Source organism: Falco cherrug, chromosome 2, assembly GCF_023634085.1.
Source record: "Falco cherrug isolate bFalChe1 chromosome 2, bFalChe1.pri, whole genome shotgun sequence".
Lineage (NCBI taxonomy): Eukaryota > Metazoa > Chordata > Aves > Falconiformes > Falconidae > Falco > Falco cherrug.
This window is the reverse complement of record NC_073698.1, coordinates 103648685-103720773: the sequence shown is the minus strand read 5'-3', so window position 1 is coordinate 103720773 and position 72089 is coordinate 103648685. Positions and strand designations below refer to the sequence as shown.

Genomic DNA, 72089 nt, shown 5'->3' with positions numbered 1-72089 from the left:
GAGATCTAGAGAAGTGAAGACACAGAATACATGTAGAAAAGTAGAAGCATGGCATCCCAAGAGATGGGTCACAGCCTGTGCTCCTCCCTGTTCCCTCCACTTTCAACAAGTCACCCATGATCAGTTAAGAAAACATGCAGACCTGAAGCTGGGAAAACCTGTTTGTAGAGGAAACTAGGAGGACAAAACTGTAGAATCTAACATGCAAAAATTGGAATATAATATGGAGTTTCAGACCACTGGAGAAAAAGGAAGGCACAAAGGTGTGTAGAAAACATAAAAATAACCCCAGAGAAATTAAAGATATGTGAAAGAAAGAAACAAGGAAGGAAGAAGGAATAAAAAAGAAGAAAGCACCAACATCAGCATCATATTTCTCACAGTAAAGGATTTGTCCAGATGTTGACAATTCACCATAGACCCCATCTCCCGCTGTCATCACCAGACTGAAGTTACAGAGATGAAGGCTCAGACTGGAAGGATGAAAATAGATTGCAAACAAAACCAGGAAAAGGGTTGCAAATTTTTAAAAATATTTTCTTTATTGAGACTTTTTTCATATTCATTTCTTTTTCTCTTTCCTCTAACTAAATATGGATCGCTCATAATTCTCTGATTAAACTGTTAAGACTTCAGCTATACCAACAATAAATGCTCGGCTTTATGCGTTGTGTCCCCTTTTCATCCATACCAATATTTGAGGGTAAAGGGGGATAGGACCTGATACAACAATCACTCAAGTTTTTTGAGAAGGGTGAAGAAAGAACCCAAATAGCATTTTTCCGTATGAGAGGGCTTCAGATTCTGGCCCTATCAGATGATAAAGTTCCATTAATTATACCAGTCAAGTATCTTGTTCCTGGTCTCTCTGTTTAATCAAAAAAAGTCCTTCTGAATTCCACTGCTAAATCAGTAAGTGTATTTACACTAATGAAAAGCATAAAGTGGAGAAGAATGAGGAAATGAGATACACTATATTTTTTTCTGCTGTTACTAGTCAGTTTGCAAAATGGATTTAATCATTGTTCCAAGCTGGGGGACTGGGCATTCAATCATTTGTTTGATTTTAAAATGTCAAAAGCTGCTGTTAATTTCTATTGTTTTGTTGAATCTTTCATTATTCCTCTTTTGCATTTAATATTGGTATATTCAAATATGCGGCAATGAAAAGCAACAAAAACAATTAGAGTTGAAAACAAGCACAATGAAAACCTACAGATATCTAATTTGGCAACTGCAAAGCTTCCTAATGGCTATTCGCTTTTAATCACTCCCAGATAATAGAACAACATTGCTGTTAAATTTATGCATTATTCATCCAGAATAATAACCTTATATGATTATGTATTACTTCCATATTAGTACTTTGTGCTTATCAGTCATAGCAGAAATCAGGTAGGGGAGTAAGACAGCACAATACAGAGAGGTGAACTGAGACAAAACATCCACTTTTTTATTAACTAGATATAATTATTCCTCACAGCAAACAAGTGTTGAGGAAATAATTTACACCCTTTGTCAGAGGGAAGAGTGAAATAGAGGTGACTAATAAAAAAGACTGATACAAAATGCTTTAGCATTAAAATCTCTTTAACCGAGAGGAAGTGGGAAATGATGATTATGTATATTGTGAATGTGTTGAATGGGCACTGTAACTTATTGCACAAGCTATTAGATATGGTTTCAGCTTGTTTCCCAGTTTTTCACAGGTGCTGGGTCTGACTCTACTCTCCTTTTCATAACTAGACATAAAGTATGCTCATTTAGAGTTATTGTGTTATAAAACATCCCAAAACAAATGCTGTACATACCACACAATGTGCCCCACTTATGCATTTGGAAATGGGTGTTTTCTACTGCCCTTTAAGCAAGACCACATTTTGTAGTATTAAAAACATATAGTAACACTCTTAATATTATTGTTACTGTAGTCCTTCATGACAGATTGCGTGCAGCTGCCTTTGTTAATCAGAATGTTTGTGTGATTTTTTTTGTATATTATATATACCATCTCATCATCATCACAGGTAGCTCCCATGAGTGGAGTGGTGCCAGTGGACAGGTACAGGTGTTTCAGGAGTGGCAGGAAGTTGTCCTTTATGTGAGAGAGCAGTTGGAACGCACCCTGGGCATAGTGAGAGAGCTGAGAAGTCGGGCTTGGAGGACAAACCAATGTAAACAAGATCAGTGGGTGTCTGCTACTGACTGCTTAACCATGAAGAAGATGAAGATACAACCTTCTTCAGATAACTGGAGGAAGTCTTAACATTTGCAGGCTTTTGTCCTTATGGGAGACTTGAGCCACCCCAATATCTGCTGGAGTGGCAGCACAGCAGGGCACAAGAAAACCAGAAGATTTCAGGAATGTATTGATAACAGCTTCTGGACACAGGTCATTAAGGAGCATTTTAGAAGAGATACTCTGCTGGAGCTTACAATTAGAAACAAGAAAGAACTGGCTGGGGACAGAGGGTTAGGGTTGGCAGCCTTGAGTTCAGTGACCACGGGATGGTAAAGTTCATGATCCTGAAAGGAGGGGAAAAAAACCAAAAAACATGATCGCAACTCTGGACTTCAGGGGACTGGCTTTTTTAGGGACACATTTGGAAAGTTCCCATAAAATATGGTCCTGCATAGAAGAGGAGTCCAGGAACACCTCCTTCAAGCCCAAGGATGGTCCATCCCAGTGCAGAGCAAGCCTGAGGTGGTAGAAGACGCCTGCATGGACAAGTATACTGTCAGAGTACCTGGAGTTGAATCTGGTAAGGGATATATGCAACAAGAAGTGTTTCTACAGGTTTATTAGTAGCAAAACAAATACTTGGGAAAGTGTGGGCCCACCGCTGAATGAGGCAGTGGAACTGGTGACAAAGACACAGAAAAGATACTTGATGCTTTATTTCTCAGTCTTTATTAGTAAGACTGGCCTTCAGAAATCTTCGGCATCTCAGGCCCAGGGGAATTCCAGAGCAAGGAACATTTACCCTCAGTGGAGGATCAGTTTAAGTAGCAATTAAACAATCTGGATATACACAGTTCCTGGGATCTGACAGGATGCTTCCATGAGTGTGGCAGGAGCTGGTGTTTATCACTGTGGGGCCACTGTCAATCTTATCTGAAAGCTCCTACCAACTGGAAAAAATGAAATGTCATCTCTGTCTTCAAAAGTGGCAAGAAGAGGATCCAGGGGACTACAGGCCAGCCAGTCTCACCTTGGTCCCCAGAGGAAATAATTCTGGAAACCATTTCCAAACATAGGAAGGACAAGAAGGTGACTAGGTGTCGTCAGTACAATTTTATGAAAAGGAAATCATGCTAACCAACCTGATAACATTCTACAATGAAACAACTAGCACAGCTGACAAGGAAGTGGATGCTGTTAACCTTGACTTTGATAAGGTTTTTGACATTGTCTTCCATATTCTCATAGACAGACTGATGCAGTATGGACTAGATAAACCGACAGCGAGGTAAACTGAAAACTGGTTGAAGTCTTGGGCTTAAAGCGTTGGGGTCGGTGGCATGAAGTCCAGCTGGAGGCCCATCCACAATTGTGTATCCCATGGGTCAATACTGGTTCCAATACTGTTAAAGGTCTCTGCTAATGACCTCTATGATGAGACAGAACGCACCTTCAGCAAGCCTACAGACAATACAGAACAGGGAGGAGTGGTTATATGCCAGGTGGTCATTTTGCCCTTTAGAAAGATCTTGATAGGTTGGAGAAATGGGCCGACAGAAATCTCCTGAAGTTCAACCAAGGGGAAGGCAAAGCCCTGCCCCTGGGGGAGAATAACTCTATGAACCAGTACATGCTGGTAACTGACTGTCTGGAAAGCAGTTTTTCTGGGGTTTTTGGTGCACCCCAAGTTGTCTGTGATCCAGCAATGCACCCTTGTGGCAACAAGGCCAGCAGCACCCTGGGCTGCATTAGACAGTGTAGTCAGCAGGTCAGGGGAGGTGATCCTTCCCCTCTGCTCTGCCCCAGTGAGGCACATCTAGAGTGTGGGGTCAAGTGCTGGGATCCCCGGTGCAAGAAAGACAGGGATATACCACAGAAAGGCCAGCAAAGGGCCACAAAGATGATTAAGTGTTTGAAATATTTTGTGTAAAAGTCTGAGAGAGCTGGAAGTGTTGAGCTTGGAGCAGAGAAGGCTCAGGGGAATCTTACTAAGGTGTGTAAATATCTGATGGCAGGGAGTAAAAAATAAGGAGCCAGACTCTTAGTGGTATCCAGTGATACAGGAGACAATGGGCACAAACTGAAGTACAGGAGACTCCATTTGGACTTAAACTCTGGAACTGGTTCCCCACAGCTGTGGAGTCTCCATTGTTGGGGATATCAAAACCCAACTGGTCATATCCCGAAACAACCCGTTACAGCTGACCCTGTCTTGAGCAGGGGGGAGTTGATCAGATGATTTCCAGAGGTACCTTCCCGTCTAGTGATTTTAAGTTTCCATCTGTTCTTACTTGCTTCAGGAAAGTAACTTGCCTCATTTCGCTGAACATTTTACACCCTTGCTTATGCCCTGGCTGGTTACTATGCTGGCTACTCTGTTCATTTACTGAGGAACAATGCAGTTCCTCAAACTCCCAGATTCCATACTATAAAGGAGAAGACATTAGGTATTCTCTTCCTCACTTTGTCTTTTTTTCAGTTATTTTCTCTCAACTCTCTCTGTAACTTGCTTCTTTTTCTAGAGACATTTTTTCTTTCCTTTTTCAATCCTCAATCCTTCCCACACTTTTTTTCAGGTTCACACATCCCCCCCCTTTTGTTGTTTTTTTTTTTAATTGCCTATCAGGGTTATCAGGCTTAAGTGTCTATATCTCCATTAGCCTAAGATCTGAACACTTCTTAATCTGCTTTTGCATTTTTGGTGTTGTTAAGGAAGGAAATGTTGTCAGTGAGCCTGAGACTTTTTTGTTAAAAAAGTGGCAAATATTAATCAACTTGTGTGTGTGTGTGTGAGAGAGAGAATTGTACAGGGTTTAATTTTTTAATTAATTTACAGTGGGAAATGGTTTCAAAACATTGAGGTTTTTGCTGCTTTTAATTTTGATGCTTAATGGATCAATGAGCTGCTATTAATCTTTTTTATAAAATTCTCAAATAAAACCAAAACAGGTAGAATATAATAAAATGCAACAATTCAGCTAGTTTGAAGCAGTTTTCAACTAGCAATTTTCTTTTCTAAAAAATATTTAATTTATCCTAGCAATGAGGGATGGAAAAATATCTGCTGAAATCACAAACTTCGTAGCACAGAAATAGCTTAAATAATCACTTCTGGTATTGTTACATTTATATAAATTTAAGAAACTAAAACACAGAAAGACTGATTGCAGTGCAATACAATGACAGAGAATAGGTTCCAAATTCTCAGACTAGACTCTTATAATTTGGATGATCCCTTAATATGAGAAAGGAAGTTGATGATTCCTCAATGACCATTTTACCACATTTTCTTATTATATCTCCTTAAAGACCATCTTAGGAGGTCTTTTCTGTAGTGTAAGAACAATGAATCTGTCTGTCTACTTGCCTCCCAAAAATTTTCTCAAGAGCATATGCTCTACTGACTGACATTTTGAGACATTTTGTTCAATATCTGATTCTCATTAGGTACAAAAAGATGGTATTTAAATCTTTGCACCCACTGAGTATATCAAAGTGCTGTTTCAGTATAATTCCTTCTCAGTACCAGCTGACAACTTAGTTAACAGTTCTAGTTCCAACTTAATGAACTAGCAGTGCCATGGTATTTAAAAGGGCTCTTTACCTTTTGCTGTCCTTCAGAACTCATCTTAAGCTTGACATTTCTATTTTAATGAGATATTCAACATTTCTGATTCCTGCTTTGAAGCTGAAAGAAAGTCTGATAAACAATGGGAGGTTTATTTTATTCTTACCCCTAATCTAGACAATGCTCCCAGGAAGAAAAAGTCTTTTTTTTTGTCTTTTTTTTTTCTTTATGATCATTGACCATGGAAAACATTTGTGTCTTATTTTTAAAAATAATCAAGACTTTGTTATAAGAAAATGTCTCAACAAGTATCATAGATGCAATGGAAAAACTTGGGGCAGTTAATCTAGTCCATTTCCTGGATCATTCCAGTTCTTGTCACTATATAGGGATCACTTCCCCTTTGGTATGATCACAATAGGCATCACTTCTGCCTTTGTGTGAAAGGTCAAATATAAGAGTGTGTGGGAAGAGCCTGTTGGAGTTTTCTTCTTAAGCTCATGTCTTATCTGTGCTTCCCCTTGAATGCCAGCCCCAGCCTTAACCTCTGCAGCAACATCCATAAATTCTTAAGCACAAGTTTAAGAAATATTTGAAAACTGTTTGTAGACCTATTCTAGAAAAGGAAAACACTCCAAAACTCCCTGTGTTTCCCATGACAATACAATAAATGTTGACCACATGCAGTACTTAATATCAGTGCAGTGCTCCATAAAAAAGCAATGTCCTTCACGTCCTGGAATTTCAAAGCTGCTGAAGAAATCTAGGCCATATATTTCATTGTCATTTTATAAAATATGCTCCCAGCCACAATTCCCAGTTCACTTCAAAGAAAGGTTGGACACATCATTTTATAAAATACTTGAAAATTGCCAGTTTTGACCTTTAGTGCCATATTTCAATAATTGAAGGTATATTCAGGCCCAGAGAATTTGGATTCATAGGTTCACCACTGTTTATTATAAACCATAAGAGAGAAGTGTTGGAAGGCAGAAAAGCCTTAATGAGACAGTTTGAAAAAAGAATATCTCAAAAGAAGTTGGCAATTGTTTCTGCCAGCACTTTGTGACCCTTATGAATTGTACTCTCATCTACTTTAATCATTTATAATTACTTACTGCACAAGAGTGTATCTTAAATCATCTCCCACATAATGTGCTAATTGAGACACAGACGACCAAAGCAAAGGTATTCAGTGGCAATGAATATTTCATCAGTATAAGATCATTCTTTATTTCTTCCAAATACTCCTGTGGACCTAGACAGAATCTTATCAAAAATGTACACAACATTAACTATAAGAGCAGAAAATATTAGCTGAGAACTGCAGATCAGATTTTAATTTTCTAGATAATAATGCTTATGTGCAATTAAGAAGCTTATAAAAAAAAAAAACAAACAACAAAACAAACAATGCACAACCCTTTTACCCTTTTCATGGCATAGGACATGAAAATGCAGATGCACAGTATCATGGTTTAATCCCAGCTGGCAACTAAAAACCACGCAGCTGCTCTCTCACTTCCTGTCCCCCAGAGGGATGAAAAGGAGAATCAGGAAGAAAGGTACAACTCAAGACTTAAGACATTAACAATTCAATAATTTAAATAAAATAATAATAACAACAAGAAAAACAACAACAATTGTAATGAAAAAGAGGGAGAAGAGGAGAGGAATAAAATCCAAAGGGAAGGGGGGGAAAAAACCAAGGGATGCACAATACAGTTGCTCACCACCCACTGCCCAGCCAGTCCCCAAGCAGCGATCAGCATGCCCCAGCCAGCTCCCCCAGTTTACATACTCAGCATGACATCATATGGTATGGAATATCCCTTTGGCTAGTTTGGGTCACCTGTCCTGGCTGTGTCCCCTCCCAGTTTCTTGTGCCCCTCCAGCCCTCTCCCTGGCAGGGACTGAGAAACTGAAAAGTCCTTCACTTAGTATAAACGTTAGTTAGCAACAACTAAAAACATCAGTGTGCTATCAACATTATTCTCATGCTAAATCCAAGACACAGCACTGCACCAGCTACTAAGAAGAAAATTAACTCTATCTCAATTGAAACCAAAACAGTATCCACCCCATTTCATACCATTTACGTCATGCTACTTTTTCCTACATATCATTATCTTTCCTGTCTTTTAATATGAGTACACAGATATTGTTCTCTTGGTCTAGGGACCATCCCTCTAAAAGTCCATTGAGTTCATTTAGTCCACAACGTTGGGGTCCATCTGTCATAACAGTCTTTCTAGTCAGGAAAGATAGTGAGAGGTACTGGATTGTTGCATCTTGAAGCCAGTGCTGATCCTATCACTGATGAGCTGGTGTGGTTTCATCAGTCTTTCTTCATTTTCTTCCCTTTCTCAAAATCTTCTTCTGCTATATTGCCCTATATGATGATGTCATCAACATATTGCATGTGTTCCAGAGCTTCACCCTGTTCCAGTGCAGCCTGGATCAGTCCATGGAAGATGGTAGGGCTGTGTTTCCACCCCTGGGACAGTCAATTCCAGGTGTACTGGACACCCCTCCAAAGGAAAGCGAACGCTGGCTTGCATTGTGCTGCCAAAGGAATTGAGAAAAATGCATTTGCGTTATCAATGGTGGCACGCCACTTGGCTGCCTTTGACTCCAGTTCATACTGAAGTTCTAGCATGTCTGGTACAGCAGCACTCAGCAGCAGTGTGACTTCATTCAGGCCATGATAGTCTGCTGTTAAGTCTCCATTCTCCATTAGATTTTCACACTGTCCATATGGGGCTGTTAAAGGGTGAGCATGTCCTGCTGATCACTCCTTGGCTCTCCAGTCAATGAATCAGCTTATGGACGGGAATCAGGGAGTCCCAGCTGGTGCAGTATTGCTGCCAGTGCACCGTTGTTCAGCCTCCAGCAGCCCCACAACAGAAGGGTCTTCAGGAAGGCCAGGCAAAGTAGACAGCTGCTTAATTTCCTCTGTCTCCAAGGCAGCTATAACAAAAGCCCACCAGTACCCTTCTGGGTCCTTAAAATACCTTCTTCTAAGACATTCTATGGCAAGGATGCACGAAGCCTCTGGGCCAGTGTCACGGTCCACTCAGTGGACTCGTGATGGTTCGTTAACTATGATCGCGAGGCGCAAAAATCAAGGTGACCACGCCAAGGTGATTATGCTTCAATTAAACAGCACCATTTTATTGTTTGCCCATAAAGCAGCTTGCGACAGGTAGAAAGACAGACAGTGAGGAAGAGGTAAAGTAAAAAGAAAAGGAAAGAGGATTATAGCTACCACCACAGGTCCAAGGCATCCCTATGGTCCCAGGTCCAGGCAGCGTCCCGCCGGTTCTTCCAATCGTCGTGATCCTTGGTGGGGAAGATCTCCAAAGTTCAGTTGCTAAGAAGCCATCTTTTTATGCCAAGCAACACACCTTGCTCCTCCTCTGGTCCATGGATTGTTGCCAGTCTCTGCCTTCTCTAGCCAGGTTATCACGCATATCCAGAGAGGAGTGCCTGAGGCGTGGTTTGCCTCAGAGGCGGGTAGCTTTAGACCAGGAGGTGTTTTTGTATTATAATGATATTATAATGAAGAAAGTTCACCTGAAGTTTATGTGTTCTGGTTCGTTGCTATGACCACAGTTGTGATCCATCTTCTGGACAGCTGTTATGCGGCCTTATCGTAGTTGTTCCTTCCAGTGCCAGGTATCAGGGAGCGGCATAGTACTCCTCGTACCATGCAGTTCTCCTTCCCAGGATCTCTGTGTCTTGGTGTCCATGAGGACCACATTCCATCTCCAGGTCTCTGTTAGCAATGTTGAGACAATATTGTTCTCTTTAGACCGACTCTTACAGCCAGTCACAATAGGATGTTTTTCCCACTTGGTCACAGTCAGGCTTATTTCAGCCTCCAATACAGTTAGCTGTGGTGATCCCTGTGTCACTCTCAAAATACTGACAGGCTCTTCCCCCTCATAGCTTGATGGCATTAGGGTACGTTGTGTACCAGTGTCTACTAGAGCTTTATACTCCTATGGGTCTGATGTGCCAGGCCACCAAATCCACACAGTCCAATAAACTTAATTGTCCCTGCCCCCGATCTGGCTGGAAGCAGGGCTCCTCTAATCCTGCTTGTAAGATTCTCTACCAGGGCAGCAAGCAGTGCAGAACAGATACAGAGCAGAGTAGTCCCACCCATTTATGTCTTGCAAGAATGGATTAGAATCCCGTCATAGAACAGAGAGTAAAAAACCTGCTCACTGGAGACTGGAGCAGCAGCCTTCCTGAAAGACCCCCTATTTGTGATTGGCTTTCCTTGCAGTTCACATACCTGTGCCTCCAGGGTTGAGGTGGGTTTTCAATCCCACCTCCTCATGTCTTTTCCATGCTCCCGCAGGTAAAATCACAAAGTACCCTGTGATATGCATCTCCTATAGTCTCTCTCTGAAGCAGAAGGGTACTTGAAGTTTTTAGCTGAGATGCAGATCTGTAGAGGTAGGGAGTAGTATATATCCTCATTAGCTTGCTGGACCAGTCTCTCTACAACTGACACGAGGGAGGTAGAGATATTATCTTCATAGTCCCAGAGATGGCAAACCACTTCATCCACCATTGGTGACACTTTGTCTTTCCAGCTCATTATTTGCCAATAAGTTGGCATATGAAGATGGTGCACTCCATACAAATTTCTGCCACATGGGTCTTTGTATGATAATGTTATGTCATTATTTTGCATGACATTTCTGGGAGTGTTAAGACATTCATTGCATGATATAGTGAGTTGGCCTTAACTGGTAACCACGCACCCACACAGCCACTTTCTCATACACACACCTCCTCGGAATGAATTAAAACATGATGAAGAAATTGAAGAGGAACATAAGGAAGAATGAGAATGAGAAAACTGATAGGTGGAGATAAAGACAGGAAGCTCTCTTAATGGTTACTGTCACAGGCAAAACAGACTTGACTTGGGGAAATTAATTTCCTGCCATATAATATAAGTATCTAATTACTCTTCTGGGTATTGGGAAATAAAAACAACAAAAAAGAAGCAAACATTTACACACTTAGGGAAAACACATCCCTTCTTCCCCTGGCTCAGCTGCACTCCTCCACCCTTCTCCCCAGTACACACAAGAATACTGATGACATACTAAATGCCCATTTAATAGAAGTGACCTCATGAAAGGTAATATTGTGCCTTAGTAAACCCTGTGTTTTCCAGTAATGAATTTACATTTTCTTCAGTTACCTTACATATCACAGAGAGTGATTTACAGGGGTAAATAATCCCATATTACAAATAACATACCATTTCATAGACAATTTAAAAGTAAGGAAAGAAAGGTCTTTATAATCTCATCATGTTAGAGAAAGATGTTTCTGGATGGTGCTAGATGGCTTCTTCCATTCTACCTTTCTTTGAACAGATTTTTCATACAAATTCAAAATATCACCTTCGCATCACAATACCATAAAAGAAGATATAAAGGAAACAAAAATTTGTGGATGTAAGTAAATAAATCAACATATACAAGCAAGCGATATATGCTAGATTTCAAGGGAAGGCAAAAATGGAAGCAGTAACCAAGAAGGAACAGGAAAATGCATGAAGAAACAAAAAGGACAGAAAACTAAGAAAAAAGTTGTTGTCTGGGACTCAGATGAATAAAAGCATCAAAGAAAGCATAAATACTGCTTCTGGTTAGTCACTGTTTCCCACAAAGATTGTGGAAACATATTTAAACAACTACTCAAATTACTTATTGCTGTACTCATTTAAGGTGTGTTTCAGCACACCAGTTCAACACCGAAATGAATTAAGGTGAAACATGCTTAAAATAAAGGGACAGCTGCTGAAAAAGGCTTAGAAGATAAAAAAATATAAGATCTCGTTTGGTAGGGAACATGGAGACAGACATGGATAAACTTACGGTTTGTTTTAAAACTATGTCATGCAGCACCTGATTTCAGTCTCAGGCTCACTGAACCAAGGAACTTGAAGCAGCTGGCTACACTTTAAGGCATAGTCTTCTGTAATTCACTGAATCCATCCTGCCTTTTTGTCTCAGAATGTAGTTATTCACATTCTTGGTCTCCAGCCATGAAGGCCCTTTGAACATTTTTGGCTTAAAAATACCCTGGTACAAATTTCCAGTCTGCCCTCTGTGACACGGCTGACAGGTTTCACTGAGGCTATGCTAAGCTGAGCAGCGTGATGGCTATGTATGCTGTTGACAAGTCCCATCAACTAGCAATAGGAAGCAGAAGTCACCCTCTGCAAAGTCTGTGTTGATGCTACACATGCTACAAAGTGCTGGACAGGGCAACTTAGTGGCTCCTACTTTGCTCTAATCACTTGTATGGAGTATGAGGAGAAAATTAATAGGTGTTATTCTTATTATGAGGCTGTCTTCTCTTTTGTTTAGGTCATGGTAGTTGGGCTCATGGCTGTAATCCTGCTCTCTCCACCTTCCCCAGTGTGCTGCTTCATCACCAATGAGACCACACTACCTCTCTCAGAGCTACATTTTTTATCCCCACCTCTCAATGTAGTTTACTCAGCTGCTTGGAAGCAGAGCTAGCTTTCATATTCTAAACTGTTGCCTGTCCCTAGGGCCTGATATCCTGTAAAAAAGATCAAATGGTATTAGGTCATTAGTGACTAGTTCAAAAGCTAAGTCTGGAACTATCCAGCTGTGTAAGTTCTTTCGTGGGCACTTACATCTGTTACATCTCATATGTGCCTGGCATTTGCTTTTTGAGAAATCAAAACCTCTTTGAGCTGTGTGGAGCACTCTGCATTCACCTTGACACTACACAAAGCACCTATCGCCCCTGAGGCTATGGATCCTATGTTCATACTTGGCTAAAACCAGACTCCATTCTCTTTAACCAGTTTATGAGCCCTTGCATATTTGTTATGATTTGTGAATACTTACATTAGATATTTCACTGAAAAAATATCAGGCTTTAAAAGATAGTAGAATATTACCACAATATCACCAATATACAGGGCTAATATAAGGCTTCCAGCATTCTCGGAGACCCCAGGCAGAGTTCAAGAGGGCTCTCCACAATCTTTCCCTGACAGCAGCTCTGATCACACAAGTCCTCCAAGCTTGGCATCTCATGCCCTGAATACAAGAGCTGCAGCAGGGCCTATTCAGTTCCACGTAGCTAAAATGCTGCCTGAGTAGTCAGCTTCTTTTTTCTCTGCTTTGACAGTGTCCATACTTTGTTTCTTCTCTCCCTGCCAAGGTAATAAATGCATAACCATGCTTGCTGACAGCCAGATTCTGTCCAACATAGAGTCTTACCCAAGAAGACGTGTCAAGGATGCTTGGCAAAGCATTCCAGGTTCTGCAGACTGAAGCTTTTCTTAACTTTATTTTTCAGCTTCCTTGGGTTTCAGCCACTAGATCAGAACCTAATATAAAGAGAAAATTACTTTAATAAATTTTCCTCATACTTTAGATGTAAGTACTCCTTTAATAGCAATAAAGGATATATAGAATTATTTACAAATGGATTTTTCAACAGGAAAAAAACATATTTTTACTTCAAAATCAACTAAAAAATCACTTTGGATAGGATTCTGTTTACAAAAAAAAAAAAACACCTTATTGAAGCACTTTAGAAATGTCAAAGCATCCTCTTTCAATATTTTGTATTTGAACTCCTGGATTGTTAAAGTTATAAGAAGCTGTAGTTCACATTTTAATAGCTTTTTCTTTCCTCGTCATTTTGTAACAGAAAACAGAAAAATTCTGGTACTATCAATTCTAAACCTGCTGAAAATTCTCTTTCTACCAGAATCTAAAACCAGTCATGTTATTTTTGCACATGTAATGGAGCAACCTTGAAGGTGTTCTTCAGGCATAAATTCTCTCCTTCTTTCTTCTTTAGGCTTTACTCTTATTTGTAAATATACAAACACAACTACTTACCATCCAATTGTTCCTACATGTGATCACTCTGGCCCTGTAGTCACAAGAGACTCTTTGGAACGGCTGGAAGGAGGCTCAGCATTGTTCCTGTCATCCTACTCAGAGACAGTTCAGAAACATCATAAAGACAAATGTATGGTTGCATTGGATGGTGTGTAAAAGCTGACCTTTAAAATAACAATTGGCCTTTAAAGTTGTCCTTTAAAATAAGAAAGGTCCTCAGGTAGATGTAAACAATATGTTCAACAAAGGTCTGGAAAAAGTGGAAACACAAAGTCAAAATTTAGAGGGATGAAAAAGAAGAAACACTTCAGGATATTTGAAAGTTGATCTATTGATGCTTATTACTGAAAGTAAAATGGAGACCTAGAAGTATTACTAGACCAACCTAAAAGTATTAATAGGAGACCAGTACTATAAGTTAGCTGTTATAACATAAAAACTGACTGAATGATTTCAACTATTTATACAGAAACATAGAAGTTATTTTGAAGTGATGGTGCAGCTGTGTAGGAAAAGTTGTCTTGTAGATAATACCTCCCCTTGGTCCAACTACCAATGTTGCTTCTGGGTTATGACTGAAAAAAAAAAAAAAAGTACTTGTTATTGCTGTGACCTGTGAACTACTGTATACCAAGAAATCAGGCAGATGAGGCTGTTCATAAGTACATGATCATACAGAGAAAACAACTAGCTGATAAGGGAGGATTTTAACTATTTTAACATGTATTAGGTAAAATCAGATAGCAAAACCATCTATAGAGCAATTTATCAGAATTAATTATTCACCATTTTTGACTGGATAATCAAAAGTAACAGTATGTGCTTAAAGGCAAAATAATAAAATCCACAGCTCACAATGACATGTGACAATCAGGGAACAAGAACAACCAAACACTATCAAAACACTGAAAGTATGAGAAAGACCAAGGAAAAGATCCATACATCCATCATTGCAAAGGAAAATAACAGATAACCCAAAAGAACCAAAATGCTGATTCGCTCTGAATCAGTCTTCACCAAAAAGGTTGGCTACTGACATACAGCTAACAGCTTCCATCAGTGACAGTACCGAGTGAGAAAAGGAAAGGTTAGTTAGCATGCAGACAAGTCAGATGTGTCACACATACAGCTGGACCTAGTAGTCACAGAAGTGGCTGATGAAATCTGAGAGCCACTGAGGACAATGCAGAAAGGTATGAAAAGGTAAGGAACAGGAACACATCATGCTAGCTTTTAATGAGCTGAAATGAGGGTAATCATCTTTTAGGGAATAATTTAAATTCCCAGAAATATTTTGGTAAAAAACAATCAGATCTTTGTTTGCAAGCATAAAAGAAAATAGCACGGATTAGTTAGAAATATATCTGGTTAGACCACTGTAAGTGAATTAGTACCATGTAGATGCTAAATTAATTAATAAAGTATATTCAGAGAATAGCTATAGGTAGTTCACGATAAAAATGGAAGATGGCATCAGGATTCTGATGCGGTTAGTCCTAAATGCATTGCCACTTGGTTTTTCCCCTCTTAATGATCTGGAAGGTGGTGTAGCTATTTTTTATATTTTTCAGAGGATAATAAACCGGGAAAGTTGGGTTTTTTTTTTAAAGTTAGAATTCAGGACTGGAGTTCAAAATTACCTCAGTTAATGGGAAAAAAAAAAGTCTGAACACATGAGGAAAACAGCTAGTTATATAGGTTTTTTTTATAGAGAAGGCTTGAAGACTCAATTACAAATTGAACAAGCACATGAAGTGTTACATGGTTGCAGAACTACATATCTACCCTGATATGCAAGCACATAGTGAGTCACAGTCACGCCCAAAATTATTAAGGCCTTGCCTGGACTTTCATGTCAAGAAAGACTCATTTGCAGAAAATCTCTATGACAAAAATGAGGCTCTACAAACATCTATAGTTATCTGCATTAAAGACCACCAGTTCAAATAGCTTTTTTATGCAGTTCAGGTTGGTCTGGTGGAGACAGACACTCACAGAAAGCAAGACTCTGTAAACCTTGCTTCCATAGAAATGTATGTTAAAACTGTGCATTTTACATATAGATATATGTATGTACAAAGAAAAACATGTATTGGGTTTTGCAAAGCTCTTTTATTTCACAATAATCAATTGCTAGGAATTGCAGTAAGATGTCTGTTACCTGTCTGACACGTGAAAGTAAAAATAAAGTTAAATGTTTGGGGTTTTTTTAATTATACTTTCAAGGGAGACCAGTCAAGTCCATCTTATGACCTATAGAAATATTTTTTTTCCATAGAATTTCAAAAGATATTTAATAGTGAAACACTATTTCCATAAGAATGTAATTTTCCTACTTGTAGAGATACAATTCAAGATTTCCGTATTGTTCCCACTTAAACTTTATGCTAAGTAGTGCATAAGTCGTGTGCTGGTGCTCTACACAGGAATGAATTTTCTTCTAAATGTCCAAAAGGAAATACTTCTAAGTTTAATTGCATTTATAATCATAATTCCTCTAAATAAAAAAAATAATTAAAGAAAACAAAAAAACAAAACAAAACCAAACCAAACCAAACCAAAACAACCTTCTTGACTTGGAATATGTTGGACATAGGACTTGAAGGAAGAAGGGAGATGAAAACTAAAATCATAAAAAAATTAATAAAGATGTGAAACAAGCCTAATTTATATGGAAGTAAATGAATATTTTGACATTGATTTCAGTAACACGAGACTGCTAAGATCTTGAGATGTGAAAATTATTTTAGATACCAGTTGAGATGAAAATACACTTGTTCAAAGCAAAAGAAAAAAAAATTAAAATACTTTCACCTCTATGTGAGCAAAGCATATCTTTCATTGTCTTTCTTTCTAGGGAAGTGAAAGATGGCGTTTGAGCTCTGTGTCTCTAGATCAGGGGTCCTCAAACTACAGCCCGTGGCTGGATAAGGCCCCCCAGGGTCCTCAATCTGACCCCCCAGTATTTACAGAACCTGCCCCCCCCCCCCCCCCCGGCCAGGGGTTGGAGGGGGGGGAACCAAGCAGCTGCAGATGACTGCCTGCCACTTCATCTGCACACCGGCCCCCTGTTTAAAAAGTTTGAGGACCCCTGCTCTAAATTCTCTAGGTTCTTGGATTTAAATTAGACTTTATTGAATAAATATTTATTATGAAAAACCTACAGGTTTTAATCAATTCTTAAAATTTCAATTTTTCATGAGGCAAAAAACCAGAATGTTTCATTCCAAAGCCCAGGTAGAAATCAGCTTTAATAATAATAGACAAGAATTAAAATATGAACTAAAGAATATTTTCTTTTGTCATGAGTAATTTCATTACATGTAAAAGGGATATCAGAAAAAAAAAAGTTTAGGAAGCTGTTGCTTATAGAAAGCTTTTTAAAAATAATTATTTTGAGAATAATGATGCCATTTGTAAGAAAGGAATAATAAAAATCCAATTGTTTTTCACAGAGTTACAATTCCATCCAAGATTGTTCCAGGTTTTGGTGACAAGTTAGATCTCACCCAAGTGGTATAATCTGACATGTAAGAAAGAACTTGATTTTCCAGCTTGCTAGTGGCACCTAATATACATAAGAACTATTATTTCAAGCAGAACAATGTGTAAATGTGATACTGCCTCTGAAACATGAGTCAACTCTGTCAGAATTAGCTTATCTGTCTCTGTGCAACATTACATTGTACTTTAAAGACATTTGCAGAGGACACTGTATCAAAAGCTCATTTTAAGAAAATGCTAAATGTTAAGGGTGTGCAGAGGTCCCTTTATGCTCTACTGAAATATCCTTGTGGAATCAGGATATGCTTTTTATATTAGTGTGCAGTTGAACAAGGTTTTATTCATTGTCAGGGTGCTACCTCATGACCCAGTGGAATAAGGACATGCATGTGCCTCACATTGCAGGCAGATACCCCAACATCATACGTTACCCTCTCTGTTCAAGTACACCCTGTGAGTCTGAGGACAGAGATGTGGAAAACATGGTTAGGACGAATCCTTTGGGGAAGCCTGGTAAGATGTTCACAAATCTACCTCCTTGGCATATTGAGGCTTGTGTGTCTCATGAGTGGTTTACATGGTTTACAAAGCTGTAGTGGGCAGGTAAAGGCACCAGAAAGGAATAGGGTACCCGTTAGCCACCCCTGCCTAGTTCAGGGGTCCAGAGCACAAAGTCTGTATATTTTTATTCTGTCTCCCACTAGCTCTCTAGAAAGGGAAAAAATTTCAAAAATAGCCTTGATAACCTTAATCACAGCTTTGCCCTTGGGGCACACCATGCCAATAAGCCGTTCTTGGTGAGAACCAAGAGGTATGAGGTCACATTATGCAGTAGTCACTCTCTTGAACATGGATTTATGTTCTCAAAGTCTGACATACGCATAACAACATCAGGACATCAGCCAACAACACATGATCTCTATTTTGTCCTTTCAAATCCAAAAATTTTGGAGCCACTGTTGGTTGTGCAACATCACAAAGGCTGTGCTGGGCTGTCTGAGCAGGAACCAAAATCAGGCTTGTGAGTCCTTGTAACAGTGCTAGTCATTGATGTTAGTTAGGTGGTAAAAGGTTGATGTGGCATTTTGGTAGGTGGCCTTCACAGGACCCAGTCATGGAAATAGAGGTCTGTGGGAGAACTTCTCTTCAGACACTTTGAACCTCAGGTTTCAGAGAGTATTCCATGCTTGGAAGCAGACTAAATCTAGTCGTCAGACATAAATCCGCAATAATGCTCAAAGGTTACATGTAGGCAAAGCAACATCAGCTGCTTGAGGCTGCTGATGCAGATGCACTTCTACTGCACTGCACTACGAAATAACACGGGCATAGCCACAATATCCATTTAGCTCTCCAACGGTGCTCTGACAATTGCCACTAGAGATGTTTATGAACAAGCTCATTTATAGAGTAGCCCTTTAGAATACCCTTCCGGCGTCTGTCAATCACTCATTAAGTAGCAATTAGATCATTGCTTTTAACCACTACCCTGACGTCTTCCATGAATTTACCTTATGGAATCTAGTTATACTTTTGCCCTACACAACATCCAGTGGCAATTTAATCTGACTTGATGAAATGGCCTCTTCTGACAATTTTGAATAAAATATTCATAATTTTCAATAATAATTCAACATTTCAGGACAAAAAATTCAATTTGAATTATTGATATTGCTAGTTATTTAAATATGTATAGTTAAATTTTAATGTGTTCTATATTATGCATAAAATAGTTGGTTTTTAATGAGGGGTCTTATTTGGATATTAAAACTATTATGTACCAGAAAGTTGCAACAAATTTTGCAGTTACTTTTCTCTGGGCAAACAATAAAATACAGTAACCTATATTTAGACTGGATTTTTTTTTTTGGTTTTTAGGCTCAAAATTGCTGACATTAAAAATCTTCTTGCTACCTCAGTGGAACAGTCTTAACTTTTATTGATGTACAGCCAACAAATGAAACAGCAATTACCATCTGCATATGCTGGTACAGTGACAATCATGGCTTTGGAAAGTAGCAAGTGGAAATTCTATTTGGCCTTTTACCAAAAAAATAAAATAATAATGACAAAGAAGAAGGAGAAAAGGCTCTCTGTTTAGCAGCAAACAGTGAAGATTAAGTACATAATTTCCTTTTTTCTCATTTTGGATTGGTACTAGAAAAGTATTAGAACTAATAAAATTAATTCCTACTATATTTTTACATTTAATATAGACAACCTTAGTTCCAAAATATCTTTTTGCCTTAGGTTTCAAAAAAGTTTCTCATTTAAGATTTAGCAGTTATTCCTGTTGCCATAAGGGGAAAAAAAAAAAAAAAGGGGTGAAATTTTATTTCAGGTGAAAGGATTAACAAATATGATGAAATATTATATTATTTATATTTAACACATAAAATTTTTGATTAACTCATTTGAAAACTATCAACATGAACTATTCAATGTTAGTGAATAAATTCATCCCATGCTGAGAAAAGTACATGCTCTCACTAGCCTTATCTCTTTGCTCAGGAAGGAGCTATTATATCGTGACTTGAGATCCCCAAAGATTTTACTTATAATGGATTTTTATGGATTCAAGCTTCTTCATAAGGAAAATTTCCAGGCTTGATTTATTCAAAATTAATTGGAGGGAAGAAAGACGCAGGGATCAGAATAGAGAGGGAGGAAAAAGCAGTTGGGAATTGTTGTAAATAAAAAGACATGCTGATAACATAAGGAAAAGAAAAAGCAGTTATTGGAGCCCTCAGAGCTAACAAAGTACTCGCCCATTCCTGCTGATCATTCTAACTGAGGAAGCCAGAGGGAATTAGCAAAATAAACACCTCAAACACACACACCTGAAGTGATTCTCCTGTTCATTAATTTTTTCAGAAAGAAAATAAATACCCTATACCTTACAGCAAAAGAAAATTATTCATTTTCTGGTTTGTTTCTGATGAAACCTAGCAGTTGCAAAAGTGGCTTAACTGGAGATGATTCTTAGTTGGTCTGTCTTTTCATGGATTCATTGCATCCACCTCCCTCCTTTACACTGTTACAAGTAACAACACAAGTTTTAAACAATTATGTTAGCTGATGCTGTTAGTTAAAAATAGATAATCAGTTAAAACTGATGAAATATAAAAGTTGTAGGGTTTGGATAATATAAGGGCATTTCAGGCAAATCTTATCTACCCAGTTTGCTCTCCCTAGCAATAGTGTTCCTCTTAAATATGGGCTACAATAACATACTAGGAGATCTCCTTAACTAGGCAATGGGTTAAATAAATCACATGAAATGTCCTTTGTTATGAGCTGTATTAGGACATGCATAGATTCAGTGGTTGGCAGGGTCAAGTAAAACTCCATTAACACTTTACTATAAGTGCACAAGAAACCTTGTAGTTCTATATCTAACTGGTAGTGCCCACTCAATTTTGATTAATACCATACCAAGAGGATCTCTGCTGTAGTGTTAAAAAATCAGAAAATACTTCCCAACATGAATTGACCGCAGTTTTCATCCAAAGGAACTGATTCAGGTAGTTCTGTGTTAGCTATTGTCCAAACACTATATGAGTTTTTCTGCATTTTCTCACTTTATCAAAATAATATTGAGGGTGGATATTTCAGTACTTTGTGCCTGCACAGTTCTGGCAATCAGTAGTGTGCAGTAAAACACTTTCCACAGCCCCCAAATCCTGTTCACAGTTATTTAGCTGGTTTTTGACCTAGAATTATCTTACAGTACAATCATACAGATTCATTCTCCTTTTCTCTCCTCTTCTATTATTTTCTCAATCGTGCTGCAAGAGCAAAAGAGGAAACAGAATGTGACATATTTCTGATGTGTTGAACGTTTATTCCAGCAAAAACTGTCTTCTAAAATACCGATTTTCACTTAGTGCTGTTTTCTCAGAACACTTTTCAAAGAATTTTGGAAGAGTTATCTGAAAACTGAAAGGCTTCATTGCCCAATTTAGGCACTATTTTAACAAGCTCTAGAAATAATGGCAGCTTCTGTGATAGGGCTTTCTATCTTAGTGTAGGTACCAAGTGCAATATCTAATGTGATCATGCTTTTAGCTTGAGCATAACAGACTCATTCAGTGCCCCAGTTACCACTGGCTATTGTGTGCCACAGCGTGCATTTATTTTTTTTTTTTTATTTATGTGTTTTCAATTCAGAGCTGAAGAGCTTAGTACCACAGCGGCATGCTGTAACAATACCAGTGCTTTAATGTTTTAAAGGCTTTCAATGTGATTACACAAAGAGCTACTGGGAAGAGTGGTCATGACCAGTATTCCATGGAAAATACCCATAGAGTTGGACCTTAAAATTCTGCTTTCAATTTACGTTGTTTAATTGTCACAAAAACAGGAAGCATGGATATTTCCTACTGCTTTCAGAGTGACTTGATATCATTATTATTAGCCAAAGTAACTGTCTAGCTCTGAATGAGGATTATTTGACAAAAGACTGTTTTTCTATGGCACCCCTCCATATATCGTATTAGTCTGCACTTTTTAATGTGAGTGTGTCTTCTGAATTTTCAGAAGTTAAACTAGTGGCTGCACACAGCTGTTTCTAGTCAAAGTTATAAAATGTCATGTGGTATCTGATGTGTGAGGTATCTGATGAAAATAAGAGAATAGTATGACTCAAAAGACTATATTATAATAAAAAATTATTTATCTGCAGGCTGTATGATTGATTTACACAAACCAAGTACTATTTCCTGCTGATAGCTAAGCAGAAAATAGGTGTGAGAGCAACTAGGGGAGTCAGTCAAAAACTTGCCACATAATCCACTTGAAAGTACAATACAGAAAAAATACTGAGGCAAAAATGCTGAGGCCAAAGACTGAATTAACTTTGCACTTCATAAGAAAAATTCTTCTGTTGTTAAGTTAAAAAATCAGTGATACAACATTTTGAAGACGTCAAATTGTATCTCTTCTATGTTTATTTAGCTATCCAACTAGTAAATCACAAGGGACTAAACTGTTGTGTGAATTCTACACTAGAGAAAATAAAGGAAAAAAAGTGAGAGCTTCATTTACATTATTATTCGGTTATAAGAGCCCACATCTTGGGATAAAGATGCTGGCAAGCACTGTAAGTTAACTGCTCTCTATAGAAGTGAGATAAGGAAGAGCCAAAAAATGAATTAAGGATGCTCCTCTAAGCTACTGACTCCAAGCCAGCTGTTTCTGGCTAAGATCTGGGTGAATAGTGTTTCACACTATGAACATATCTGAGACTTGAAGATTAGCAGCAGACCAGTTGGAAGTATTATTTATATATATAAACATCTACATAAGATATAGTTCTAAATTATGCTATTTAAATAATACATACCATGCATAAATATAACATGTAATTCTTCACCCAAGGAATTATAGCCAGAGAGATTTGAGGCCTGCAAGTCAGAGATCAGTTTATCAGGCTTAAAGTAATGGTGACTTTCCAATTAGATCTTCTGTTCTTTTTTATTTTTTTGGAAAGAAACCCTTTCTAATCCAAAGTGTTACACCCCGCCTTCCAACACCAGCACATTCATCCAATATTCTAGAAAAAAATTTCACTGTGGACAGAATTTTTAAATTATGACAACCCGATGAAAGCAAGTGCATCAGGGCCTCAGAATGCAAACATGATACTTCATGTAGTATGACTGGCAGCTTGAAAAAGAAATCCTGTGCTGCAAGACACCATTCTGAAATTGAGTGTAACAAATAAAATGTGCATTTCAGTGGAAAGTATGGAGAAATAATAAGCAGGTATCAGTTTGAAGGTAAGTTTTTAGATATGGTAAAGTAACAGGTTTTGTATGCAAATCAGGGAGAAGATAGAGATGGAAAAAATATGTAGGAAGTTTCACTTCTTTTGTATGGTCCACAATAGAAACAAAACAAAAAAACCCCACCCAACGCCCAAAAAACCCCCCTAAAAACAAATGTCCAGATATGAAAAACAGCAAATGCAGTGTAACCACATAGTGTCATTGTGCCTCTTTATCACTTCTATTTTGTTGTAGCTTTATTGGTTTTAACAAAGTTTCTTTGGATTTACATTACACTGAGAACATCAGGTCAAACTTGTTCCTAGATCTTATTTTCTTTTCCTGTTACACAAATGTTTAACCTACACTGTTCTTCACATGATGCTGTGGCCTGTGGAAAATACAAATACAGCATTTTCAAGGTGAATCAGAACACACAAATAGCTACACCAAGTCAGGCTGAATATCTGGCCAGCCCTTTATGTGGCCTTTGGCAGGGTCAGGAACAAGAAATGTATCAGATCATAGGGAATATACAATAATGTTCTTCTGCTTATCCTTCTGTGTTTCTAGCAATTTCAGCATTGCTTACTTCCAGTACAAGTGGTTATACCCACACATGGAAGACCAACAGTCTTCCATGAACTTTTCTTCTAGAATTTCTCTCACTTCCTCAATAAACAATTTATATTTCTGGCATCCACAACACACTGTGACAGTAAATCCCACATCTACAATGAAATGGTGTTAAAGTGCTGTGTTAAAAAGTAAAATGTTCTGCTTAACTTAAACCTTCTACTGGGTAATTTATTGTAATCATTTCTCATTGAACATTTTGTATGTAATGGATATCAATACTGTGTAAACTGGACAGCTACATGATTACAAGTATTTTGTGGCAAATCAGTCCATGATATATGATGAATATCAAAAAGTTGAATTTGTCTTTCTCAAACACTTCCAGGTTGCCCATACTACATAAACAACAAACCATGGTACTGGACCACTTTTGTAGAGATATATGGGATTGCTTTACCCAGAATGCTCATATAAATATTTTTTAATAGTCAGTGTATATTATATACAAATGTATTATATTTGAGAGAACTTGAAAGTTACTAACACAAACAGAAGGCTAATGCTTTAGAATATTTCTGGCTTTATAGCAATAGAAAAGAAAAAATGAAAGTGTGTGCTTACTGCTAATGATTAGTAATAGGCTAATAAAATGTAGTCAATATAACAAGTCCACAAAAAACTGATTTTTGTAGGTACCTGGCTATATGAAGATAGGTAATAATGAGAAAACTATAGAAAGTGTCACAGAAAATTTGTGTGAACTTGTATTCAGATTTAATATTTTCTGTTTGTATTTTTCTGATGTGAGATTTTATTGAATGATTAAAATGTGTAATATGAAATATGTAATACATTATAGCTCAGAAATTATATATTAGGGAAAATAAAGAAAGAAAAACTACCTTTTAAGCTAATAGCCTGTCAAAAATTTGTTTTAATTTTTGAGTATAGTTATTACTTAATATTTTGTGTAAGTCATATATATTAAGGAAAGTATATATTACCTAGGGATGAACATGTACAAACTATCCTAAATTAAGATATGCACAGTATAAAAAATGTACAGTAAACAGCAAGACCTTATCAACAGTTTCAAGGTATACAAAAGCTTGTAGCAAATCAAGCCAAAAGTCCAAGCAACCCAATATCCTGTCTCGACAGTGGCCAGTCAGAGATGACTAAAAGCCATAATGGAGTGGTGCGGTTTAACCCCAAGCTTAGTTGCTCTAAGCCCCACACAGCCACTGTCCAGCTGCCCCTGCAGTAGGATGGAGGAGAGAATCAGAAGAGTAAAAGAAAATTCATGGGTTGAGATAAAGACAGTTTAATAGGTAAAGAAAAAGCCGCGCATGCAAGCAAAGCAAAACAAGGAATTCATTCACCACTTCCCATGGGCAGGCAGGTGTTCAGCCATCTCCAGGAAAGCAGGGCTCCATCACACATCACAGTTACTTGGGAAGACAAATCCCATCACTCCGCACGTGCCCCAACCCCACCCATCCACTCACCCACCCACCCACCCTCTTCCCCAGTTCTATATACAGTTCATTATATTCTACAGTACGGAATATCCCTTGGCTAGTTCAGAACAGCTGTCCTGGCTGTGTCCACTTCTAATTTCTTGTGTCCCTCCATCCCTCTCACTGCCAGGGCCTGAGAAACTGAAAAGCCCTTGACTTAGTATAAACATTACGCAGCAACAACTAAAAAAATCAGCGTGCTAACAACATAATTCTCATACTAAATCCAAAAAACAGCATTGCTTCAGCTAAGAAGAAAATTAACTCCTCAGTCAAAACCAGTACATGGAGCAGGCATATAGTCATACCACTAAGCTAGCTGGGGGCTGGGACATCTGCCTTGTGAGGACATGCTGGGGGACCGGATTTTTTTCATCCTGGAGAAGAGACAGCTTTGGAGGAAACCTAACAGCTGCTTGGCTGGATCTTCACAATGGTGCATGGCAGGAGGATGAGAGGGCAATATAGTGAAAGAGGAGACGTTCAGATTTAGGCCCCTTACTTCAAAAGGGACACTGAGGTGCTGGAGTGTGTCCAGAGAAAGGCAATGAAGCTGGTGAAGGGTCTAGAGAACAACTCTTATGAGGAGCAGCTGAGGGAACTGGGGTTGTTTAGTCTGGAGAGGAGAAGGTTCAGGAGAGACCTTATTACTCTTTACAACTACCTAAAATGAGGTTGTAGGCATGTGTGGGTAGGTCTCTTCTCCCAGATATCTAGCAACAGAACAAAAGGAAAAATCCTCACGTTGTGCCAGGAAAGGTTTAGATTTGATACCAGGAAAAATTCCATCACTAAAAAGGTGGTCAAGCATTGGAACAAGCTGCCCAAGGAGACGGTGGAATCACCGTCCTTGGAGGTGTTCAAAAAATGTGTAGATGTGGTGCTTAGGGACATGGTTTAGTGCTGAACTTGGCAGTTCTGAGTTAATGGTTGGACTTGATGATCTTAAAGGTCTTTTCCAAACTAAATAATTTTATGATTCTATGATACAGGAAAAAATTATAAATGATGGGGACTGTAAAGCAGTGAAGCAAGCTGCCCAGTAAGGCTGTGCAGGCTCTCTACTTGGAGTTTACGACAGCTATGAAAAAAGCTCTGAGCAGTCTGGGCTCATCCCAAAGCTGGCCTTGCTATAGACAGGGAACTGGATTTGAGACCTCCTGTGGGCCCTTCCCACCTGACTGTGCTTCCTTTTCAGTGTTAAGAAAAAGATGGTTCAAGTATCTCCCTCATAAACAGGGGAGTTTTTAAGACCCCTTGGTGATTTTCTTTTCCTTGAAATATTTTTTATATCTTCAACAACAAAGTAATCTCCATCACCTGGTTGAGATTTTCTCATCATGCTGCCAGCATTCAGTATAAGTGGGACTTAAATTTTAGGGGAGTTCATTTGTTTTTAAGGGTTCCTATCAAGGACACTTAAGACCAAGGCAAATTTGCCATGTTAATGTAATCTCCCAAGTAACCCCAAATTAATTCCCATCCCAAGAGGGGACACAGAGATATTTTATTTCTTAGTCATTATTTTGGTGACATGTTCTAGAAATCTATGAATCTTCAACCTTTTTCTTCCCCACCCCAACCCCACTTGGATAGGAATATACCTCTTGAAGTGGAGTTCAGGTTAACTGAAACTGGAGTTTTAGATGGGCCTGGGAATCTCTGCAAACTGCTGAGAGGCTCCATACTGTTACAGTTGTCTCATGTTCTAGATTCTCACTCAGAAGACAAAAGAGGCATCTCTTGATATGCTTACAGAGGAATACGCTATTGTTCCAGTGGCATGAAGTGCAGTCAATAAATGACCAATGAAAAGGACACTCAGACCCCTCCAGCAAAATTAGTGTACACATATTTGACTGCTTTCTCATCCATAATCTTGACAGTTCTGTCTCTTGGACATCAAAAAGCAACTCCATGCTTTTCCTCCCACAAATCATTACGCATATACCAAAAAAAGGCAGGAAAAATAACCAGGAATATGCAATGTCTGGGGAACGTCTTTCTACTATTTTACACCAACAATCCATCTGAATGCATGCAACAAGGAAAAAGCGTGCCATCAAAGAAGTGGGAGTAAGTGGGAGAGAAAAGCACCACTACTTTTGAGCTCCACCCAGCTTCATCAGTTTTGAACGACATCCACAAGCCATCATAGAATTGTTACAATATACTCCTTTAGTGATACCTGATGGACTCACCTACCCTTTAAAGATATCTGGACTGGAGGGGACTGAAAACAAGCATATCTATGATAATAGAGCTCTAATGCTATATAGAAGATTTCTATGCACACCTAGCCTGGCTTCCTTGCCCCACACTTGCAATACCTCTAGGAAAAATTGGGGAACACTGACCTCCATGTCACCATGAAAATCTTACTCCATCTTCTTCTCTATATACATATACATCTCAGATGCCTGACTCCCCTTCTTTGTGTGCAATGCTACATATACATATTTGCACAAGTTCACCTAGCTCCCTGCACCTAGCTTAGAACTCACACATTGCTCCAGATTGCTCTATAAAAGCTTTTAAATCTTTCTCTCACTAAAATTTTGGAGTGAGTCTTCTGGAGCTGCCTAGTCTGCTGGAGACAGGTTACTGTTCTCTTCCTATGCAAGGCTATGACAAAGGACTTTGACATCTCAGCAAGGATCATCTTTGTCTCACAGTGAAAGCCTGACATGCAAGATTCATGCACTCCCACTCACCAGCAGTAAGTGGAGATGGTCTCCTTTTCCATCTTATGATGTCTTACCTTTCATAGACATTCTGTCAGTTTAACAGTTTTGAAAGACTTATCTACAGTTGTTAGCTAGTGATAGAAGTGTGCATTAAATGTGCTAGGACTGTCATGTGCATGAAACACGAGTTTCTTCTTTCCTCCCCCTCCTTCTCTTGCTTTCTCTCACACACACATTAATCCATCAAACAGATAATAATAATCTGTTAAGCAGATAATAACCATATAAATAATTAAGAACTCTTGGATTTTTTATTTGCTATCTGAATGTGTGCATATAAATAAACTAATATACCTATAGTTTTATCAATTCCATTCTTAAAAAAATATAAGAGAATGCTGTAGAAAAATGCATGAATGGCATGCCAAAAACCTATGATGAAATTAAAATTTATTTACTGGAAATTAAATTGTTGTCCTCCTATGAATACCTTTATCCAGTGCACACTACCATAGCAGAATGCATCAGTATCTGTGAATGTACAGGTTTAAAAAAATTCAATGTTCTTAAAAATGTGCATTCTGCTTATTATTGTAGAAGATAATTTGAAGGCAATGGAGTACAGTGGTGACAGTGCTGGAGAGTGTTTTTTGGATACTGTGAAAAGAAATGGTGCAAGAAAAGTTTTGCTGGATTCTCTTGCACTAAGCTGTCTTTTGTGTCCGGCAAGAGCAGCACTGCTTTAGAAAAATAACATCTGTGTCTGCTGGGCCATGCAGAAACACAAAATATGAACTGCTAGATTGGATTACAAAACCCCTTTCCATTTCCCCCAATAGTTATGGACTTTTTTATGGATTATCTGTTCAGAGCTATGCTAGTGACAAAACTAACTTTATAAAAATCTTTTGTTTAGGTGACTTTGGTGAAATTTCAATGCTTGGATATAACGGAATGAATGCAAACTGGTATTTTATGAGATCATCAATAAAATTATTCTTTGTCAAATAAAAAGTACAGCAGGATTTATGATATAAATCTGGAATGCTTTGTCATTTTACAACAGTGTCATACGTGACAGCAGATATAGAAGGCAAAACTTTATTTGTTTCCATAGTATTTATAAAAAAACCCTGCAGTACAGGAAAACATTTTTAGCTAGATTGAAAGCGGTTCCAAAGAAGAGCTACACCTTTGCTGGTGATTTCCAAAAGATGGATGGTTCCATAGTATCCTAGCCTTTTAAATAACTGCAACACAGGTTCAGTTTGCATATGCAAACAGAAATGCAACACAGTATGATGTCCATTCTATCATGTTTCATACTTTGATTTTGATATAGTGAAACATTTTTAATATCATTAAACAATTGCAAGCTGAGCCTTTGGTATTTAACAGTGTTGTGTTTTATCAAAGGATAATACAAACTTTACACTAAAAGGATATGGATGATTAAAATTCTTGAACACTACCATATCAGTAGAATGACTCTGCTTTAATTTCCCTCATTTACATTTTTAACATGAAAGATTTTAGACACTCAGTGTATACAAGCTTGTTTATACCTATTTAAAAATGCTTCTAATTTTAAATAAACATGTATGTTTTCACCCATAAGGATAACCACTCCTGCAAGCTAATCACCAGCAAGGCTAATCAAACTTGCAATTAAACAACCCAGTCACAATCATAAATTTTAAAAGATTAGTATGAAGAAATTGCTCTTGAAAGTTTACAAATAACCCTTTTCTGTGAAAAACATATTTTTGATCTGTGATGCTTTCATTATGTTCATGCTTGCACAGCATAACAATGCTCTTTATAAAGGGATATCTTTGCTGATATGTGGTGTAGACAAACTACAAATGATCTCTGAGAAGCTAAATCTTGTTCTGATAACAGTTTGATCATGGCAACAGGAAACCTGGGACAAGGTCAGGACCTGACTATTTCCATCTTTGGTAGCCCATACTTAACTCCTAAGCCGCTTACCAATTGTGCATAGAAGCAGAACATCAGTAAACAAACCATATGGTTGTTATGGTCATAGTGCTTTTCAGTAAGTTCTTAGTCTTTTGCTTCTCAGATCTTCTCAACATCAGAGATGAGGTTGTTAGGTTATCCTAGAACATAATATTGAATTATCTTTACTTTCTAAAATAGTTTATCAAGTATTTTGGCTCAGCCCTTAGCACCTGTGAGTGTTAGCACCTTCTGGAATGAGGGGAACAGGAAAAAAAATCTGTCTGTACATGAAATTTTGGTGGCTGGAAAAGGAACAAAGCAAATCTGATGACAATGCTTCCTTTGAAATGAGGAATATTGATGCACTGATTGAAGACCAATACAACATCTAGAACAAAAAGCAGCCAGCTATTTTTTTATAGACCGTTTTGCACCTATGATTCATATTGTACTTTTTCTACCTCCCCTGACTTTCAGCAAATCCTTACTTTCCCATGAAATTTGATGATTCACATTACAGACTTTGTGGCTCTTTTGAATAGTTTTATGACACAAAAAGTACTCAGAGTGTACTGGGAGTTCAGTTATGATACAATACTTGATTTCATGGGGAATTACAGATCTCTTTGGATTTACATATTCCACACAACCAGTCTTAGATATGATTCTGGCTTCTTCCATGGGTATGTCCAGGACAAACTTGAGAGTCTAATCTAGCAAGTTAATGTGAGCTCATGATTCTCAGTCTGGACAAATGTCTACCCTAAATTTAAAAAGTAAGGATTGCTATTCATAATTTACCTCTTTTCAATCTACATTTTACCTTCGAAAATATCATCTTCTTGCTCTGGTTTAGCATAAAACTTCAGTGATTCTTCCGGAAAATATGGGTTTTAAGAAAAATTTATTAAACCAACCTATCTCTTTTGATTAGCCAATCCCAATTTTAAGACTATTACTCCAGCACATTTAAACTTCATAGGAGTTGATATGAGTGTGAGATTAGCTTTATCTTTTTCACCCTGGTTCTCCAATTAAAAATAAGTCAAGGATACTGTGTTGCAGGGGTCCTCAAACTATGGCCTATGGGCCGGATACGGCCCTCCAGGGTCCTCAATCCGGCCCTCAGTATTTACAGACCCCATATTACAGACCCAGACGGGGGTTGGGGGGCGAAACCAAGCAGCCGTAGATGACTGCCTGCCACTTCATCCGTGCACCGGCCCCCTGTTTAAAAAGTTTGAGGACCCCTGCTGTATTGCATACTTCAGCTTTGGTTTATTCTCCCATGCATGTTTCTGGTTTTATTCTGTCATTGATACCAACCTGCTAGAGTCACTCAGTGGAATAAGATAGCGCCAAAACACTTTGGTAACAATGAAAAGGTTTTTGGTTTTGTTTTTGGTTGTTTGTGGGTTTTTTTTAAAGCTGAATTTCACATCTTTTATTTACCACTTACTTTGAGTGCATGTGCTTTCAAATAATTTCCTTTTGTGTAAGTAAACCTTCAAAATGAAGAAGAAGAAAAAAAAAAAGCAGCTATTATTGTGTCTATTCAGAGTAATGAATAATAAATACAAAGAGAAAAACAGTTTTAAATGTTGAGATATTTCTGGCAATATGAATTGCACATGTTTAATGTCACTATGTATTTCAAAAGGGAACTGTATTTGTCCAAGGACGTTAAATGAGCACATACACACAGCCTGTTATATAAAGGTGTCTTTAGATTTCTGTGTCAATACCAAGAGGCACTAAATATATAATTTTATATGCCAAGTTCTATAAAGAGCCTAACGGAAGTCCACTGAGTCAAGGAAAAGTGTTCTGTGGTCTTTTGTGTGTTTTATGTCTATACAGATACATTTCATTTTCAGACAGTAATTGCAGGATCAAAAAATATATCCCTGTTTCTTCTTTTCAATATATGCTTTTAAAGATAACAAGAGAAAAATAAATAAGAGCTCCCAAAATGAAGTGCTGCAAACCCACACAGTCAAAAAATCTTATACAGATGCAATGCTGTATGGACAAAACACTACCTAGAGGTGCATTAAAATGAGAAGACAATAATGGATAAGAAACATCGGCAGGGAAAAAAATGGAGAAAAAAACATAGCAAAAACAAAAAAATAATCAATATGTCTGCCTTTTCATATCAATCCCAAGCTCAACTTCATTGATTACAGCATAACCAATATGTAAGTACAGTGTGCAGTTGGTTTGCCTCTGGTCCTTACATCAGTAAACAGCAAAAGTAAGTCCAGAGAGCAGCCCTGGGATCAGGTCTCCTGCAAAGGGGACAGAGCCAAAGAGACACTTGAAGACTCAGCCCCCCTCAGCATAGGTCCAAGGCCCGCCCCCCCAGGAAGTGAGACTGGTGACAGAGGTGGCAGGTATACCCACAAGAAAGCTCTTGAAAGGGCCAGCTGCTCAAGCCTGATCTGAAATGGAGCCTGGGTGAGGGCACCAGGTGAGGATGGTCAGGGCAGTGAAGGTCTGCTTATGCCCTCAAGGTCCTGACAGCTGAAGATAGCCATATGTACGAGAGACAAATATCGGGAGTATACCTATATCATGACTTCACTTCAAACCTCAAATTGACATGGTTTAGATATGTCTGTGCACTTCAAAAAAGGTAGTAATCGCCCGCCAAAGGGAGTTTGTATGCTCATGGTTGTGGGGAGCTAAATTGAACAATTTGTCATTTTGATTAAGACTTCATGTCGTGTTTTTTCAAAGACTTTCTTAAAAAACAATGTTTTTAACCTTTACGTTGTCAGTTGTACACTGCAAGAGCAGAGGTGCTAAGCCAGTGATCTACAGAATGAAATCTGGGTATGACCCAGATGTAAAAGAGAGATAAATGGTCTGGATGGGTTGATATCCTCATTCCAGAAAAGGACTAATTTGTAGACAACAGGCACGTGAGTCAATATTGTTTTGGGTTTTTTTATAAACTTCAATTGGCATATTTTAAACTACTGTGCTACCTAGACCTCAGTGTGACTGTGTCAACACAGACAACTTGAATACCTGATCCATTATGTTTCATAATATCCATTATATTTCATAAACATTTTCATTCATTTTAGAATACTTAATTTCTTAAACTGTTTAAAAAGAGAAAATTTGAAGCCTCTGAGCTGTGCAATAAGTCTTAGCACAAAGAAAAATTCTTAAAAGATTAACTATCCCACTCTACATATTGCATTTATGAAACATTCAACTTTTTCTGCTGAACTCACTGCACAAAAATGCTTTAGAAACTAGTCAAGAAAAGAAACTGTAGAAATGCAGCCTGTACATGAAGTGTATTACTCTTTCAACAATACAAGCTAGAAGAAGTATTTGAATAGTTAAACAGATTTTTCCCAGCATTAGTATTCACACATTTTCTGAGAGCAAGTTATTCTCCAGTGGGAGATAATAGGGCTTTTTACTTTCATATATCGTTAAGTGTTAGAATGCAATAGAACAATTTTAGCCATTCAGAATACAGTAATGGTGTGGAATTGTTGACCTATAACTACGAACTGATTTTCTGGGAAGAAGGTTCAATTTGCATTGTTTGAATAAAGGAATCTGACTTGAAAAACAGCAGCCTGTTCTTCCTGTTCATGTAAAAGAAACATTTGGATTCAATGGCTAGGGGTAAAGAGAGGACTCAGAAGATGATATTCATGTTTGACACTAGCTACTTAGCTTTGGAAGGCCAGCTTGTTAACATGTAAATAAGCAGCTACTGTGGCTCAGTGATATTGTCGGCCTTAGAGGAGAGCTCCTGATACAAGGCAGTACTTAATACTTCCTTATGCTATTGAAAAACTGATCACATTGTAAACTCATGAAAATAAAGGTGGCAGGACTGAATCTGCAAGCTACATCACAACTTTAGTAGGAGCTTCATAGTGGCAAAGTCCTTTGATCATTACTATTATCTGTGTAGTAATGCAGGGTCTACTTCTGCAATAGCTGACAGTATGCCATCCACAGGAAACATGAGAAACACACTGTTTACAAAGTAAGGATTGCCCAACACTGAAAATGGAACCCACTAACTTTTAAAAATCAAAACTAATTAATATTGAAATTGTCTTATATAAAACATATTTGTTTCCATTTCACTTTATTCAAAACAAATCTTTCTTAGTTATCAGATTTACTTTTAAAATGAACATTGAATTATTTTCAAATTCACAGACACATTAGCAAATTCATCCACAAATCCACCAGGTTTGCCTTATTTGATTATAATCTTTATCCAAGGACAAATTTGCCCAGACAGGTACTAATCATATTCAAATTGACAGAATTTAGATCTAATTCTGTCTCCAATTTACATTCCAGGCTTACTTTCTCAGCAAAACTTCTTTACTATTCAAATCAAATGGGACATTTTCTGAACATCATATTTAAAAGATACCTTCATACAGGCTTCAAGAGCAGAAGCTGCCTCACAGAAGTACTTTAGCTTTGTCTATACTATGATATTAATTCTTCAGTAAGAAACACATCTTATATTTTAGGCGTAAACATACAAGATTATTTAGGGGACAAAGAGATATAATGTGTTTGGTGTGGATGGCAAGGAGTTGGCAGCAAACGGTGCCACAGTTGGCTTCTGTGTGAAGAGGCCAAGCGCCGCCCCTTGGCAGCCAGTTACAACAGACCCACTGCAGAACACAGCTGAGTTTGTCAGCCAATATGGTGGCACCTCTGGGAAAACATATTTAAGAAAAAGCAAAACATTGCGCTGTAGTGAGGAGGAAAAATAGTGTGAGAAACAGCCCTATGGACATCAAGGTAAGAAAAGGGGGAGAAGGTGCTCCAGGCACAGAAGCAGAGATTCCCTGGAAGCCTGTGGAGAGGACCAGGGTGGGGCAGATATGCATACTGCAGCCTGTGAAGGACCCTGCACTGGAGCAAGTGGATATTTCCTGAAAGAAGCTGAGACACATGGAGAACCTGTGCTGAAACAGGTTCCTGACACTTATTGCAGCCCATAGAAAGGATCCCTCACAGGAGCAGCTTCTCTGGCAAGAACTGTGGACCATGAAGGATCTATGCTGGAACAGCCTTTTCCTGAAGGCCTATAGCCTGTGAAGAGGGGCCATACTTGAGCTGGGAAAAAGTGTAAGGAGAAAGGAGCAGCAGAGAGCAACTGTTGTTTATTGACCAGTGGGAAGGAGGTAGAGGAGTTATGGGTGAAGGAGTGAAGTTTGGCCTGAGAAGGTTGGGGAGGAAGGTGGTTTTTAGGTTTTGTCTTTGTTGCGTACCATCCAACTCTATGTTTAACTAGCAATAAATTAAACTAATTTTCCTCAATTTGAGTCTGTTTTGTCCATGACTAATAGCTAAGCAATCTCCCCATCTTTATCTTGAGGCAGAGATTTTTCATCTTATTTTCTATCCCATGTCTTGTTGAGGAGAGAGAGTGAGAGAGCGGCTGGGTAGGCATCTAGCAGCTGGCCAAGGTCAACCCACCACAGTTCAGTAGCACTAATACTCACAAAGACCTTTTCCCTTGAAAACTATTTAACCTTCTGACTCTAGCTAGGTTCTTCTAAGTAAGCACAAGTACCTGCCAAGCTTCCTGTGGATCAGAATCTGTCTATATTTAAATTCCAAAAGTATATTTCAAATGCTGTAAAATGACTAAGGAGCCTCCATTCTCTTTTTAGAAAGGATTTAGGATCCTCTTCCTCCCTGAACATCATTTGTGTTTAGAATCATAGGACTTCAGACCTCTAAGTGTTCAACTTTGCTGTTTTCTTAGCTTATACTGGTTACTTGTCAATGCCAAAATGATATCAGTGATGAAATTTTTAATAGAGCAGATTTTAAAATCTTTTTACAGGAAATACTGAATCTTCTTGAAGGTTCTTTTCTTACAGTGGGTGAAAATGGGGTCATTCTTGTCATGAACTCAGTCCCTACTGCCAATATTTAGATGTAATGATTGTTGATTCCCTAGAGGAATCTGCTTAAAAGAAGAAGCAATAGTTTTCTATAACAGCAAAATTAAAGCCAAGTGTAATTAAAATTGTTTTGACAAGTGACTAATTCCTATAGTGCCTAAGAAGCTGGAATCTCTTCCAAGCCCAGGAACCTGTAGAGTTCTATACTGTTTACATCTGCATTGCTTCCGCTAACATCATAGCAGGTAAAACCAACTAAGACCCTAAAAAGTGTTTCTAGATTAAAGAAAAAAAAAGTTTTTATCCCAAAACAAAAAAAAAAAAAAGGTATGTATTTATCTTCAGTTAAAGGTAACAGAATAAATTTTGGTAATCCAAGAAAAGTCTTTCTAAGGATATAGGTTTAAAAAGGAAACAATCCAAACCACCAGAAGCACACAGAAGTAAAAATATCATCAAAAGTCCAGATATATAAATAGAAATGGAAACATACAGATAAAAAGACAGAAACAGATTCTCTTTTTCCCTTCTATTGCAATAAGCTTTATATGCACTGTTCTCAGAGAACAAATTGCAAATGTGTACGTTATTGACAAGATGTAATATTGGAATATGTAAGACTTATTTGTAACTCTTAAGTGATGGTTGTGTTTCAACACTTTCCTAAATTTGGGCCATCTTCTACAGAGGAAATAACTATTACACCAGCTTAAGAAAACATTATTTTAGTAAAATAATAATATTTTTTGACATACAAATCTCTTTATAGATAAATATTCTTCTTGTGTGTGTTTGTATGAATTGCACAAGAACAAAGAATGCAAGACAGAATCACTATACAAAACTGAGGGAATGCAGGACTGGGAGGTTTCCAGGTCTGTGTGGTTGGTATTGTATCACACAATTGCTGTTATAAGTGTTATGGGCTCCACTTTGAAAACAATTTTTAATTTTTTTGTTATTCTTCTCCATGACCTTCTGATTTCATTAAATCTGCAGAAACATGTGGCTTTACCTTCTAGGGTTTTCCTTCTAATGTCCAAACAATTTATTTATCATCAGTTTCTATCCACCTCTTTTTGTGCCCATGTCTTTGGCCTTCTTCTGCCCTGCATTTTGCATCACATTCCTATGTGTCATTGTACATATACACAATAATTATATTCCTCTGCAACTTACTGGACTAATTAAAGCTTGGCCACCTACTCTTATTTTATTATATACACTCTTCTTTCTCTTGATGATTTCCAAAGCAATTTCTTGTTTCAGTAAAGGTTAATCGCTCTTGAAAACAGATGAGCTAAGCTCTGCAGTGTTCAAAATTAGGTCAATCAGTGCCTAATACAATGGAATTAACAATTCCGTATCTCTGCTGAATATGCCTCAAATGATGCAACTAGTGATCACATTTGCTTTTATCATGTATGTGAATTATTATTTTGCTGCAAGAAAAAGATTTTAGCTTTCATTGTTATTATTTATAAAGAAACTACACCTTGTAAAATGTCTACTGCTATATAGTTCATTAAAAGAAGGAAGTCTTTTCCTTAGCAGGGATATTTTATCTAAACTTCAAAGCTCTAGCATTAAAAAAAGACTTCAACATCTAAAATACTGAGCATCTGAAGAGGCTGTATTGTAAACTATAGGATCTGAACAAGTTCAAATTACATTTCAAATTCCTTTTTTATTCCAAATTTTACTTTCAATTTATTTGTCAGTGGGATAGATCTGAGATTTGATTAGCTCTAAATGAGTAAGACTGAAAAATAAAAGTATTTGGGACTAACCTGTGACATTTGATTCTACCAGTATTTGCTACCTTTCTCCTGAGCAAGACTGTAATAATGTTCATGGCTTTTCTTGAAAGCTAAACTGTCGCAATCCTGTGTGAAGCCTGTAAGCCATATAGTTGTGGATGACAAGTAAAGTAAGTCTTTAAAAAATATCACAAGCTGTTTTCTCAATATTTCAGCAGGATAACTGCTGGCAAAATACTATAAATTCATTGCTTGCTGAGTTTTGTACACTCTATAGGCACACTGTGATGTCAAAGGAGTAGCAACAATTTTTATCTCTGCTCCTTGCTTTCTTCCAACAAGATTGTCATGGTTTAATCCCCGCAGACAGCTCAGCCCCACACAGTCGCTTGCTCATTCCATCACAGTGGGCTGGGGCAGGAGGGGAGAATGAGAAGGGCAAGAGTGCAAAACCTTGTGGGTTGAGATAAAGACAGTTTAATAGGTAAAGCAAAAGCTGCATGCCCAAGCAAAGCAAAATAAAGAATTCATTACTTCCCATTGGCAGGTGGAGGTTCATGGATGACAGAAGCATGATGATATATGGCATGAGATATCCCTTTGGTCAGCTGGTATCAGTTGTCCTGGCTGTATCCCCTCCGAAATTCTTGTGCATCTCTCAGCCTACTCACTGGCAGAGTGGTGTGAGCAACACAGAAGGCCTTGAATCTGTGCAAGTACTGCTTGGCAATAGCTAAAAATCCCTCTTATCAACACTGTTTTGGTCACAAATCCAAAACACAGCACTGTATGAGCTACTCTGAAGAAAATTAACTCTACTGCTGCCAAAACCAGTACAGAGATTTAAGATAGTCGGTATACTGGACACATTTACATGCAGAAGTACCTTCTAAATCACTCAATCCAACCATGTGCTTTATGATTCTTTCCTTTAATGAAGTAAAAAATTATAGGCAAGAGATTGGCACTTTTTGCCACACAATGGCATCAAGGAGGATTTATTGTGCAAATTTCCTGAGGGAGGTATAATTTTAATTAATTAGCAAATTATATTTTCCAACTCAGGTTATTTGCAGCCAGAAGGTGAGAAGATTTTACTGTAGCATCTGAATGCATTAAACATTCATTCATTTACTGTGACATAAAACCCTGGTGAGATTTGAAATATTATTACTCTCATTTTAAAGCAGGAAAAAAGCCACAACTGTCCTTGCCCAACAAAATACATAAGACACTTCAAAAAGACATCTATGTCCACTTGGGATTACCTACCCATTAGAAGTTACATACATTAAAGAATTTTGCTTGACAGTTGTTTGCATTGAAAGGATTTGCTCACATAGACAAAGTTCAGGCTGAAACTCATGCCAGCTTCCTGGGTCAGATGAACATTTCTTTAGCTAAAGAGGAAAAGATACGGCAAGATTTGCTTAAAAATAGAGTTCTAGCCGAATTCTTTGACAGTAAAAGTAGAAGCCTAAGAAATAAATGGGAGGAACAATCCCCCACCAAGATTTTGCATTGAGACTGAAACAGAAATAACAAACTTACTATGAACATCAGAATAGCTCATGCCATTAGAGAAGTTAAGATACATACTTAAACAATCTTATCGTTACGGATTGTATCGACTGTGTATACTTTTTACTGTAATTTTTATTATAATATAAACCATTATACACTGTAATAACATACTAATCATGTCAGCAATTAGCTTAGATGCCCTCTGGACTGATACAGCAGGCTAAATGAGGAAAATGCCAGTATTATTTCCTTATCATGACATCATTATTTAAAATGAGTTTGAGAAAAATCTAGGGAATTATGAACAACTCAGATGCCAATACTGGTAAATTAGTGGCAGAAGTTATGAAGAAGTAACAATCACCTGGAATAGGATGACTTGGGAAAAGTAAAAACAGGCTTAGCAAATGATAGGAACACTACAAAATCTATGGAGAGTTGCTCTCTGTAGGCAAGGTGCAAGTGAGTGAGGAGCTCTGGGTGATGGCTGTTGTGGTGGGTTCTGCAAACACTCAGTACCCCCCCTCATCAATGAGACCTGCCAAAAGGGAGCTGCCAGATGAAAAGAAGGGAAGTCCTAATGCAGAAAAAAGGAGGGAAAACATTTGGATTGGAATCAATAATACTTTTTTCACAGAGGAGGGCAAATCCTAGCATAATTGTGTTCTGCTGAGATCTACTGCATCTTGGATGGCATGAAGAATGATTTTGTCTTATGCAGAATCTCAAATGACACAATGACACTAACAAGCATGAAGTTCAAAAGAAAAATAGCAATATTTCTACAGTTTTGGAACTCTTATTCTCAAGGGACTACAGAAATTAGAGGTTTTTATTTGGTTGGTCAAATTTGTATAGGATAATCCATTTGGGATTAAAGACAAAAACACTTCTAGGGAAGTACTGTTATACACTTCTATTCTCATAAATTTCTTTGCTGTCTAACAGATACTGCATTAGACTACTGTCTTCATGTTAAAATTTTCACCACAAGGGAAATGTGTGCAGATTTAGAAATGTGAGAATACTCAGTTAAATTGGGAGCACCTTTTAACGATGTGATATTTTTCCCTATTTTTTCAGTCTCTGATAACATTACAAAAAAACCTTTGCTGATACTTTATGAACAAAACCACTAACATACATTTCAATTTTCCATACACATAATTTACACAGTATGAGTATATTGTATAAAAATTACATGATCTGTTATGGATATATCAGTAGAGGGAGATTAGTTTAGCAAGGTAATTCAATCTTTAGGTTTCTCTTTGGTGTATTTGTTTCTTCCTATCTAAAAGATTCAAATATACACCAACATCAATAAGCTCTTTTCTGAATTTAAAAAAGCCCAACAAAACAAACAAAATTACTATGTTTTACACAAATTCAGATGCTGTGACAGAATTGTTTTCCTTTTTAATTGAACCATTGTTTAGAGAGATTGTAAGTATAGTAATTCATCATACTGATGTAAAAAATTACATAGCTGCATAGATCATCAGTCTATTTATATAGCTGGATATTTTTGCAGGATAGAAGAATTTTCCTGGAGAAAGTAAATTTCCTGGATTGGATTAATGTTTTTTACATACACTTTCACATAATCTATGCTTCTTCTAACAACGACTTTTGTTGCCATATCTGCCTAAAGAATACATCAATTGAAAAACTACCTCAGAAATGGCAATGTAATACTTTTATTCCTCTCAGTTATTTCAACATCACTCAAGAGTATCAAATTTTCACCTCCAGATTTTGGTCAATATAAAATGATGCCCCATAGAAACTAGTAGAATGGTAAAACCTATAGTAGGTAAATGCATACTGTGTGCATAGCAACCACACAGATCTATCATTAATAACTCACATTAATGTCACATATATTGTTTTATTTTCCTCTGTAAACTCCACTATATCTCCAGCTGCTTTCTTCCATTTTCTCTAATGCCTTTAATAATGCAGATTACTGTGGTTTGTCTTGTCTGATAATTTTAGGGTCATAAAACCTCTTTCAGAAACAGTGTCAATATTCACATATGACACTTGGTTTCATTTAAGCTGAGCTTGTTTGTTTCTGCAGCAGCATGTTTTCCAGGTCAGCATTCAAATTTATCTGTCTCCTTGTACAGTTCATATAAAAACTGATAATTGGATATATTTTCTATCATAACCCTAGATCACCTGTAAAGAGATTGGAAAATTACTCTTAGTGTCAATATAACAACTGCAGAAAGTGAGGAAAAAATAATGCTAATTAAAACAATAAGGTTAATGGCATGGAAGAACATTTTCTTTCTGCAGCAAGTAGCACATCTGGAAGAGGCTTCACATCTTCAAACATACAACACCTCTCCTCCACAAAAAAAACTACCCAACAATACTGCACAGATGTCCTGTAAATAAATATCACACCACAGCAGCACAGCTACTGGGTTTATGGTGGACTTATTAAAACAATTCTCCACACTTCAAAATTGAGTTAACAATGTATATTCAGTGACATAGTGTGTGGACCCTAGCTAGCAGCTACGCCCCCCTCACTCATTTGCTCACTCCCTTACTCCTCCTGCAGCAGGATGGGGGAGAGAATCAGAAAGGCGCAAAGGAGAACTTGTGGGTCATGATAAAGACAATTTAATAAGTGAAGAAAAACCCCACAACATGTGCAAGAAAAGAAAAATAAGGCATTAATTTACCCCTTCCCATCAGCAGGCAGATGTTTACCGCTACCTGGAAAGCAGGGCCTCGGCGTGCGTAATGGTTACCTGGAAAGACAAATGCCGTAACCTTAAATGTCCCTCCTTCCTCCTCATTTCCCTGAGCTTTTAATTCAGATTACAAGGTCATATGCCATGGAACATCTCTGTGGTCAGTATGTGTCAGCTGTCCCGCCTGCATCCCTTCCCAACATCTTTCACACCACCACCCTACTTGCTATGGGTGCAGCGTGAGAAATGGAAAAGTCCTTGGTGCTGTGGAAACACTGTTCAACAATAGCTAAAACATCAGTGTGTTGTCAGCCATTGGTGTGTTTTAGTCACAAATCCAAAACACAACGCCATATGGGCTGCTATAAAGAAAATTAACTCCATTGCAGGCAAACCCAATATAATCGCCTCTTACTCCATACCATTTATGTTGTGCTCACTAGTGGGTCCCCCATTATCCAATACATCCTCATTAACCACCTTCTCCCTCCCCATCCTTTGATATATACACAGGCTTATATATTCCCTTAGTCTGTGGGCCACCTCTGTAAAATCTCCCTAAAATGTCCATAAAATATCCAGAGTCCGTTCAGCCCATGGCTTGGGTTCTGTCTTATGGTGAGTGCTCAGGAGAGGAGAAGTGGTGTGGTGTGTTGAGTTATTGGGCACCGAAGTCAGCTCAAGGCAGGTCACTGTTGCATTTGTCTAGCTTCTTGCAAGGCTCATCTTCCTGCTGTAGTACCTCCTCTAAGGTACAGCTCAGATCACAGGTTACCACAGCTTAAAGGTATATCCATTGCAAATGAATATGTAACTTATTTTAAATGGCTTCTTTTGTTGCTGTTTTTGCCAGTCTCACAGCTGCTTTAGTCCCTTATCCTCTCTTACTAAAAATGACCAAATTTCCCTATCAAACATAACCATTTTTTGTTTGTTTACATAATCGGGCAAGATAGACTTAGTATGTTCTAACAAACATTTAGCACTATTTTGTTGCAAGGTTAATCTCTGACAGAGCTTGTGCTTCCTAAAACAATTACACATTGTAAAAATGAACAAATATATTTCTTTCTGCAGGAAAAACTCTCTAGCATGCTTTGAAATCATATGCAAACCATCAGTGTAGGTGATTTACATTTCTGTTGGCCTGTTATGATATGCACGTTTTTTGTGTTAGCTTCCAGCTCTGTTGCTGGTGGTGTTGTTTGATACTTGACATGAAAACTCCTCAGGTGTGCTTCCTTCAACATGTTTCTCTTTCTTACCTTATGATAGCAAAGGATATGATTCCTCCTTCCTCCAGTAAACTTGAGTTAGTAGGTGTCAGACACTGGAATAAATTTACATTATATTTATATAGTCTATCATCTTATTCAAGGTCACTGAGGTATGAAACGAATCATATTATACTGTCTGTTTCCTTACTTCAGGCAGTTATCACTGAGACCAAAAGTATCTTTCTGTCTGCTTTCAGAGGGCAAGATAAACATTAATGTGGTTCCAAAAAAATTCATTTAGTGTTGACAAGAGTTTAGAGTTAGGTCTTAAGTTCTTATTCTCTCCTCTCGTTTCCTCCAGGGAAAGAACCTGGTTGCCTTTTCTTCAGGTTTCCAGCTCTCATTTTCTTTTCAAAAGTAACACATTTTCTTTTTGAAATTTCTCCTTCTCACATTGCTGCTGGTCACAATAACCCTTTATGAAGAGAAAAGTAGATATGATTAAAATGTCCCTTAGTGGGCTTGATGAAGACATGGTAATGGCAGCAATTTCCATGCAATTTTCATAAAATACCTCAGCACTTACTGAACGTCTAAGTAGCTCTTAAGTACTAGAACTTTTAATCCACCTTGTCTAATTGTACACATTCCTACTTAGAAATGTTCTGAACAGTTCTTACAAGAAGAAGAATGTTCTAGAAATTAATATTGGGAGGTTATGCAATGTCCTTATGAAAACTGAGTACATTCTGTTAAACCATATGTGTGTACATGTGTGCATGTGCACATGTAAAGATCATTGCTTGCAAAAAGAAACTTCTAAGCTTTCACAGAAAAATAAGTAAAAAATTAATTTAGAGCTTGTGCTGAAATAAATCTGATTATTTTTTTTAATTGGACAGACACCAAATATAGCTGCTTTAAATTGGTCAAAGTAATTTGATATAAACATTTTCCTTGGGTTACTAGTGTATATCTCTGAAGCATGCTGAAGAAACAAAATATTAGTATTTCTGTATTTTTTAAAAGGATTCTTCATTAGATACTACACATGAATTACAGATGGCATTATTCCTGTTGTTTTTATTAAGCACCTGCAACAAGAACTAATCTGTCATGATATTGAAATAAATTGCAGTGAAGAGTAGGAAAAGCAATAGTTAAGCAGTTTAACTTTTATGTTGAATATGCTTGTTCACATATTGGCTCAAGTTTTCTTCAAATGCATTCAACCACAAGTTTTGCATTGACTTTTGTAGGAGCTAGATAAGAATTTCCAAGGGCAAAAGCTATTAACTGTAACGTGTATTATTAATGTGTTTATGTCTCCCTTACTATATTTATTATAAGCACATTAATGAAAATGCCATGAATATTAAGGCTGATTTATAAGAATAGGGTACTGTTTACAGCTAGATTACTGCACACTGGAAATATTTTATTTAACTTAGCTACATGTATTTGCAATTTATTAAGACGCTTGTATCACTCCAAAGAACAGTCTCTATTAAGAAGATCAATGACCTGCAGGTTTACAATGGTTTTTTTCTGAACCTCAGTTTTGAAGGGGTAAGATTTTTAAAATTTGTATTGAGAATAAATTTTTATGCAAGAAATTTACCAAATAATACAAATATACTCATAAGGTATGTCATAACCCTTTTTGAGATAATAAAGCAGAATTTAATAACATTAACAAATATACAGATAAAATATATAAAGTCCCAAACTAGTCTTCTTGTCAGGTACCACCTGTTCTCCACATTCTGTATAGGAAATGACAACCTTATATATATAGGGGGGGGAAGGTATTGTTCAGCCTGGAGAAGAGAAGGCACTGGGGAGACGGTATAGTGTCCTTCCAGTACCTAAAGGGGGCCTGCAGGAAAGCTGGAGAGGGGCTTTTTGCAAGGGCATGTAGTGATAGGACAAGGGGGAATAGCTTTAAACTAATAAAGGTAGATTTAGATTAAGATATGTAGATAGATTAGATATTAAGAAAAAATATACTTACTGTGAAGGTGATGAGACACTGGCACAGGTTTCCCAGAGAAGCTGTGGATGCCCCATCCCTGGAAGTGTCCAAGTCCAGGCTGGATGGGGCTTTGAGCAGCCTGGTCTAGTGGCAGGTGTCCCTGCCCATGGCAGGGGGGTTGGTACTTGATGATCTTTAAGGTCCCTTCCAACCCAAACCATTCCATGATCCTATGATTCTGTGATAAGCTGAAATGGAAGCTAAATTGAGAGCTGAACCAGATAATCATTATAGGTCCCTTCCAACTAAAAATATCCTATTCCATTCTATGTTATGCTATGCTATGCTTTTACATTCTAAAAGATACAGGAAAGCACTACCATTAGACACCTAACTTCCAGGAAACCTTGGTTCACGGTCCAGGAGCTACATCATAGAAGATACAGCCTAAACAGATGTGGCCTCGCAGAGGTAGATACAGATATAAGAGAATGAAATTACACTTGCTAGGATCCATGACAGCTGAAAAATCCGTATCCATACTCTGCAGCTTTTAGTAGAATGCTGTATTAGAGTGTCATGTAGTACTAAGGAAAATTAAGTTTGGTGAAAAAGGGCAGCATTTGTGAAAGTTTCCTGGAAGTTCCTGCAAGATATCAGAAACTGCAAATGCCCTCCTGAAATATCTGGCCAGATAAGTTAGTATGGGGGGAATCAGTGAGTAACTGACCTTGTGACCAAGAATATATTGTTTTTCTTGAACTTATTTTTATAATACAAACTAGATTGATGTAGCTCTGAAGGTTACAGTAAGACTTAGGAAGTGAGGGTCAAGCATCTGTGATGAGTGTTATGAATCCCTGAGTGAATAGAAGAAATTAGTTTTTCATATTACTTATGAACTTTTAAAAAGTTATATAGGAAAGCTGAGGGATTAAAACAACAGAAAAGAAGGTTCTGACCTAACATGAAGAACTAGCACCAGCACACCAGAAGCAGTAGCAGAACCTGAACTCCCCTTCTGTGATGCATAAAATCTGTCAGCCATATCTTTCTTTATTTGTAGTAGACATACAGGTAATTTGAAGTTAATGAAGTCACACTGTAGGTAATGTAGCATGTCAGTCTGTTTGCATTTTAACGTAATATGGTGTGCTGGGTCTGTCTGTGCTCGACAGAGAACTCCTTTCCCAACTCCCTTGAGAATCCATTTGGAGAATGGACCAAAACTATCCTTCAGTCAACAGGCAGGCAACAAATGGAGCCGCGCATGCCTCAAGAGTGTTGCCCTAAACTTCAGGCTCATTTTGTATTTGAAAACAGACCATGAAATATTCTACAAAAGATACATATATATCCATACATCTCAGGAAACAGTTATATCTCTTAGTGGAGGGGTTTGTAGCTAAAGCATGTCAGTTTTCAATTTGTGTCAGAAGTACAACTTCTCTTCAGAGAAAAGAAAATAACTGTTCTTTTTGAAATTTATTAAATTTTCTCTGTGAAGTTACAATAATACCTACATATACACAAACTATTCTCAGGGCATTTGCAATACATACTGCACATTTGCTCTAAATACATATTTACTTATTGTAAGTCTCATATTTTTACAATATTAAGTACAGTAGGTAAGCTTCAATCACCAATACATAAACTAATTTAACTTGATAATTTGTTATGGTCTGGTCAGAGTTCCAATGTAATGTATTCATCGTATAAGGTATTTGCCATGTCATGGTTGTCAAAATGAGCTACTAAATATTGGACTTCTTAAACTGTGGACCAAAAAGAGCAACATGATATTAAAAATCCCTAGTATTTTTTAAAGGACACTAAGGACAAGCACTGGCATGCAGGGTTTTTTTTTTTACAACAGTTACATATGTAACACTTATTTAAGTTTTAAAATCAGAAAACTGGTCTCAGTTGTTTTTTTCTAACAAGGAAATGGATAATTAGCTGTGAAATGTCTACATATAAGCAAAATGCCTCCAGACTTTATCAACAATGATATCTACTTAAAGTGGCAGGAATACTCTAAGGGAATTTGGCTATTTTCAGACATTCTCTGAAACAAAATCCAAAACCCCAAACCATAATATTTTCTTTATTTAGTGAAAAGCAATAATTGTTTTGGTTTATATGATATTAATATAGAATGATGAAAACACATTTAAAGGTAAGTGGGCAAAACTTGCCATAATTGTTGCTTATGTTCAAGTAATTAAAAGGCACAGCAGCTAGAAATACAGCACTCTGACTGCAGAATATATTGCATAAAAACTCAGGGATGCCATCAAAATTATATTTTGTAAGCTGCAAAATTCTATCAAATATTCATATATCTTAGCCTCATTAAATTACAGCTTAGTGAAAAATATGTTGTTCCGTGGATGTAATTAAAAGATCTCAAAAATTTTTAAACAGTCCTCACCATGCTGCAAAGTGCCTTTGCACTTTCAGTGATAACATTACCATTCTCAAGAAAACAGTAATCTTTTGCATATGTAAATACTTATTTTAAAAGTAATCTGTTGGACCAGTGGCTTCCAGACCATGGTATGAAAACTAATCAATGTCCAGAAAAGTGTCATAGTGATCCTCAGATAATCCTGAAATTATAGCAGCTTTTACTAATTTAAAGTCTACTTGAAACTTACCTATGTTAGAACTGTCCTCATATTACTTTCCAACTTTACATAATTTTCACATTCAAAAGCTTATTTTGCTATCAAATAGTTCATGTGATTGATTTGTGATTGATGATCATATCTTAAACAGACTTTTAATCATCTTTGACCACTGAGGTCTGGTTTGGGAAACAAGCTGATTCTAGCAGCCAGCTGATCTAATTGCTAAATCAGATCAATGGGTTTTAGCAGGGAGAACACGTTGCTTCAAAAGCATGAACTAGACTGTCATGTACTTTTTAAATAATAACAAGCTGCAGTTAAAATCTATATAATTAGCTGCTTCCCCCACCCCCCCCAACCCCCACCCCCCCGGCATGACTTTGAAGACTTTTTATAGAAACAATCCATGTTACAGGAAAAATTCTTAACCTATATTTTATAGGAAATATGTTTTATCCTGCTTTCCTGTATCCTTGATTTCTCCATAAAGTGTAATGCTTAATTGTATTTAATTAAATGGACACAGCCCCGTTAAATCTCCTATCCTCAAAGAACAAATACTGGTGGGTTATAAATAATCAAAGCTATGTAGAATATGAGTGAATGATGAACAGCTACTGTGAGAGAGGGAAATTACTTTACAAATTCCACTGAAATGCACATGAAGGGCTTTATTAATGAAAATGGAGAAACTTTGTATGCCTGGTGGAGCATGGTCATTCATTTCATGAGTGTACAGAGTAAAGGAGGAAGTAATGAGTCCATTCCAGATTGCTTGGTTGTTACAAGAAATGCTTAGATAACATTCCTTGCAGATGGAGGATTTCCAGAGAAGCCGTCTCTTTGCGAAAGGGGGAGTCAAGGAGGGTCTGATAGGGCTTGAAAGGAAGGTAATGCTAAATTTACTTTTCAATAAAGATCATGAGAAAATTATCAGACCATTCCAGATAACTGGCCAGTCCACAGCTTGAAGTGGCATCATGACCAAGTCCACAGAGACACCATCTCTTCGGTGATATTTTTAGGTCAGTTTGATTCCTTGGTACCTTTCAAGGAAACTAGAGACATAGACATCTTTGCCATACACCCGTCTTCTGTAGTGTGAACATTATGTAGTGGTAATATAGGCACTGCCCTAAAAGCACTGTCGTGAATACAAAAATTTCAGGGTGAGACTTAAACTTTTCCTTGCAGTGACACAAATAAGCCAACACTCTTTGATTCAGAATAAACACACACTTACAAAACACTGTAAATCTAATAATGCAAACTATTTTTTCATGTTGCTATATCGCAAAAGTAAAAAAAATCTAGTTTGCATTTCCTCACCTCAGTTGAGTACACCAGCCCCTGTAAGAGCAGAGTTCCCATGCCCCTGTCTTAAACATGTAAAAGGTAGCACACAAATCCTATTATAATCCATATTAAAAAAAAAAACAAACAACAACAAAAACAAAACAACAACCACACACACCACACACACACCCCGACAAAACAACCCAAAAAATCTGTGTCTAAAGCCTCTTTTCAAAGGATGTCATGTTCCTTGAGTTAGATAACCATTCTCTGGAAGGTTTACCTGTCTTTGTTCTCTAATATCATACTTCCAGAGTAGTGCCATGCAGAGAGTCTGGAAGACTTCCACAACTACATGTCTCATCCACAGCATGATTTTTTTGAACTTCCCTATACATCCTGCTTGCATGGAAGGGAAACCTGGAGACATGAACCATTAAAGCCCAGATAAGATGCACAGTTTTCTAATCTAAACTCTGGAAAAAAAGTAGACTACCACAGCATTCATCTACAGGTCAGTTTGATACAGCCTTTAAGAGCAGGAGAGAGCAACCACACTCTGAAGCTACATCAACCTCTGGCAACAGATGATTATGAAAATTAGAGGGAGGAAAAAACACTAGGATACCAAATACTGATTTTCTAAAAGAATCTCTTGCAACAATTTACTCAATCTCTGTGTCCTTAAATGAAGTTATCAGGGATTCAAATTTCTAAACATTTTGTGTTGTACTGTAAGTACATACCTTTATCAAAATCAGATTGTTGCTGTAGCTGCTTTGAGTTTCTCAAGAGTAACATAAAATGTTAAAAGCATACCAATGAAGATGGCAAATATTTAGATTTCAAATACTGAATTAACATTATTTGTGTATTTCAAGCATAATGATGTGTTCTGTTAACATCCACTTTGAGACTTTTTGTAGAACCTGTGTTATGTCTGTAATAAAGAAAACAAAACAAAACCAAAGAAGTTTTTCCCTAACAGAAACTTACATGAAATGGAAATAAAATGGAAAGAGCATGGCAAGAATTCATGGAAATTACCACTATGACACATCCAACAGTTAATGTACCCTGTAAGCCACTTCAATTTCACCTTCAGAGAAACACATGTGGATACAACCTTTCAAACAGGCATACTTTGTTTAATTTAAGAATTAAGTTTGGGTGGAGGGAGAATTTATCTTTGAAGAAGTGTTTACCAAAGGCTTCTAATGTACTCAGTATTTATGAGCTGTTACACCCAATAAAGCTGGTTGGGTCCAAAAGAAACCTTCACTTATAAAGAGTTTTTAAAGAGTTAGACCTGTACTGAATTGGACTCCTGGATTATAAGTGTTCGTTTGATTGAAGTTTTCTTTTAGGAACTTTGCAGTCTTGTATCAATGGTCCTGATTTAGAGGTTGGTTGTTTTTTTTTTCTGAAATCCATATATTTTGATTCCTCTGGAGGAGTACAACTGTGCAAGCCATAAAAGAGACCAGAAAGTTGATTTTCAAAATCAAAAGCTGCCTATCCTCCCTATATAGCAGGGTCTCCTTTCTATGACTGATTTAAAGAGATGATCAAACACATGCACGGGGCCAAAAACCAAACAAGTCTGCACAAACATATCCTTCAGTAGCTACAGAATGAATCTATTACTTCAGTGGGGCGTGAAAAAAAAGTTTGTAATTATTCACTTGACTGACAAAGCCTGAGCTGTAAAAAGACTGAAGCTAGTAAATCTGGAGAGAGAGACAATAGGAAAAACTTAGGAGAGGAAAGTTTTGCTAGTTTTTGTTCGAGCAGGTTGTGCTACAGCAATAAAAGTCAATTGACCAATTTAGAACATGGAAACAATCACTGCATCATACTGGACACAATGAAAGTAGCAAAAGAGCACAGATGTAAAGCTCTCTAAGCCTGCTGCTTTTCCATTGGATTAACAGGGCAGACTGGTGCTTCCAAGTGAAAGGACAAATTCAGGTTTAGTAGTCTGTAACATTGGTTTAAAATGAATAAAAATGTTGTTCTCTAGAATGCTTAAAAAGGGATGATCCACACTCGAGTTTTCAATTCAAATCCCAAAGTTATATGTTGCAATAGTGCATTGCCCCAAAGCAGTGAAAACAGATTGTTCTTTATTACCATGCAGCCCAATCTCATTTAGTGAAAAAAAACCCAACAAAACAAAAAAACAAAAAAACCCAACCAACCCTGTATTTTTTGATGTAATGTAATAGGTTTGACTGGCAAGGGTTTGGTAGTGGAGGGGGCTACAGGGGGTGCCTCTGTGAGAAAATGCCAGAAGCTTCCCCCATGTCCAAGAGAACCAGTGCCAACGGCTCCAAGATGGACCTACCACTGACCAAGGCTGAGCCCATCAGCAAAGGTGGTAGTGCCTCTGGGATAATGTCTTTAAAAAGGATGGGGGGCAGGGGGTGTGGGGTGTGGTGGGGGCAGGAATCTGCAAAAAACCTGCAGCAGAAAAGGGAGTGAAAATGTTTGAGAGCAACAACTCTGCACACACCAAGGCCAATGAAGAAGGAGGAGAGGAGCAGTTTGAGTTACTGGAGCGGGAATTCCCCTGCAGCCCATGGTGAAGCCCACGGTGAGGCAGGCTGTGCCCCTGCAGTCCATGGAGGTGAACAGTGCAGCAGATATCCACCTGCAGCCCATGGAGGACCCCACACTGGAGCAGGTGAATGCCTGAAAGAGCTTGTGAATCAAGGGAAGCCCAGCCTGAAGCAGGTTTATTGACAGGACATGTGAGACCCTTGGGGGACCCACACTGGTGCAATCTGTTCCTAAAGGCTGGCACCCCATGGAAGGGACCCATGCTGGAGCAGTGTGTGAACTGCAGCCTGTGAGAAGGACTCACATTGGAGAACTTCATGCAGAATTGTCTCCCATGGGAGGGACCCCAGGCTGGAGCAGAGGAAGAGTGTGAGGAGGAAGAAGCAGCAGAAACAATGTGTGATGAACTGACCATAACCCCCGTTCCCCATTTTCCTGTGCCCCTTGTAGGGAGGAGGTAATGAAATTGGGAATTAAGTTAAGCCCAGGAAGAAGGGAGTGGTGGTGGGAATGTTTTTTTCTTATTTGAATGGGAAGAAATTAAATAAATTTACCCACGTTGAGTCTGTTTTGCCCATGAGCATAAATGAGTGATCTCTCTGTTCATATCTCAACTCATAAGCCGTTCATTATATTTTTTCTCCCCTGTCTGGTTGAGGAGGGGAGTGATAGAACAGCTTTGGTGGGCACCTGGTGTCTAGCAAGGGTCAAACCACCACATACATAAAACCAATCTTGCTGAAAATTTTACTTAAACATTAACATACAATCAAATTATAATTGGCTGAGTTGGTTCTAGTCCTTTTAAAAGGGCTCATGGTGGCTTATGCATACAATGAAAATATTAAAGATACAGAAAGAATGCCTGTTACAAAATATACATAAAGAATATCTGCAGGAGTTGAACAGAGCCCCATCAGAAACTAAATTTTTTATTCTTTCAGAGATTTTCATGAAGACTTCAGACTACTGCTATCAGTTTTGAAATGAGGAAAATAGTATGAATTGGCAAAAAAAATTAGTTACCAACTCATATAGAATAAAACAATAGCAGTTGAAGTGGCCTATTTCACAAAGACCACAAGTTCGTATGATTCCTCTAAATGTTCCTCACACTATGTGAAACAGAAAGGATGGATAAAAGGGGCTAAAAGCACTACTAAATCTCCACCTAAGTTATCTTCAAAACATTAGCTGATGTGATCGCTGCTGTAAGAGTAATAGTGGAGCTTCCAGAAAAAAGAAGGAAGGTGAAAGCTCACATGTACTCAGGCAGAAAAGAAGAAGCATGGAAAAAAGGCATCTTCAAAACAACAGAAGACCTTAGATGGCTATGTTCAAATCCATAAAGGCATGCACTTGTCTAATGAAAGATACTATAAAGCTGAAATTTGGGAACCACAAATTGACTGCTGCCTATAAATTCACCAGCTTCTTGGATAAGGTGGAGTTCAATATTTTGAGGGTAAATACTCTGTATAGGATCCAAGTTATACCACCAAAGCACTGGAAGGAATTAATGCATACAGGGTGTTTAAAGGAATATCATCTTTTGGAGAACATAGTGAACACTGTTGCAGACCTTTTTTTAGCCAAAAACGAGCTATCATCAAACATGATAATTATAACATAGACATTTATAAATGTGAAGCTTAAATAAGCTAAATGATCCTAAAAGATAGATTACATTTTATTTTTTGAAACAGATATTTAGACTTAAGATTGCAGAAAACTTTAAGACACTGGAAAATGTATATCAAATTAATTCATGCTTATAATGATGTGATTACCTAAAAGAAGGTGACATTTACTTTTACCTGCTATATAGAATGTAGTTGTTGCTACCTACATGTTTACCTTTTGGAGTATGTTCAGAAGAAGAAATTATAGCCTACAGGAAACATACTTGACTTTACAAATGCATGTAGGTATATTGACATAGTATATCTACATCCTTCCCACATGCACAGTCACAGACTTGTTGATCTGACATATATATACCTCATACCTAGCATTCATTAGGACTTCAGATGGAACCTGAAGTTTACATCCCATGAACTCTGTCAGATGAGGCAATAGACCAGCTTTTCAAAATTTATTTATTTAAAGCTTTTACTAAAATGGTTTTGACTGACAGATAGGAATTTGGAGTGCCCCTCCCTTCATTTTAAACGAGTGGAAACTTTTTCTAGAACATGCCAGCTGGAAAAAGAGCTGAACTGAAAACTGTCCTGGAAATAGATTTTGCAGAACAATCAAAAGCATGGAAAGTGTCATATAACAGCGTATGAATGGCAAGAATAAAGTTACCTGGACTCGAGTGTTTTAATAAAGAAGAAATAGGTGATAATGAAAATAACAGATAACAGATTAAATGTGATTAAAAAGAAACATTTTTACCTGACATAATTTACTGCATCAAGATAATGAACTACAAACGAAGCATTGAAATGTGATTGATAAACATATTTATTATTTTGTACAGTGTACAGCACTTCATGGAACTAATTACCTAATGATAACACAGAATTATAATGTATGTTCGTCCTTCAGTTTCCTGACTTTTTATGACATCATTGACGTTTCTAGTTTCCTTGTAGCAGGGGCAATTGTACTACAGCTTCAGTGTGACATCTCTCAATGTCAAATTGACTGATTTTAAAATTTTAAAACTTGGAGTGAAAAGTTAAAATAAAATATTTATTTTTCATTCCAAAATCTAGATTTGTACATAGATACATATAAACAGAAGATTTAAGTTGTAATATTAAGACATTCCTAGTAAGTATGTTTTGTTTATGCTCCATATTATAGGAAAATAAAAAGAGAGAAGAAACTGCCTCTTAGATACTCATGGCAGTAAATAACTGCTGGAATACATACTATTGACCATGGACTACTATTCTAAAGCAGTTTCTGCTGTCTTGGCTTATTCGCTTACCCTAGTAGCCTGAATATTTAAAATATGTCTTCAATAATGAAACTTCCAGTTACAAAGCTCCCTGCTGAGAACACTTACTTGAGACTATTAACATTTTGTCTTTTAATTTAAAGAAAATTATCTTTTTAGCTTCTTCATTTCCATCTTTTTTCTTTCTGGTCAATGAGTCAAAAAGAAAATAAGCAAGCTTGAATCAAAGAGGCAATATAAAATATTAGTCCTGAAAATGAATGTTAAATTATATGCAATATGTTCATTTTTATCCTTTTAATGAGGGGGAAAGGATTATTATTAATAATACAGTACATTTCAGATCAAAGGTATCTGTAACTTTCATTGCAATTGGCTTGTCTCTGTGATTCAGATTAACTTTCTTCATGAAAGTAAAAGGTCATTAAGAAATTAAATTTTGAAAACTCTGCCAGTACAAAAAAGGGGATTAAATTGATTTCAACATTATTACATAGCAGGTTATAGGAAATTAGTTTTAAGAAATAGGTACTTTTCCATTCTAAAATTAAACACCATTTTTATTTTAAAACAGTATAGTACCCAGGATGCTTTTACAAACTCTTGAAAATGGAGGAGTTATACATTGGTAAAAAATGAAGCAATTTGAAATGCAAATTATTAAATAATCGTAAGCAGATTTTGAAAGTGACCTCTCTGACTTAAAAAATACACTTTCTGTAAAACCAGATAAATGTTCTTCAAAATAAAATGTACATTAAAGATAGTAACTGGTAATAAAATAATCTAAATTTCTATCCAATTTTGTTGCTTCAGTTCAGTCTTACAGCATCCTTACTTGCCATTGAAGTGTGGGGACTTAGATAATGCATTTGTCGGGGGTCTTCAAAAAAACAGATCATCTGTTACATGCCTACTAACCTTCATATGAGAAAAAATGTCTTGGATCACTGAATTCAGCACCCTCCTTATTATACATAAATAGCTCATGTAGTCACCTACAGAATATATGAACCTTTATCTTAAAATCAGGTAGGTTTCTAGATCCTGCAGAAACTTGGAACTTCTGCAGGGTGTTGTAGATCCTCACTCTGCTGATTGCTAGAAACTTTCTTTAATTTCCAACATACATTTATTCACTGATAATCTATGCTCATTTGTTGTTGTATCTGCATATTTTCTTTGCTTCAAACCTCCATATAGATCAGTGATTTTCTATTCGTCCTTTTTTTGTTAGAGAAAGCAAGTTAGCTTATTTTGTCTCCTCTCCATTGCTGACACTCATTATAACTACATTTTTTGAAACCAAAGTGACTCTAGTATTTCAGCTTCAATTTATTTTTCTTGTGATGGATAACAAATCATTTAGGATATTTTGAATGGGAATGAATCACTACTTTACATAATGCTAGTAATACACTCCTACCCATAATAGAAATATCAGTACTGCAAAGGGTAATAAGCATTTATATCTTAAAAAATCTCTTTCTTAGATTTTATTATCCTTTAAATGGGAATGAAAAAAGCAGGAGTGCCCTTTTAAATTAATATAGGTTTTCTTCATATTTCTAAAATATATTTCTTTCCAAAGCAAGAAAAAAACATAAAACCTAACCAAACCTACAATGATGTAGTAATGCAGTGCTTCAGAACAGCTATTGGTTATTTTCTTACAATCTTTTGAAGCTCCCTATGGACTACATAAGATGACACGAATTTTAGTAACCATTTAGACTTTTTCCTGTTTTAATGCCCTTGGTTATTTGATGTAGCATGATGGAACAAGTTTCTTCTTTACTATAATATAGGCAAAAAACACACAAAAAGTGACTGTTTTCTTCTTAAATGGAGAAAGACTCCTGAATAGCAATGATTTTTGTAATGTATATTTTAGGTTGGTATGTCTTACTGACTGCATGCAATGAGTATGTGCATCTGAGAGGGGAGGTGTTACAATCACAGGGAAGAAAAACCTGCCGTATACTAGCTGGTTAGAAAGCAACAATAAAAACTATCCTCAGAAATGTAAAGTGAATGCTTATAGCTGCCCTGCATTTGGCTAAAAAAAAAAAGGAAACCTCTTCAGACTGTGCAATATTTGAAACAGAGCTGCCTGGTAAATATTGTGTTTGGAAAACTGTTTTTTCCATTGAAATATTTACATTTTATAATGACAGTGCATTTATCCCACTGCCTATGAAAAAAAATTACATCAGGTACCCTGCATTCCTTTCTCACTGTTCAAATGTGCCAATGTTTCTGCAGACTTTCACATTAAGCTTCTGCATTGGCTTCCTTTGTATTTATAAGGTTTAGAGGAGAACAGCTCTGGCAGGAGGAAAAAGAAGACATGAAATATTTTGCCTCTGGTCTTTACATTCTCTCAATACCTGCTGGACTGGAAGAAACAGGAAACACTGTGTCAACATCCATTATATTTTCTAGCAGAATGTTATTAATGAAAAATAAATTAACCAATAATATTCCCAAGGGTGAACCCTGCAACACATTCATACGTTTTCATAAGCTAGTTTACATACTGTATCTGCCAGGTCTTGTTGATATAAACCAAGGATGACTCACTTTATGTGGTGGTTTGTGATTCTCAACACTTTTTAGACTCCGTTTAAAAAAACGTCATTCTAGCTTTAAATTCTCTGAAATGTGTCTTATGGCATTCATCATCATTCACTGAATGTAGGATTAGACTAAAAGAAATAATTGCATGAGACTTTGTTCATAATTTACAAATAAATTATTATGTAATAATATTTCCAAAAATCTACATGTACAGGAAGATTTTAAAAACTCGATTGCTAAAACAAATAAAGACAGATTTCCAGCAACTTTAGCTAGTTATCCTAGTGCATTTAGGAGCAATGCATAACAGAACCTGTTTGTGATTTGGTGCTCTGTTCCAGCATAAAATTATTTCAAGTTTCAGCAAGCTATTTCTTTAATAAAAAATATTAGAAGGAAAGCAAAACAAAACAAACACCTGTAGAAAAAAAGAAATTTCAAACTGTCTTTGGAAAGTGCTTAGAGATAAAGCAAATTTTATAAAACCAATGGCAAGTCTGGAATCCTCTAGTGAAAGCCTACAAATGGTCATAAATGCTAAGATGAACTGAGGTGATAAAGACCACAGACAAGAACAGAAACAAAGGCTGTGGAAATGCATGGTGGTACAAGGACTGAACAGGGGATTATATCATGGATCATTTGGAAGAAGTTGTCACTTTCAATATTTGCATTAGCAAATATTAGTTCTCGGCAGGGTGGCTACAGCTCAGACAAATTCAGAGACACCATCTATTCCACCCCAGAAAAGTGACCCCTGTCTCCCTCACATCCCCAACATACGGGCAGGCTGCAAACACTCTGCCTGAGTAGGTCTGGCAACAATCTTCATGTGGAGGAATCCACAGGCCTCTGGGTACACGTGTCCTCTTAGTGCACTCTCCAGCCATTACTGATCCACAATGTGTGGGCTGGAGAATGGCCTTTGGCTGTCCTAAACCCTGTCCTCTCTCATAGAAGGCACCAAAGAAAAGAATCTGTGAAAACCTTGAGTGTGGGAAAGCAATTGAATAACGTTGCCAACTACAGCTCCACAGGGAACACAAAGCAGCGACATGCAAGCCAGTGTCAGTTCACCCCCTTCAAAGATGAAAGTTATCTCAACAAAAGCTCCTAGCTAATGAACTCCAAAAAGCTGTTGATAGATGTAAAAGAATCAGCATGGTTATCTGGCATGCTACTATAACATGAGAAATCTTCAATCAGCATGAGCAAACTAATTTTTATTTCATATCCAAATCTAAAGCAAAATGAAAGGATTCTACAGCTGCTTATCCACAACTTTCTCAAAAGCTTTCCTCCAGAAAGAGCAGAGTAAATGATAGAAGCAGAGATTGTCTTTACAAAGCGGTGTTGTTTTGTTTTTGGTTTTGTAGTTACATATTTATGCAGCAGTGGCATCTTGTCTGCCAAAAAATTAGTTAAGAACTTTTTGAGTATAATGGGGAAAATTTTCATTTCTAGCACAATTATTCATAACTTTCTTCTGTTCTCTGACACCAAAACAGAGTACAGTTTCACTGACTAGGTGTTTAGGTTTTGATATTTTTTCCTTTAATTGCATCTTTTTCAGCAAAGCTATACACTACAGCGTTTTGTGAAGTGTCACCAGAGTTTCACTGCTTCTTGCCCCTAACAGTATCCCAGCTGACATAGTTAAGCGTACAAGAAGCGATAATGTTAGATAAAATTATTAGTGGTTTTACTAATGGTAAAGTGGTTTTACTAATGACTACTCTATTCCAATTAGTCGTTTCACTAATTAGTGTCTTTATGGCTAACTATGAAACTTCCCAATTGTAAAATTGTATCTTGTCCTAGTAAGCGATTTCTTTGAGCAAAGTTAGAAACATTTTAATCTCATAAATAGGGAAGTGACATTCCACCTCTGCCTCAAATAAGTGTGCAACAACAAAAAGGAAAAATGTGTACTTTTCTGCTCATTCAGAGGAACATATTATCCTTTCTCAGTCACAAGCAACATGCACAGAAACTGCCAAGCAATTAATTTATTGCATACAAAACAGATTATGGGATTACTCATGCTCATATGGAGTCACAGTAAGTAAATAAGGCATTTATTCATGTCTTATACAGCTATACTTTATTGTACTATAAAGTTGAACTATCTACCTATCTTACGGTCATCTGTCTAGAACACCAAAACACTGTACTCCCTAAGATTGCGTTGAATTACTATTTAATATTTTAAAGTTATTAAACAAAATAATAGAACTGTCTAGATAGTACCATAAAATTTTACATTTTAATTTTGAGGATTACCTAACAGAGCATCCACTTCACATGTTACTCTATTTACAAAATCATTTACCTCCTTCCACTTCACAAAATAAGGTTTCATTAAGAGATCAGTGCAGCCCAGAAAAATAAAATGAAACGCACAGAGGTTATTCAAATTCCCTTACCTCTGCACAGCTTATAGGGCTCCTTTTTGAGAAGGAACTGAGTAGACAGGTGGGGTGTGAGCGGTCCCATTGAAGAATGGCTCAAAGCTGAGAAGAACAATGGGATTTTGCCATTAACTCATTAATTCCTGTTACAAATGTTGCCCTTCAGGGCTCCTTTTTGTCATTAACTCATTAATTTCTGTTACAGATTTTGTTCTTCAGTGTTCTTAAGAGATGTATCAGTGCAGTCATATTTACTATGATAAAAAATAAATGCCTTTAACTGAAAAAGACCTGATTATCTGCTACTGAGGCTTTTCTGAAGAAAGCATCAAGTTCTTTATTCTTTTAAAGGCACAACTTTACTTGATGTTAAGAATTTGTTTGATAAATCTGAAAGACAGAAAAGGATTATTCTATTTTGTTTTTTAAAGCTGTTACTATTTCTACAGAGATTATCGAGCTGCTTACCAGGCTTTTTGTTGCTTGGTATGTGCCATAAAAGCAAATACATTTGAATTTTAGGTCTCTCTAGAAAAAATATATTCTAAATATCATGATTTAAACTGGTTAAATTTTAATCAATCAGTACATGCCTTTAGTGCTTGGTACTATACCTTCATGTACATTGGGAGGAATTTTATACGCACAATGTGAAAAGCAGTGGCGCATGAAAGTAAAGTGTTCAAGAAAGGGCAAGTGCTATCAACTTCCCTTTAGTTTATTGGTGTAAAAAGTAGAATATTGAACTTTTCAGAGATGTTAGGGCTGAAAAAAAACCCTCTAGAAATCTCTTCCACATTTAAAATCTAATGTTCTAGAACATTCATCTCACAGTAGTCAAAACATTGTTCATCACTTCACAGCAAGTACCCTCTGATCATGTCATGTATTTACTCTTGGCAATATGGTGTTACTGAAATACACTGTCTGCCAAGTTATTATTATTATGGAAATTCCTATAGGCACCCACAAATACCCTAGAAATACAGATGTGTCTTCTTATTTCTAAACATGGCCTGTTAATTTCAGTGATTACAGCAGTAATGCTTTCCAACCGGAAGAGCTCTGCACATTTGCTGAAGCTGTCCATACCGTCCACCACTGCCATGCATCTTTTATGTTGACCTTCCAGTTCTGGGTGGTTTTGTCCACTCTTGGCATTTTAACTCACTCTTTAGCCTGGTTCTAAACATCTGACTCCTTCAGATACTTTTCTTTAATGTCAACATTTTCTGTTTATTTAATTCAATGGTTCTCTGACTAGCTTATTGTTTAATGAATAGATTAATTTATTGATCACTCACCTAATGTATCTACTACCTGATTAATTAATTAGCTAATATAGCCTGTTATTTATATACTGTGAGTTGTCTGTTTACCTTAGTCTTTGATTATGTGATTTAGTTCATCCATTGTTCTATAGATTCTCTCTGATCACTGGTTTACAGTTAATTACATTGATTTCCTGCATAAATAGCTATTTCAGTATCTACTTCTTCCATTGATTATCATTTCACAGCTGTTATGCTCACAATGTATAGCCTCTGTCATATCTTCTCTGCAATGTCTTCTGTCCCTTCACATCCATACATCCATTATCTTGTGTATCACTTTCCCGTCACACATTCCTATCAGCTTTGCTCAGATACACCTGAGTTTCAGTTAGGTGCTATTAATCCTTCAATAGCCCTCTAATGGAAAGTGGACTGAAACACTTGAAAATGTCTGCAAAATTTCTCAGAAAATCTGAAGAGTGGAATGAAACCAAGCGGTACATTTCCACATAGTTATGGAAGACTGATGTACATGTGTATATATATATATATATATATATACTAATCTGTTTCCTTTTTGCTTCTAGTTATGTATTCTCTAATTTGTTTTGTTTTATTTGTTTTATTTGTATCCTCCCCACTTCCTTGCTCTGTACCTTTCTGGAATTCAAAACAAAAAGAAACAGAATATTAGGTACTTGCATAGCCTAGATTAGACCCTTGTAACTTAGCAAAGTTCTGAAAAAACTTTTGAGTCTTCAACTGAGCTGATAATACATTTAACATGATTTTGTAAGACTTAGAGTCTTCAGGCCCAAAAGGTGTACTCTAGATCTTATCAATTAAAGAGGCAATGGACCCTATCATCATCTGTCATGATCAATTTGCTAGAAATGGAGTTTTTAATTCGACTGCCAAATATCTGTGTTCTACAAGCTGACGGTGAAATGATTTCTAGCTACAGAAATTGAGGTGAAACATATGTTCTTACATTTATTCCTTTAAATATAAATAATAAAAATGTCTATCCAAGTCATTGACTAGTCCTGCACACCACTGTGGCAACCTCACCTACTTTCCATGTCCTAGACATCAGTCCACACACCTTTCTAAATATTTCCAGAAGACTGTCAAATTCAAAATACTTACAGGCAAAAGTAAGAAGTCAAACTGAAACCTCAACATTTTCAAAAGTCAGATATTGAGACCTTCTAGGGAACCAGTTCATGAGCCATAGATGTACTGTTGAATAAACTTTGGGTATATTCAGTCAAAGGAAAAAAAGGAAAAATAAAAAATCCAGGCCTCTGCCGATTCACTGACACTGACCATTAAATGACTACCAGCCACTTACTTCTGGATATCTTCAATGAATACACTAAGTAAATTAAAGAAGATGCTATATATCTGTTTTTTGTCTAAATGGGGTTTTCTGCTCTACTGATACTTCCTATAAGCCTTGGATTTAGTGGATGCACTCTTTAAAAAAAAAAAAACCAACAAAAAAAAGCAAACCAAAACATAAATTATTTCTCTCTCTCTTTCTCACTGACACCCACAAGCACTCTCATCCTTCATGTTTAGTTGCTGACATAATCTCAGTATGCCAATATCTCAGACTACACATAAAGTGGCTTAAACGCATATGCCTTGTCTTTCCATTCAGGGTGTAAATTTTAGAATGCATTCTTTCACACTGAAAAGTTTTATGAGTTATAGGGGACAGTGGGGAAGAATTTAGTCATGTCAGTAGCTAGGAACATGATTAATGCATTAACAAAGTCATATTTAATGTGCCCAATGGGAAATTCTAAATCTTCAGGGTTCTGTTTTAATGGTCTAAATCTGAATCTTTCAATAACTGCTTAGCATTGAATTTTTTGTTTACCTCAATCTACAAAACCACTTTTATAAGCTTGTTATAAGATTGAACAACACGATCCAAGGTTTGTTTGGTCTTGCATTCATAAGATCTACAACTTGCAGAAGAAAATTAGGAGAAACAAAGAAGGTCAGAAACAAAGCAAAAAAGTAACCAAAAGCATTCAGTGGTGTTACACTTGACTAAAATGCTTTTCTAAGAGTAATTTCTAATGTTTCCTAGTAGACCTCTTAAAAGCAAACCGAACAAAAACAATGCGATTTGGAACTCAGTAATGCATTCTGAGAGGTACTGCATTGATTAGCACCAGCAAGACTATTAGCATTATCCTATAAGTTTAGACACAGATTCACAGACCTTCACTGTAACTTAATCGTATACAAGAATCTAAATGACTCAGTGAGTGTAACTCATCCCTTTTACTTTATGTCTCGTGAGCTAATCCGTTAAAAAATAATGGATCACAAACTGATCTTAATTTTTGCAATCATTTACATTATTAGCAGGCACTGAGTGAGGAAGTAATTGTAAAATACAATAGTTCAGGCTTTCTTTTTTTACTCCAGTTTTGAGAAAGAAAATGGGTTTTGGGCTTTAACTAAGAAGATAGACAAATTCCTGATTTAAATGACTCTATTGGTGTTTATCAAATATACACTTCTAGTAATTTAATCAGTTTAGATTTCTCTTCATGTGTTGAATTTATAGTGCAATCTTTTCCTTTTCAGGGAAGCTAGAAAAGCCAAGTGGACATGGTTGGGGTTTTTGTTGTTGTTTTTTCCTTTGTTTTTTCTAGTTGAAATATGTGTAGTAGATTTTCTTTATTAGAAAGCGAATAAGCTGAGCAGAGACATCTGTTGCTATGCATTCTTAGATAAGGCCATTAATTAGTTGAGGGCTTTTTATCACTGCATTTTTTTATTATTCTTATCCATTTCTATTTCAACTTAGAGCAGGCAGAAGTCTCTACTTTTGCCTTTCTGTTTTATTAAATAAACTCTATTAATTATCACTATCTGTCTTTGACCAAAAGAGATATCTATTCAACAGCAGTTGGAGAGTTTAAAAGTTATTTTAATATGGTAGAAATTATAACAAATTAAAAGTTAAGTAGCATGAGATGATCAGACATCTCAGTAACCTCCTGGAAGAATCTAAATGCTTATTTAATGCTTATTCCTTGCACATCAAGCCAATTTATTTCAACTAAATATTTTCTGTTTATGATATGTACTATCTCCAGGCTTAAAAAGCTAAATTCAAAACATTTGCAGCCCCAAATGAGGAGCAGGGTCTTGTAACACAGAATCAGAAGTGTATGTACATTAAAATTATATTTAACCCAATAACTTTTAAAAAATAATTCTGTAAGTTAAAATAGAAAGTAATAACAACAGTGCTTTGTACCAAATATCTCATTTGTTTTCTGCGTGAGGAGCTAAAATTTCTGATTTTATAAACCCCTATGCAATATCATTAATAGTTAAAATGCAGAGGAAAGCATAATACTCAATTAAGAGTCTGTCTTATTGTGACTCTCTCTTTCCCCACATTTGTTTCTATGACTAGATCCTATCTGCTCCAAAACAGTTCAACCTTTAGTTGGTTCCTTTCTTTTAAGGGAGAGTGTGCAAGAGATTTTCAAGTTGAAGGAAGCAGATGAAGAGTAACAGAAGTTCCTGGATATGAAACCTGTGACCACTAAAAAAACCCAAAACCCAGGCAACTAGCCACCATCACTACACTGTTGCCATTGCAAGTGTCCCCATCATGACCACAAAACAGTGTAGTGATGGCATTGTAATGCTTCTTTTTTTCTCAGATTTCTCAGGTTCTCAGGACTCTGGATTCTGATGACTGTCACCCTAGAGGAAAGCAGCCTTAAAGTGCTAAAAGTGATAAAAGCAATAGAAGTGATAAAAGTGATAAGGGCTACTTTCATCTGGGCTCCCACTTACTACTCTGTCATTGGAAAGATTTATCAGCTGATGCCTCCAGGTAGATAATAAAGTGTGTTAATTCTAGTTTGGCCAGGGGATTATTCCTCAGAACATCTTAGCTCTATTCATAGCTGTGCTTTCAATTGCATGTGTAATTTAGAGTGAATTGCCAACAATTAATCTCCCTGTTCTTCTCTGCTGTAAAGCTAACTGTGAATTCTTTCGTTGTACAGGACTTTAAAGCTTTATGAGTTACAAATGTTATGCGATCAATTATTGATAGAAAGCTGAAACCAAATGCATATTTTTGGGTTTATTTCCTTCCCTGTTAATTTTATGTATGTATTTAAATTGGAATTCATAAATGTTTGCTTTTTTCACTCTAGCACATTTTATAGCCTACCTCAAAAGTCTGCAATGTATTTCCAAGTAAAAGGTTAAAATTTTTAGTTTTTTGGGTTTTTTTTGCAAAATTCCATTTTGGCAAGCCAAGCTCAAGTACTTTCCACACACAAAACAAAACCCTAAATAAAAGGTTAGTGGTATCCATAGAAGACACCCTCAGTGATTCATACAGAGTACTCTGGCAGACGCAGTAGTGTGTCTGAACCTCACTTCCATTAAAATCGATGCAGCTAAACATACAGCAATTTTGGAGGATGGTATAGATTGTTCTGAGACAATTTGACTACTTTTTGAACTGGTGTTATGCCCATACCTATGCCAAATCTTCTACTAAATGGTTGTATAACCTTTTCACAAAGTGTATCAGTCAAATATTTCAAAAGATTCTACATACAGGTACAATTAATCATCTACAAGCCTGGCTGATAACATGGCAAATCCTCAACCCATTACTGTACCGCATATTCTTTTCCTTTAACTTCACTGCAACCTGAAAAAAAACAAGTGCATAGATGCAAGTGTGTCATTAAATCTGCCCAGCAGTTCCTTTTCTCTTTACATCCCCAATACAGAATAAATAATTTGTCATGGAAATATACAGAAAGGGTTTAAATGTAATGAGATTGGAAAAATCGGTCTTTAGTCATTTGCAAATTGCACTCTTTCTGTGATTTTTTTTTCTTGTAAATAGCAAATTTGGGTTTTGTCATTTCGTCTGCTTCTCTAAAACAGAAGAAAATCACAAACTTCCGGAACAGATTAACTTTCTTAAAATTCTCTATGGATTTAAAATCTTATGCCTAAAATTGCATTGTTAAATAGACAATCTATTTAGACAGGACAAGCTTTAGGAAAATGTGTATTTTTGGTTTGATGTTTTCTCTGGAGTATTAAAGTAAAATAAATGTTTAATTAAAGCTAAATTAGTTACATTTTCAACAATAAATACATTACAAGGATGGAGAAATTCCCTTCTAAGTGGGAAGCCAAAAGCTGAGTATGAACTTTCCCAAAATGGCCAGTACTTATATAAGCCTAATATGACATTGTATTTCTTTGTATCTCAGCAGTCTATGCAACTTTGTAAAAGGAAATTCTAAGCTTCCTCTATGCAAAACCACAAATGTCCTTTATGTTCAAATTCTTCCCACATGTGACAGTCATCAGGACAGGAGCATCTCTACATTTTAAACCCAGAATATCATCTAAAAAATCACTGAAATCAGGGGTAGCAACTACATAGGCTTCTGTGTGCGTTAGATAAGTCCAGCAGACAGTTAAGTACTGAGTATCTGAATTCCCTGCCAGTTGATAATGTCACTTTCATGCCAGAGTTTTTAATCCTAAACTTCTTTGTTCTTTATGGACTACATTCAGAAAGTAGTCCATAAATAACAAATCTGCTAAATAAATGGGTAAATGGTAAACAGAACACACATTTTTAAAGGTGTCTAACCATCAGTGAACACAATTCAGGAAAATATTTCCATGCCTTTCTACTCTTTGTAGTAAAATACAATTTTATCTTTGCCTTAAAGAAAGGAGCTAGTGTACTTCTTAACAACAATTCATCAGTTCTGTTTCATGACATCGTAATTTAGTTAGCACTGTGATATTAAAGCAGCTAGAAGCAATTTTTTTCATTTTTTTATTAGCAAGTCTTTCCATGAACCTCATGTGATCTATAACAAGCAAGGTATTAATAATTGCATAGATATCTTTAAGTGAATTGCTTTGTGTATATTTGAAAGGCAATAACTTAGTTGATCTCACCTATTCTGGGAAAAGAAATAGGATCAACTGGTCATACTTTTCTATGGTCATAGCTCTGAACAGTAAGATTAGATTATTTTCAGTTTATGTGAAAGACTCTAGAAAGTCATATAAACATAAGGTTATTTCAGTATTGTTTAAATGGCACACAGTGATGTGTATATTTACATGTTATTATAAAAAGCTGTGTAACATCATAGAGTCGAGTTCTAGGAATAACAAAGAGAAGTGCTAAAGTCAATATGGAGCTGTTATCCAATAGTTATTTCAGATGGAGACTCAGTCAGTTCATAGCTCTTCTCCAAAAATTTCAAGTTTGTTTTTTTCTTTCTTTTTCCCCTGTCTTATCTCTCATTCTAGTGATGGATAGGATGTTAGCTATTGAAAAATTACATGGGCATTGATATTATTCAGATGTATTCACTCTTGATGCACAATGAATAAATTATTTAAAAATTACAAAAGAAGGGCTGCCTGTAGATGCATTTAAGCTTCTCTCGTTTAAACAGAAAGAGGCTCTTCTACTCACTTAAGTTTACTGCTTCCATCTCATATGAAAGCTAGTAACAAAATTTGATATGAACAATTGGCAAGTTGGCCTTCAAATAATAAATATACTGTATTGTAAGTATATATATATATAGCAATAAGCTCTTGTGATCATTGTGTTAGGCAGAAGTGGCCGTCAAACCCTCTTGGCATCTGTATCCTGAATGAAGGAAGGCAAAACAGTCTGAAGATATTTAAAAAACCCCACCCAACTCATAGTATCAGAAGACTGGCAATCGAAATGAGCCTTTCAGAACCACAAGTGCTATTTCTTCAACATAAAATGTTATCATTCTAGAAGACCTGTGCAAGACTCTTTATCTCCACTATGAGAGAAAGACAATATGCTTATTTGAACAAATATGCAGATATAAAAGATAGATTTGTTAATTAAGCTCTCCAAGTTTGTGTGTCTTCTTGCTACAATATGAAAACTCAGTGTTAAATACTTTTCAAATAACTAAACTGTGGTATCCAAGAAAATCATTGACAAAAGAAGATTACATTCTTTTACCTTTTACTAATTTATTTAATTCACCAGAATTTCCTAAGTTGTGTTTTATAATTCTATACTTCTAGTTCGCCTGAGACATATTTTCATAAAAGTCCTTTATTGCTACTTTACGCAGCTGTTATCACAGTTAGGACTGTGCTAAAGGCCAGTGCCACAGTGTCACAAGAACAGAGTGCCAGCTGGTTGATCTTAAGGAATTTCATTATTTCCTTTCCTTTCATCTTCTCCGAAACTTTTCAACCACCCTGCGGCGGATATTAAACTCACATCTAAGACAGCTGCCAATCAGTATAGCCTGGTGGTGTTTAGCAGGGCACACTGAATATAGAAGTTTTCCATTTAGGTTGTTTGCCTGTTTTAGAGTTTTTCCTCTTTTCTGTACTCGATCTGCAATGACACTGCATTTAGGGGGAATGGTGTTCAAGAAGGTGATATTGGCCATGAGGCCGTAATAACCTGATGACTTAGAAGGAACTCAGGGAGCTGTAAACACGCCTGTTCCAGAAAAGAAAGACTCACTGGTATGGAGCAGCAGGGAAAAGAAGCTAGATATGAAATGAGAAGAACTGTTAAGTCATAACTGCAGAAAAGGAACACACTGCTGTCATGGTTTAACCCCTTCTGGAAACTAAGCCCCACACAGCTGCTTGCTCACTCCCACTGTACAGGAGAGAAGCAGAAGAATAAAACTGGGAAAACTCATGGGTTGAGATAAAGACAGTTTAACAGGTAAAGCAAAAGCCATGGACACAAGCAAAGTGAAATAATGAATTCGTTCACCACTCTCCATCACAGGCAGGTGTTCAGTGACCTGCCGGAAAGCAGAGCTCCATCACAGGTAATGGTTTCTTGGGAATAAAAACCTCTTCACTCTGAATGTCCCTGTCCACCCCCCTTCCTTTTTATTCCCCCAGCATATATATACTCAGCATGATATCATGTGGTATGGAATATCCCTTCGGCTAGTTTGGGTCAGCTGTCCTGGCTGTGTCCCCTCCCAGTTTCTTGTGCCCTTGCAACCTTCTTGCTGGCAGAGCCAGAGAACCTGAAAAGTCCTTGATTTGGTATAAACATTACTTAGCAACAACTAAAAACATCAGTGTGCTATCAACACTATTCTTACACTAAACTCAAACCACAGCACTGCACCAGCTACTAAGAAGAAAATTAACTCTATCCCAGCTGAAACCAGGAAAACTGCACAATAATAAACAGTTTCTGGTGTTCCCACATCAGCACTATGTAGACTAAGTCATCCTAAAGCTTTCCCTCTTCAAGTTCATCCAAGAAAATTAACTTTTTTAATGTAACTGAACAGTCATGAATACTATAGATTTTCTGTGTGCTTCCAGCTCTGTAACTCAAAACATAGATTACATCAAAGAGAATTGGCCTTAATTCAACAAAGGAATAAGTTAATATATCTGGGTATAGTTTTGGTGGGTTGACACCAGGTGCCCACCAAGCTGCTTTATCATTTCCCTCTTAAGCAGGACAGAGAACAGAAAATATAACAAAAGGCACAGGGACTGAGATAAGGACAGGGAGAGATCACTCACCAATTACCATTACAGGCAAACGAGACTCAGCTTGGGGAAGTTAATGTAATTTTTTAGTCATCAAACCAGATTAGGACAATAAAAGATTGAAACAAACCTTGAAATGCCTTCCCACCACCCCTTCCTTCTTGGCTCAGCTTCAGTCCCTTTACTTCAGTTTCTCTACTTCCTTTCCACAAGCAGCACAGGGGTATGGGGAATGGGGCTGCAGTGGGTTCATCACACATTGCCTCTGCCACTCCTTCCTCTGCAGGGGGAGGCTCCTCAAACTCTGCCCCTGCTCCAGCCCGGGGTCCCTTCCACAGGAGACAGTCCTCCATTAATTTCTCCAGTGTGAGTCCTTCCCATGGGCTGCAGTTCTTCACACACTGCTCCAGCACTGATCCCTTCCATGGGGTGCAGTGCTTCAGGCACAGACTGCTCCAGTGGGGGTCCCGCACAGGGTCACAAGTGCTGCCAGCAAACCTGCTCCAGCCTGGGTTCCTCTCTCTTCACTGGGCCACAGGTCCTGTCAGGAGCCTGCTTTAGCATGGACTCTGTACAGGGTCACAATCTCCTTAGGGCGCAACCACCTGCTCTGGTGTGGGGTCCTCCACGGACTGCAGGTGGGTATCCACTCCACCGTTCACCTCCATGGGCTGCACAGGCACAGCCTGCCTCACCATGGGCTTTACCACAGGCTGCAGGGGAAACTGCTCTTGCACCTGTCCAGCACCTCCCCTCCTTCACCGGCCTTGGTGTCTGCTGAGTTGCTGCTCTCACATAGTCTCACTCCTCTCTCCTGCTGCAGTTATTTCACATCAGGGTTTTTTCCCCCTTTTTAGGTACCTTACCCCAGAGGTGCTACCACCATTGCTGACTGGCTTGGCCTTGACTAGCGGAGTGTCCATCTCAGAGCTGGCTGGCATTGGCTCCATTGGCCATGGGGGAAGCTTCTGACATTTTCTGAAAGGAGCCACCCTTGTAGCCCCTTTGTTACATGCTTGTAGCAAAACCTTGCCATGCAAACCCACTACAATATAGTTTAGTACAGTTTGGTTTAGTATACTAAGAATAAAGACTCCAATTAAGAAGTTAAAAAGGAGTTTTCTAGAATTTCTTCTTTTTTTTTTTTTTTTGTAAGACATATATACAAAAAAGTAAAACAGGGATTTAGAAGATGTAGGGATAATCTTTACATCAACAAAACTTCAAACTAAATCTGAGGCAGTTTTTCCGGGACAGTCTGTGGGATCACCACAAATTGAAATATGATTTCTAAAACATTTTAGGAAATCATAAACATAACTCTCTCTCTCTCTCTCTCTCTCTTTTCTTTCACTCTGTATTCCTTCACATGCACACACATATACCTACAGAAGATGTAGAAATGGACTATTATGCTGGTCCAATTCTGCAATTTTTATTTCTTTAAACCAATATGGTCTTTGCACCTTAAGAAGACTTTATCCTTACATACTAAAGAAGCAAAGCTTTATGATTTGCTAAGAACCACTGAAGCGTCCCTTAAAACCACCACTGGATATTCTAATTATGCTGTCAGTAATCATCTAGGAGGATGTAGAACCAGTGATGCTGTTGCAGACTTTATTTTCTTTTTATTATTATTGTATTAAAAAAAAATAAATCAGGACAATCTATTACCGGACATGTAAAATTTAGTGTGTTGTGGTTAAATAAATAAATGCAACTGCTTTATTTAGTATTATCTATCTTTATTAACAGTTAATAAAATCTAAAGGTTGACAGTCTTTGAGAAGAAAGCTTTGTCTGTTCACACGAGGAAGGACAAAAATCAGAAGTTGTATTCATAACAATGAGACAAGACAATCTGGTGGCTCAGCAAAGAAACCAAACACTGAGTCATTTGTGCATGCCCCTAACTTACCAGAGTGATTCCTGATTTTGGTATCGTCAGCTGACACTGAGGCAGTCCCAGTTCCCAATTCTTTTACAGCTGCTAAAACACCAACTCTCTTGACATGCTTTCTTCTCAGTCACTCTCCTTTATCACTCTCCACTTCTGAGACTTTGCCCAGCACAACTGATTTCATAGTTTACAGTTAAGTTTCTACAGTAATCAGTGCAGCATGTTAGAGCCAAAAAAAATTCCTTCAGGGTCTGTAGCAAATATACCGCCAGATAATCATCATTAGTAAGCAAGCAAAGCCCCTGAATATAATGCTCCTTCTTTCTGTAGAAGTGCATAAGGGCCCGTTTGGTTAAGGAAAGCGCATGCCCCGCTAGGCTCCCTTCAGTTCTGACTGATACGTGTGCCTGGGCTGAGGCACAGGATCGGCTGGGACTCACTGCTGCATTGCCTCCTGGATGATCTCAGCAGGGTACAGGCTGCAATTCAGAGGAAACAATCTCAGGGAGAGCACCAGCTATTTGTGCCAGCTCAACTGGTTACTGGAGCACATGACAGACTTGCTTGGGAAACAGGTCCAAATTAAACAAACAAGCAAATAAAGAAATTGTGAACGACACAGGGAGTTATTTTAGCTTGCAGCTTGCTTATTGCCTCCTTGCTTGCTAAAATGGTAGGCAGGAGATGTTTGCTTTGGTAATACAGACCCACACTCTCACAGCTGCTTTCATCTCCTTAGGTGAAATTGCCTGCCTGGGAAACAGGGGCCTGCTGGTGGGCTGGGGGAGAAGCAGGGAGGGAGAGGAATCCAGTTTTAATGTCAGAATATTTAACAGCTCATTTTCTTGGTTCTGTAATTAAGTGTAACTAGGAGGAAAAATGGTGGTAGATTCTAAAAGCAAATTTATATTTGGGTAGGAGTTGCTAGGCTGTTGGAGGTACTAAGGTCTAATAGCAGGATATGCTAGCTGTGAGCAAAAATTTTGTCTTGTTGCATAGTGAAATATCAAGGATATTTCATAGGAAAGTTTGTATGTAAACAAAAGAATATTTCATGCCTAGGAATATTCACATTTCAGTAGACTTTCCTTTGTAAATGAATAGGATTCTCTTACATT

The 72089-nt window shown here is 37.2% G+C and overlaps 1 long non-coding RNA gene across 1 annotated transcript; it reads right to left on the bottom strand.

The window, feature by feature from the left end:
* Nucleotides 1-40002: 40002 nt before the first annotated feature.
* Nucleotides 40003-61754, bottom strand: LOC129735389 (uncharacterized). Its single transcript, XR_008730966.1, has 4 exons — nt 61629-61754; nt 59221-59307; nt 44849-45057; nt 40003-43309 (listed from the first exon to the last, which is right to left on the bottom strand). It is a non-coding gene; the product is annotated as an uncharacterized LOC129735389 (long non-coding RNA).
* Between the last annotated feature and the right edge of the window lie 10335 nt (nt 61755-72089).